The sequence below is a fragment of the Apus apus genome, chromosome 2 (assembly GCF_020740795.1).
Source record: "Apus apus isolate bApuApu2 chromosome 2, bApuApu2.pri.cur, whole genome shotgun sequence".
Taxonomy (NCBI): Eukaryota; Metazoa; Chordata; class Aves; order Apodiformes; family Apodidae; genus Apus; species Apus apus.
In genome coordinates, this window is record NC_067283.1 from 135,392,790 (window position 1) to 135,445,579 (window position 52,790).

Here is a 52,790-nt window from a genome sequence, read left to right on the forward strand (position 1 = left end):
TGGGAATTATCTTTAGGGCTGTAATAGGCATTAGATCAGAACTAAAGAGAAACTGTATCTCACAAAAGAAATCCCCAATCAGAAAGGGGGTTTAATTCACTGCCTTGAGCACTTCAATAGGTCTGAAATTAAGACAATATAGATAAACCCTACCCTTTTATTTATGATGTATAAAGGAAAAACCCTCCTAGAATTTGTTACTAAGACTTCTTCATGCTATTTTCTTTAGCCTTTCTGAACTTGTGAACTTTCAAGTCACAAACTCTTACTTGGTCCTTCAAAACTTCCCCTCTCTTTGGAATTGAGATTACAGCAGCACCAGCAGCATGCCAAGCACTTCCCAGAAACTAAAGCAGCACCCTCTCCCTTAAAGTGCTCCAACACACTACTATCCTCATAAGAACCACAGCAGCTGGAGAGGAGGTAAAGGAAGGGAAGGGACATTATGGCACTTTGTAGTAGTAAGACACAAGCAAAAACTACCCATGTTCCAAGCACATGGAAAGTCCAGGAGCTGCACTGGGTCTGGACTAAGCAGAAGACAAATACCCTGTTTCTTAGCAGGGCTCATTACTTTCAGCCCCAGACCGTGCTAACTGAACTCACTGGCTGTCTGGTTGAAGTCAGTCTGCATCCAGGTAGCAGAGGCTTCCCCAGCCATTTACAAAACTGGGTAAATACACCTATGAGTCCTTCAGGAGTCACGGCTGTCCTCCGACTTTACATTTATGACAAAGTTAACATTACAGCAGATATCATATATGCTTATAAAATTTGATGATTAGTCTCTTTTCTCCCCTCCTACTCTCTTCCTCCACTTGCCCATCCCTGCCAAAGAAGGATTATACATGTCATGGGCCACATTAAACCAGACTTCAAAACTCATCTAGGTTGCAACAACCCAAATACATGCCAGATTCTGCCCATCACTACAGCTGCAAGATAAGAGAACATGACATTTTCACAGCAGTCATCAATGCACTTATCAGTCCAAAGCACTGACACTACCAAAAAGCATTTACAGTTTCAAAATCCAAGAATGTGTGTAATCCTCCTATTGAGCTCTCACAAAGACTCTTCTGGGAACTGTTTAGAGGCAAAAGATTGATCAGATATGCTACAGGATACAAAAACAAAGCAAATAGTTCTTTCCATGTGAGAAACAAGTTTGCACATGGACAAAACAATAGCAGTACTATTATTATTATTGCCACTCAGGCTTCAGAGAGCACTCTGTCATCAGAACTTGCTGCTTAACAAGACAGACCAATATACTAAGAGCACAAGGAGAGGAAGATAGCAAAGGAAGCCTTGAACTCAGGAGGTAGGAAAATATTTAAACTCTTTCATATAACAAACTATTTGGCTGAAAAATCGAAAATGTATCAGCTGTAGCTTTTTGAAAAAAAACTATGAAGACATCACTGCTGGTAATATCTGAATTCAAAGTAACTGAAAAACAAGAGGAAATGGGGCAGGGAGAAAACCAAACTTAGCCAAAAGATGAAAAACATGGCTAGTGTCCGAAAACAAGATGTGTACAACATGAGTTTTGGTTAAACAGTCAGTGCTACTTTACTCATCCTTTGGTTTCTGCACAGCTAACTTTGTTATCCTGTTGTTAAATCCCTAAGCCATGAACAGTGCAAGATACGTGTAGTGCTGCTGTTCTCCCAAAGCAAGACTACAGTAAGGTTCTTGGCCATATAACTCCATAGTCACTCATGGCCAGGAACCCTAGAAAGTACTGTTGAATTTTAAAGACTAATCTTGAGTTTCTTGGCACAAACTATCTGAGGCCAGAGGCTACAAAATGTCTCTAAGCTCCTCCCCTCGCACTCTGTTCATTTTGGGGAGTTAAAATGGTTTGGGGTTTTTCTGTTTCTTGGCTTATGTGGAACTCATTAGATGCATTCTAGGGATCCTGCAGACCTGGTTTATAACACAACACATTTTGCCTGAGACTTAATTTTTCTGCAAACTCTTGTTATCTTTCTCACAAGTCTGCCTGGGTACCCTTGAAGGAAAGGGGTTTATGCAGAGCCCAGTTCCATATTACACTTCTACCAGTTCAAGTGTCTGCCTTCTGCCTCCCTCTTTTACCCACCAGCCATCGTTTCTCACACTCAGCCCCATGGCAGCCCTGGTAGCTGCGAAGCAGCAGGTGTGGGTGGCTCAGCTCACTGATCCAGAAGAGCAGAGAATGGCCAGACTACAGGCTGCCATTAGAAGGACAAGCTGGGTTAAGTTTAGCATGAAACTGCACCCTTAAATTTTGAAAAAGGTGCAGAAAGGCAGCTACTTCAGAAATAAAAGTAGAAATATGATATGCTGCTGTTGTAGAGCCAGTGAATCATCAGAGAGAAGAGGTCTGCAATGCTTCAGACTCAGCCTTTTAGATACACCTTCACTCAGCTCAGTGGAGAAGAAAAAGCTTCAGGCAGTCGCAACTGTAGACAAATGCTCAAAGATTTAAGCCCTACGTGTGAAAGCTGATCATGTTGTTAGAGCCAAGCTTACCATTCTGAAGGTATTGCTCCAGCTGAGAACATCTTTCATCTGCCCTTGATTTGGTCATTAACAGACAAAACTTTGGAGGGAAAGCAGGCACAGAACCCCCAAAAAGCTGCCTCAGCTACAAAACAGCCAAAGGAATTACCCGCATCAGTGAAGAAGTATTAATGTTTTCCAAGGAACTTTCAATACTCTCTTGTTTGGACAGCAAGATGCAATGACCTGCACGGGGTATGGTGATGCCCACCCAGCACTCCCCTGATGGCCCTCAGAACCCACAGGGAGGGGAAAGCTTTTCCTTGGGCAGCCACCTGAAGCCTAAGTGAGCAACCTCTTTTGATGGGTTTCTCATTTCTACAGTCTTACCACTTCTGAGCTCTTGCTCCAAGTCAGAAAAGTATTAACAAGCATTGTGTTAACCTTACCAGCTAGGTCTTAAACACCTCATAGACAAACAAGAAATGGTTACAGGTGTCTTATCTTCCCAATACATCCATATAGGATTTCTTTGATCTATACACACTGAACTACTTTCTAAGAGCTGGTGACTTCTGCCATCTCAGAGGCTCTCATTATTTTGTCCATGAGAGGCAATATCTTTTATCAGATCATCTAATATTGTCAAAGGAAGAAATAAATAAAAACTAAAATAAACAAACAAAAATCTAAAACCACATAATCTTTTAGGAATACAAACTATCTGAAAGTTTGGTTCTTCCAACAGTTATTATATCAGCTGGCTAAAAAGAGCGTAGTGTCTCTGTGCAAACCCAACTCATTTATAGACAGACCTAAAAGGGCTAGAGAACCACAATTACATCATCTTACTGTAACATAAGATAGTCCCAGTACAGGTTTGGGCAGTAGTTGGTCACTTGGAAGTGCAAACATTCTCTGCTATGGGCAAATTCTCTTGAGACAAGGATGACCTTACAATATGCACATTACTAAGCACAGCAAAATGCAGGCAGTTTGTCTGGAAGCGTTTCTTCATCTAAATCAAAACAATATGGCACCTGATCAGTAAAATGAGACTCCTATAGTATGCTGAGACATTACTACTAATTGAATTTTCAGCACCAGTATTCAACTCAGCAATTAGTGTCACTAAATTCTGTGAAAGATGACATTTTCCCTCTGGCCCCAGCTGCCCAAGTCTTTCACATGACTTCAGCAACAGCTGAAGGTTAAAGAAAAAAAAAATTAATTCTGCAAAAATTAGCAATACTTTTCCCTGTCTGATGGCTAAAAACGCGGGTGAGGCACATTTTCACAGCTCCACTTTCCGTAGATTGGCAAGACACTGATACTTCTGAGTTCTTGATAATTAGATATGTGTGAATTGCTCTGAGATACACAGCATGAAAGAGTCAGATAACACCGCATGCTTTAGTTTTATGTAAAACTAACAGTAATAGCTATAGATCTTTTTTCTTCAAAGCCCCTCAGTCATCCTTCCCCTGAGGACTGAAAGGTATCATCTCTGTTCTACAGGCAGGCAAATAGCAAAAAAAAAAGTCAGGAGTCAGGAAGCCAGAGCCACACTGACAACAAGGAGGTCCTCTCTCCTTCCCCTACGTTCAGGCCATGCCTCACCTACAGAAAGCTGTGCCATCTGTTTTCATCAGTTTGCACAAGCCGAGATTCTGGCCTACTTAAAAAATAATAATAATAAAAAATTTACCTCAGTGCCAGCTGCTTGGTAAGTTTCTTGAAATGCAATTGTGTGTCCTCAGCATTTGGGCTACAGAGAAGAGAAACTTCTCTCATCTGAGTAGACTTTCTCACATCTCAAAGAGCCAAAGAAAAATTCCCGTAAACTTTAAGTGTATGTTTGCATACAGTGTTGAAAGTCCACCAGATTATCAGCCACCAGCATGAAAATTCATTCTAGCAGAACAAAACTAGCTAATATTTGCCTTCACAAACCAAACAGTCTAGGCTACATTTTAAATGCAAGTCAACAACAACACTGTATCTGGTGTGCCAGGTGCAAACTGCCCTGGCAGGCCAATGCCACCATGAGAGATGGCTCCCCTACCCAAAATATGCTTCTGACCATTTTTTTTTGTGCTCTGCCATTTTCTCTTGGCTGGACCTGCTTGACCATATTGGCACTTCCAAGCCATCTTGCTCCACAAGCTGTCCAAGGGAAGGACTCACATCCTTTGGCTTCCTGCATGCCTCACCAAGGAGCTGCTGTGCAGACACTGTGTGCAGCTCCTATCAACACCACATCACAAAGGAGAAAAGCAGGGAGAGTCTGTGTATAGCAACTGTTTAATTTTGAGGAAATCCAGTCACATTTTTAGTGCTCAAACCACTATCCAGGTAGTCTCTAGCCCCACTCAAAATTCCTGTCATGTATATTCTTCCAGGAGAGCCTTACCTCTCCATAAGCAGAATAAAGTCACAGCTCTATTAGGTGTGCTCTGATCAGCGTGCAGCCCTCACAGAATTAAGGCCAGAGAACACAGCTACGGTACAGAGCACTGCCTAGCTATCCTTGTACAAATCTAGGACCAAAGCTTAGATTATTAAAACACACATCCACCCACCATCAGCACTCCTGATGAAGCTGTTCACAGTCATTTGCAGAGCACAGCTACACAAGTCTTAGTTCAGCAAGTGCAAACAATAAAGAGCACTGCCCAACATGCATGGTGTTCATCCCAAGAAGAAGGAGGATTGGTCCTCCAGCTTTCCTTCCTACTGCTAATACTTAATACCTAATTACTCAAGACAGACAAAGGAATTAGAACTGGATTTCCCACAACTGAATGCTCTAGCTCCTAAAAAAAAAAGGGGGCAAAAGGGGAGAAGACAGAGCTACCTCTGGACCTTCTCACAGCCAACACAAAGCCCCTTCTCCCAGAGGAAGGCAGAGGGAATAACTCCTCACACCAAGACAGGCACCTTCTGGCAATCCACAGCCAAGTACTTATCTCCACCAGAGGAGAAGGGCTAAAGCTGCACTGCTATCCTCAGCACTTCTGCTAGCCATGCCTAAACAACTCCTTTTTTTAGGATATCATTCTTGGTTAGTCTTATGTGGGGGGAGAAGACGGGCTGTAAGGCACTTAGAGGTAGGACATGCTGCTCAGAGTTAGTTCAACGTACTTCTCCATTCAACTGTGTATCCAAACTCTCATACTCTCTGTTACACTAGGCTGCCTACCACCAACTTCCAGTTGTTCCTTTCAGACAGTCTTTTTGTAGAAAACAGCTGCTCTGGGAAACAGCAAGGAGTAGAGTTTGAGAGTGTCAAACAACAGAAGTACCCTCAGAATATAAAGCGATGGGGAGCAGGAAAATGCACAGCAAGAGAAAACGGACAGGTAAGGCACAGCATCACAAACAAAAATTATGTGCCCTCATTTTGTATCACAAGTTAGGAGAGGAGCTTGTAGAGGTGAAATTGCTTTAGAAAATGCTCCCCTGAAGGAGATCAAAGGCACAAGCATTCCAGCATCACATGCAGCAGAGGTCAGAGACAGTTCCAACAGAGTAGTGTTCAAGAAATACTGTGAAGTATAATCAGGCAGAAATCTGTTCATGAGGGAAGCTTATTTCTGTTTCGCATCCTGCATCTGTAATAGAATTTTTGCCTCTGTGAGGCTTTATATACACCATGTGTGGTTGCCTCAGGAGGGTGAAATTACTGTATCCTGGAGTTTAAGACTTCATGTATGTCTGCATTTTTCTACCTTAACACATTATTTCAAGCAAAATAAGCAGAACAAGATATAATAATTATAGAGAAGTAACCTCACATAAGTATAGGGAAGACAATTAAGGGACAGCAGTATAGATGTAAGCTTCAAGACCAAGTGTGGCAGCTACCAGCAGCAGGAATGAAGGAACTGAAAACAAAAATCAGCTAACAAGTTGTAAAGCCCAGCAAGAGGCAAACTGTCAGTTGCAGAGGATGCAGAGAAGGGAGAAATTTTGCTGAGAGCATTAATGAAGTTAAAACCTATTGAGGAATAAAGAGTAAACCCTAAAGAAAAAGCAATCAAATGCATAAGCTGGTTTATTAGTTCAGAAGTGTTATCCAAAATACTTCATTAACCAAAGCAAAATATTACTGTGAGAGCTCCTACAGGGAAAAGAATTGCAGAGCTGGGGCTCAAGAGCACACCTCAAACATGGCAGCCCTGCTGCTGACTCAACTGCCTTTTAGCTGTCCTACTCCCGCTCCTTGTGCAGTCACACAGAGCTGGGAGAGGTGGACTGATCACCACCAGAGGCTACCTGGCCGAAAAGCTGCTTCAGAGTGGTCCCATCACTGCAATGGAGACAACAGCAAGGAGGCTGCCAAAAGAAGGAGCATCTAGCTGAACCACTACCATGTGAAACATTCATCAAACAAGGCCCTAAAATAGGGTTGTCAAGGTAGATTAAGGCTGCTCAGCAGGGATAACAGTGTACACCCAGACTGATGGAAGAGCTGGGAAAGATTTTGCTCAGAGCTAAGGGCTGGCAGAAGCCAGAAAGATCAGGCTAGCAAAGAGAAAGCTGGAAGCCACTCTGCCCCCACAGAAAAGCTCAATGTCACATGCTACCTTTTATCTTCCTAAGAAAACCAGAGGAAGTATAGAAAGGAAAGAAACAGAGGCAACTTGGACAAGAAGGAGGACATAAGCAGAGAGAAAACAGGCAGAGTCACCCTGGAGTGGTCCACTTCAGTTAGCTGGGATGATGTATTTTTTCCCTGATGCCCACTATTCCTTGGAATACTCCAGGCCTGTGTTCCTGCTGTTTTGTAATTGCCTGTGTGGGAGCAGTCACTCCTGAGGTACTTGCTCGGGCAATTCAGGCCAAAGGACCCACCCCTTGACCCCTAGCTTGTCCAAAAAACCCTGCAACTGGCTGTGCCATTTGCCTGGACTGACCTCTACACACTTTCTGGAGCTGTTCATAGGATTAAAGACCCCAATAAAGCAGTTGCATGTCTCTCCCAGAGGCCAAGGAAAAAAGGCCCTGGGAGCCCACACATGAAGCTGCTTGGCCAGTGCTTCCCGTTTAGCCGCTTTACCATCACCTTCTGCTGCACCCCCTGGGGTTTTATTTTATTCGCCTCTCAGTTGCTGCTGGATTTCACCTGCAGACCTGGGTGCCCCACAGGCAGCAGCTCTGCCCCCTGACAGCACAGCACCGGGGTGGGACCAGGCAGGGTGTGGGTGCCTCAGGCTGGGGCCCGGGCATCCTCCCTGTGCTGTTTGCATGAGGGAAAGCTTTAGTAACATAGGTTTGGACAGGAACAACTCACTGCCCCTCTCCCACACCGGGCCTGCAAGGGGGAAACTAATGGTCAGTAAGTGGGGAGAGGTGCCCCCGGGGCAGCAGCCTGTCCGGGCTGCCCGGGGCGCTGAGGGGCTGAGAGGGGACATCAGCCGAGGCACCCTGTCCAGCAGCCTTTGTGGGTGTGAGTGGCGTGGGGACAGGGACTACAAAGCCATAATTCACTACGAAGTGACAGTAATTTACTATTTTTCAAGGCACAAGAACTCAAGACCGTCTGGTGAAAGGAATATGCAGCAGGTTTGTAAGAAAATAAAGTTCATTATTTTCTTTACGCAGTGCCTCTCTGGAGACAGTTAAAATGGCAAGCCAGCTCCTGCCCTGGGACTTTATCACTAATTGCCAGGCAATAAAGACAAGCTATGGTTGCTATATTTGATCATTTCCTTTATCATATTTCTGATACTTCTGAGGGAAAGGCACGGTGGGATCTGGCCCTCTTTGTGTGGATGTCCTCGTAGCGTCACACAAGCGGGGCTGCTGGAAATGTGCAGTGAGTTCATCAGCATGGAAATAATGCAGCTGAAGTGCTGCCCCTGCAAACTGGGGCCCCACATAAGCACAGAACTCTTGACCTCACTGAAAGGCCCTTCGTCAGAGGAAGAAAATTATTTCAGGAAGGTCATGATTCACTAACTGACCTGGTGAAAAGCCTTTCCCAGTGGAACAAGTTTAGCACATATTTTTTTAAGAAACAGGGTTAACTGTGGGTATTCTGGAGAAAATGGAGAATAGTAAATAAAGTAACATTGTGTAACATAACATGTTTGATGATTTGCTTTTATTCTTCTTCTGTGCAGTCAGATATTACCAGTCTGATGACTTCTGGGGCACCCCCACAACCACCCTCTTACAGACCCACCTTTGTAGCTCCTAGTGTTACATCTGCCATGTTGAACCTGGGAAGTGAGGCATCTGTACCGTGGGGAGCCCTGGAAGAGCTTTCCTTCCCCTCCTGAGCAAGGCTTCTGTGTGCATCATTGTTCTCGACCCAAGCCACTTTGCAAATCCACATCTCCACTTGTAATCTGGGAGGCAAGGTGGTGAGTTTGATGGATAAATGTGAGGTATAGACAGCCAGAGGAAAGAGCTACACTCCAGGCCAAGGGCAGGAATTTTCCATTTCTGCATTCTAGATTAGTGGTCTCTTTTCATCTACCTGAATCTGGTTCCCCTCTGGAATACCACAGGAGGGCAAAGTGATCTATCTTTGGTGGCAAATGTCTCTTACAGTGGCAAGAGACAGGATTAAGCAAGCTTCCACTTACAGAGGTGACAGTGCAATTTGTTTGGGGCCAAATTCCTTCGAAGGAAGCTCCAACTACGTGTGCACCTTGAGGTCTTAGTGTAGCTGAAAACATTGTTTCAGGTTTGTATTCACTTCAAGTGCCACGTCCTACCGATTTGTAACCCTGCCAGGTGTTTTTTCATTTGGATATAGCTATGATCCGTCACTATTGGCCATGTCCCACAGAAGGTAAGAGGGATTAAAAGCTTTCTTTTGCAGAGGTACTAGTGCCATGTGGACTCAGAGCTGCCTAAGGAGCAGCAGTGAGGCTCCTGGTGTGCTGAAATCTGACTGCTTTGCCCACTGTATTGGAGTAGCAAGGTTTTAGTAGTGGAGGGGCTACTGGGGCAGCTTCTGTGAGAAGCTGCCTGAAGCTTCACCCATATCGGATAGAGCCAATGCCAGCCAGCTGCAAGGATGACCCACCACTGGCCAACACTCGGCCACTCAGCAACAGTGGTAGCATCTCTGGGATAACATATTTAAGGAGGGAAAAATTGCTGTGCAACACCAGCAGCAGTCAGAAGAGAGGAGTGAGAACATGTGAGAGCAACAACTCTGCAGACAGCAAGGTCAGTGAAGAAAGGAGGTGGAGGAGGTGCTGCAGGTGCCAGGGCAGAAATCCCACTGCAGCCTGTGGTGGAGACCATGGTGAGGCAGGCTGTCCCCCTGCAGCCCATAGAGGTTAGTGGTGCAGCAGATTTCCACCTGCAGCCCATGGAGGACCCCACACCAGAGCAGGTGGATGCCCAATTGACCCTGCATCCCTATGGGAGGAGGCAGATAAATCAGGAGCAAAGCTGAGCCAGGGAAGAAGGGAAGGGTGGGGTCAAGGTACTTTTAAGATCTGGTTTCATTTCTCATTACTCTATTCTGATTTGGTAGTAAACTTATTTCCCCAAGGTGAGTCTGTTTTGCCCATTGTGGCAATTGGTGAATGATCTCTCCCTGTCCTTATCTTGACCCCTGAGCCTTTCATTATACTTTTTTCTCTCCTGTACACTTGAGGAGGGGGAGCAGCTTGGTGGGCACCTGGAATCCAGCTGGAGTCAGCCCACCACATTTGAGGAATAATTTCTTGGCTTTTTTTATGTGCTGCTCCATGCTTGTCAGTTGAGGGAAAACCTGTGAGGAGGGGAGGCAATGAGTGAGATGCTGACTTGTGGCTCAGAAGAGACAAGATCCCAAATGCAAATTGTCAGCTGCTGGGAATAGGGTGTATGAGGATTCCCCAGGTTTCAAATCTTCACATGAGAATAGGGAGGTCCTAGACTCAATTTCCTTTGCTAGGGGTTGAGCTGCAGATCCTCTTTAAGTCAGCATGCTGCCTCTGAAACTCCATCAGAGAAGACCTTGTAGCTTTCCTATAGCTTTTAACTGCAAAGGTGCTGTGCTCTTAGTGTCACTTGCCATGGTGTTGATGAGGCAGCTAATTGATGTTATGGGACATAGGATGTGGTGCTTCTCTTTGTAAGGAAAGGATGAGTTGATCAAAGGGAGAATGGGAAGGAGGCAAGGGAAAAAGAGCAGTTTAATTTGAAGTTTTAAGTTACATCATAAAAAGTAGTCGGAGATGAACTGAGACTTCTTTGACAGTAGCCTCTGATTCCAGTAAATCCAAGACTGTGCTGCATTTACTCAGGAGGCATTTATAAACTTGACTCTGCCTCTCATGGACAACTTGTACATGGGAAGCCATGAAGAGTTCACTAGTAGTTTAAGCTACTCCAGTGGCAAGTGAAAATGTTGCTTGTGTTCAGGGAGTAACACTAACAGAAGGATCAATCCTAGAAATGGAGCTTCCTACTTAATTCCAAGTAGGATGGCCAGAAATGCTTTACTACATACCTGAAACACATAACTATGAAAGCCTGCTGAATTGTGGTTCCAAGGGCAAGACTGGCTCTCTGTAGCTAGTCAGTTTGGACCACAACTCCTGGATCTATTGAGCATATACATAAATCTTGGTTGATTTTTGGGAGTTTGGTTGTTTTGTTTTGTTGTTGTTGTTGTTTGGTTTCAGTTTTCCCAGTTAACCCAAGCAGAAGTGGCTATTAGATGCAGAATTCAGAAAACTTTTGCCAAGAATCCTAATCCAAAATGGTGAACTGTTGTCTTTCAACATCCAGTTGTCCATAGCAATCATTAACAATGCTCCCAAGAGGAAAATGCATTTAGGTGGAAGGACTGAAAATATGTTTGTTTATTCAAGAGTAGACACTAAATTAGTGTAAACTGGCAACTGGAGTGACATTGTCTCACTCAGGATCTTGATGTCCACCACCTTGCCCCTGCCTTCCCAGCACTGTGCTATCAGGATTTCCCAGACTTCTGCAGCTCAGTGAAGAGAACGTATGCAATCCAGATTACCTCTGCACCAAACCTTCAATGTAGTTGCCCATAAAGCTACATTCTGCTTGGGAAAGTGGATAGTGAACACAGCACCTTTCATGTATTCAGAATGCCATTTATTCCAAGAGCAGGCTTTTGGCTGCTGCTAAATGCTGAAGCATTTGCTGTGGTTAGAATGGGAGATGGGGAAGGATGGAAGGAACGAAATACCAGAGGACGCAGCAAAATCAGCTTAGTGCTGAGTGGCTGCAGGGCAGCAGAGGATCAGCATAAGCCTCTGACACATGCTAGAGGGACCCTGTGGCAGAGAGAAGAGACTGCCAGTTACCCTGCCTATTAAGCCAGGGGAACAATGCTTGACTGCTGTGGGGTAAAATGAGTGCTCTGTGTGGTGCAGTTTTACAGGGGTACTCTAAAGATACATTGATAGAGGCACTAGAAAGTGTTGTTCACAGTGGGCAATTACCATTAATCAAGAGCAGGAAGAAAGAAACCATACCAACCCAGGATTTGTTTTCTTACCCTATCAGGAACACCTCACCAGAACTGCCTCACTGTTCCATCACAAATGTTACCTAGTATTTCAGGCTGGTACAGACAGTAATGCTTTACACACCCACAGAAGCCTCGTACAAAGGTGGAAGAACACCTCTTTCCCCCCTTTTTCAGTTTCCCCATTTGCAAGAGGTTAAATAACTTGCACATTCTTACAGAACATAAAAATCAGTTTAGTTTGATATCAGCAGAGTCACTGAAGACACACTGCCTCTCAACTGGGGAAAAAAGCAGAAGTTACACAGGCTCTTACTTCCCTGCTAGGGCACTGAAACTCCCACAATAGTTAGGTTTTTAGATCATCCTTTAGATCTTCTACTAAGCCGTTAATATTAGACAAGTCTCCAACATTTCTATTATGGTGCTAACTATTTTTACCTCTTTAAAACTGTCTCCAAAATATTAATGTTTTTACATAAAATGAAGTTGTACATTCAACCTGTTAGCATGTGCGTCTTGTCTGAACCGCTTCTTTTACAGGATTTACCATCCAATTTCAAAATTTCTTGCAGTCATATGCTTCAGAAAGGTTGCAAATTAAAGGCTAACTCAGTCTGCCTCCATCAGGACAGGACTGAGGGTAAGAATTGTACAAGCTTAACCTACTGTTTTTATAGTGAGGGATTTTAAATGGGATTCATTTACACCAGATCAATTGCACCTCACTGCTAAGCTTATTTCTTAAATTCACTAAACAGTAGAAATCTGAAGATCCTTGCAGAAAGGAAATAAGGGCACTCTTGAATTGTCTTCTGAGGGCTTCAAGACTGCACCAGAGGACACTGGCATTCCCACCCATGCAACATGGATTTCAGAGATCCTTCCAGAAAGAACTCACTAGCCCTCCTTCCTATGATTCCACAGAAACTGTATTTTTAAATACAGCAACTGGAGGCCAAAGGATTTCAGTGGCTAAAGGTTGTGCTTTCCTCCATTTCTTTCTTCTCTGTAACAGGAAGATGTGCCATCTCCACTGTTTCCTTTCTCCCCCTGCACTATCAGTGTTGATTAATTAGCTTACAGACCAAATTATGGGCTAAACTGGGTAGAAAATGCCTCTTGTATTCTGCAAGTCTGCAGAAAGTACTCCATGAAGGAAGCAAGGGCAGGAAGCAAACCCGCAGCTGTAGGGGATAACCCATCTGTAGATGGGCAACTTCAATGTATCTGCTAACTTACACAGGGAAAGTTTGCTTTGAAACAAAAGCGTTTGTTACTCTGTCTCTCTTGGTTATGCATTTAACAGCTTTGACCGTGCAAAACTCTCAGCCTCAGAAAGATGCTGTAGCGAACTACAAGCTTGTGCTGGAGTTGGCTCTTCTCACTCTTGCTGCCATTGGTCACCTGCTCTGGGTGCTCTTTTCAGTGACTAACATGCAAGCTGACCTGAAGGCCCTATCAGCCCTGAGTGAAGACAGATTGTTTCACTGCTACTGCACACTAGATCAGATCTAGATCAAGCAGCATTGAAAAGGCCTTCTCCCCCCTCCAATTCTGATTTTAAAATGACAGTCAACACAGAACGAACCAGGAAAAGTCACCTTTATAGGCAGAAGCCAATTTCTGGAGCCAGTAAGACTGCTAGAATGATTTCACCAGACTTTCAAAGTTGCCTCTGATAAGCATTAATTGTTCAGCACACTAAAAACCGAAAAATGTACCAAAGCCAGAATTAAACGAATTGGTCCCTTACTAAGAGGAAAAAGGCCACAGTAGCCATTCACTTATTAGGAAACACAGCACTAGGAAAACCTGACTCAGAGGATTAAGCAGTCATGTCCATAGAAGGATTTTTACTGTGTAAAAACTGTGATCTTTTACATACTTTTTAAATACACTGCTGCCTGAAGCCTCAATTGTTTTACTCTAGGAATGCTTTGTGTTCATACATTCCCAACAATGGAATTTTGCAACACTGCCTATTGCAGACAATGCTTGTTCATTCACCTGTATCTGTAATACTGTCCTCAACTCAGGGATCATTAGCCATCTAAAGACACAGCTGGAGACCTACATAGAGATTGTTCCTCTGACCAAAACCTGTGAGAACAAACATCATGTGCAGGTGGTCCAATGGGAACACATGCTGGTATGTTACACAATTCCAACATGTAACATTTCTTACTGATCATCTCAAGGCAGGTTATTTGAAGGTCTATTTCTAATTAGACAAAGACAAGAGCTCAGATATCGTGCTAGGAAGGATTTCAAACCCAAATGTGGCTCTAGCTGGTTTTTTGATTAGTTTTAATGCCTAAGTTTATATTATCAGTAACAGGTGGCTAGACAGAGGCTAATCTCTAGAAATTGCTAAAACATACTAATGGGATACTAACTTGGCATTCTGAATCTTACCAAAAACACACTGTACAAAAGAAACCATCACAAAGAAGTCAGTGTTTAAGGAATTTTTATTAAACCAAGAATTTTATAATCCAAATTACGTTTCTTTGCTCAGCTATCAATTCTCACTGTCAACTAAAACAGTGGTGATATTCTGAGCTTTTCCACAGTAAAGAATTACAAAATTAAAGAAAGGAATGCTTTAAATTTTTGTACTGTGCTGAAAATTCTTTTCCCCCGGGTTTATAAAACATTAATTTGTATTTTTTATTTTACTATTTTTTTTTAAATTTTAAATCAATAAGTAATCTAGGACTAGCACTTGTTTAGCTAGCCCCGGCGTTGCTCTGTACATAAGCTTCAAAGTTTCCTTTCCTTTTTTTATTTATTTTATATTTTGCAATGTTTTTCTCAATATTTAATAGTTTTTCCATGTTTAGATTTTTTTTTTCTTCGGTGAAGCGAAGTTCTAGATTGTAGTCCCGGATCTTCCTGCAAACAAAAACAATGTTGTTAGGTTTTCAAATCAAAGCAGCACTGCATGTTTTCTGACAGGCTTTCTGCAAGTGTAAGCCTTCGTGAAGTACTTTGGGCTTTCACAGTACTTATCATATAGAAGTTCTTCACAAGCAGCAAGGTATCAGAGGTATCTCCCACTTTTTAGAGACATGGAAGTAAAGCACCCCAAGTCTGTGATATGTGGTAGGACACAACTGACTCTGGACCTGAACAGTACTGGGCACAGCCTGACCTGGAACAACAGCTACACACAATAATTCATTACTCTAACTACCTTGACTGCAGATCACCTCTGATCTCAAGACCAGATTACCTTTTGCCTCTTCCTATCATGCAAAATTAAGATACTAACCCCACAGAGGGCAAGAAAGAAAATCAGTATTTTAATTGACAAAGTTAAATTCACCAGAATGTGAAGACAAGACAATGTCATTTCATTTTTAATTACTGTACAATTCTAGATTTTGTCAAGTGAATACAAATTATAGTGTAAATAAGCTACTGAATTGCTAATGAAAAATACTGTTGGAATACTGTTTTAAGCTTACTTCCACAACTTCCTCTTGAACAACAGCATGAATAGTCAGTAGCATTTGCTAAAGGAGAGCTACAGAACTGGACAACAGGCTTGAGCACAAAATTTGCTTACAACTGTTGCCATAGCTGTTACTTTGTGTCACTGCAGATGATACAGAGCCTGGAAGCACTCTGCTTACAAGGCCATTGACTAAGGACTATTGCCTGACTCATCTATGAAACCACAGAGCTCAGAAAACTTACTTATTAAACACTTGGAACCCCAGTGGGATTATTAACTGCCTTTTGAGCAGCCTCTTTAGCTTGGTGGGCTTGTAGTACGGCTACAGCTTCATCAACCTGTTAAGTAAAAAAAATTAATAAAGGGAAGGTTAGCAATTTCTATATGTTTAAGTTAATGAAACAGTGTAAATTACACATATAAACAATGCTTGCATTGTTTAGTGGAAAAGGGTAACATAACAGTTCCAGGTCATGCTGACGTAAGTCACTGCCACCCTCAAAGAGGCTATTCTTACTTCGCGTCCTGTACCACTGTTGCACTGCTCCTACTCCACTGTGCCAGCATAAACACCTGCTAAATCAGTGTAGACTTAATTGCTGATAACACTAGCAGAAGGTAAAAGTCCACTTACCTTCGAACGAAGAGACTCAGGAGACTCGAGCATGTGGAGGAGTTCAGAGTTGTCAATCTCCAGCAACATCCCAGTGATCTTACCCGCCAGAGTAGGGTGCATGTTTTGAATGAGAGGAAATAGGCGTTCCCCTAGGGAGAAAAAAACTCATCAGTGACAAACCTCATCTGACAAACACAGCCTACATTTAAGGGAAAAGGGAAACAAAACACGTTGTTCTACTGCAAAAACAATTTATTCTGCATTTGAAGATGGATAAAAGAGTACTCCCTCCTTCTGCTACAAGGCGTACAGAAAGGTATTGAGTACATACCTAACATCTGCTTTTGTTCTTGTGGAGGGGCAGAAGCCAACATGGAAGCAGTCAAGGGTTCCTGACCTTGCACATGGACAGCAGGCTGCAAATTAATTTAACACCATTTCAAAATTAAATTCTAGTGCATAATTAGGTACAGCTTCAAATATCCAGTGTTCCAAAACTCCGCATAAGCAATGCCTACACTGTCAGAAAGGTGACAAATTACAATGGAGTCAATTCAATCAAATAGGGCTGTTTAGAGCTGAGTGATGTTGAGATTACTATCAACAGCTTGAGGCTGAGGTATCAAGCAACTGGGAAACACCAAGCAACAGAGGATCACATCCTGTCCCAGCTGAACTTGAAATACACTTAAAACCCCAAGGCTGTTAACTCTGCTGCCATAATGCAGAGCCTGAATTCTAAAATAACAGACAACTCTCAGTAACAAGCGCCCCCCTCTCCCCCTCCTGCTGCCACCTTCCCCTGCAAAAAGCACCAACAAGAGCATGGACCAGTTCCTAAAGTCACATACCTGCTGCATGGCAACCTGTGGCTGTGTATTAAGATGCTGCTGAGGATTACGAACACCTGCAGCGTATTTGTACTGTGGTACTGTGCGTACAGCAGGAGTAGCTGCAGTGGCTGCTGCTGCAGGACGTGGACCAATTGTTTGTGTTGATGTATTAGCTGAAAAAATAACAATTCCATATGTAAATAATTCATTTTTTTTATTTAGTCCACACTGTGCAAGTTAAAAACAACAAACCAGCTCAAAATGAGTATCTAATTTAGGTACTGTATTATAGAGTCATCTCAGTAGTATTGCCAACTGCCACATCTAAAGCTCAAATCTCAGCTTTTAATGTATGTTACTTTCCAGTCACTTCCCTAATGAATTGTTTTTCTTACATGCTATTGAAAAAAGACCTATGAGAAAACATACACTTCAGCTGGGTATTAACTGGATTTCATTCAAACCTCATATAACACTTGATTTCATAAGCATGTTACGTCAACAGTCATGAAGTATACCTACTTCATTAAATACTACTGCCTAATACATTCTGAAATAATTAAGACTCCATTACAATCAATTTCCATTAATTCAGCAATGTGCAGATTCTGCATACATGATACTGGCTCACAGTACTCTACAACAAAATAGTAAGAGCTAAAATTGTATCATCTCAGTATTTTTAAATGCATCCTATTACAATTGCCATAAGTGATGTTTAGAAATGGCAGAGGCTGCCATACAGTATTATTAAAATGCACACTAAAAGCTATGTTTCATGCTAAGGAGATGGGGCTGTCACAGCAGCAGTTGTCATCTTTGCAACTCCTAGAAGGTGTCACTATCTTACTCAGACTGAGCCACAAAAGTAGAGTAACAATGAATGTTACCAAATGCTTTTGAGAGGTCATTCAGAATCTGAAAAATTACCAAAGAAGTCTAATACTTAAAGTTTGCATAAATGAAACTCACCAACACGCTGTGTTGACATGACTCGTGGAACTTGTGAAGAAGCTGGTCTCATGGTACTAAATGGTGGTCTGGGTGCTGCTGGGCGGATAGCACCAGGCATGTTTTGGAATGCTGTGTTTTAGAGAAAATACATTAAGTTACATGCTGAGAGACTGATTGTGACAAAACACTAACGTGACAAAAAGAATACTGCAATATCATGAAAATGTATTTAAAAGTGCAAAGATAAACGCTGTGGAGTTTAATCACTGGAAAGAGGTAAAGTGACTTACGATGAGGTCTGGCACCCTGAGCAGTCCAGCGAGGACTAGGTCTAGCAAGTTGAGCGAGCTGGTTAGTAGGATAGTATGCAGCACGGTTCTGAGTCTGTCAAATAGGAAAACATTGTGTAACTTTGTTATCTTTGAAGGCCATGCTGAACAGTCACCCCCTTTCTGATATGAAATTAGAATGCTGAAATTAAGGACACATGCTAATAGTTCTGTTTACTAGTAAATCTAACCAAATGTCATACACAATACAAAACATCCAGTTACTCATCTCTCTACGTACCTGTGGGATAGCTGCCATGAAGTATCCTGAAGGAGGTGCTGGCTGGTAAGGGTTGATGACAGGATTAGGTACTGCTCTTACACTTGCCATTCTCTGCATATACTGGTTGGTGAGATGAGCTTGGCGCTCCTCCTTACGCTGGGCTAGAGCTACATATAATGGTTTAGTAGCCACAATTCTACCATTCATTTCTGTGACAGCTTTGGTGGCTTCTTCTGGTGATGAAAAGCACACAAATCCAAATCCTTTGCTGCGGCCACCTTCCATCATGACCTGTCAGCAGAAAATTTAGTTTTAAGACAAGAGAATGTTGTACCTAATCAACTCACGAGTTTCTTTTTTCAGCTTACTAGAGCTACACAGGTTTGTTTTACAGAATCACAGAATCTTAGGGGTTGGAAGTGACCTCAAAAGATCATCTAGTCCAACCCCCCCTGCCAGAGCAGGATCCTCTACAATACTGGAACATGTCCAGGTGGGTTTTGAATGTCTCCAGCAAAGGAGACTCCACAACATCTCTGGGCAGCCTGTTCCAGTGCTCTGTCACTCTCACAGTAAAGAAGTTTTGGTTTTGTTTTTACTGAATTGATTCATAAAAAGGAATATAATTGCTTGATTAATAGCTAATAATTTACTGAATACAGATTAAAATCTCAGTGAAGTAATAACGAGCACATTATTGCTCTGAAGATGTAATTTCTCACATTAATTTCAGTATCCAGTTTATTTCAAGAAAGGATGACCACAAGCATTTAACCTCAGATGTACAATAATCAAGAAAGCAGATGTCCACATTCACAGTAGCAGTGGTAAGTGACTGGGTCACATCTGTTAGTCAGTGAGATAAATCAGCTCTTCCTTGGTGAAGGACCACTATTCACCTTCAGAGAAAGAACAAGCACCATCTATAAACTTTACCTTTGCACTAGTGATTGTACCAAATGGGGAGAATTCTTTTCGAAGGCGCTCATCATCAATCCCATCATCAAGATTTTTCACATAAAGGTTTACACCCTAAAAAAAAGGGCAAGTTATTTCTGAAAGCAAATGGTCTGTGTAAATCTAAAAATATTGTAGAATAAAGTTAATCCTCTTGGATTAAAACTCAACCTGGTATCTGGTGATCCTGTCCTGCTTCATTTGCTCAAACTTGCGCTTCAGCTCTGTCTGTCTTTCCACCTTTTTCTGGGCCCGGCCAACATAGATTTGTTTCCCATTGAGCTCTTTCCCATTCATCTCATCTACAGCCTTCATTAATAAAGAAGAGGTTAGCAGTGCTTCATACTCCAGTGGTTTGCAGGCATACAAAATAAATGTAATGTAAATATAAAAAGTTAATATAAGGATTACAGAAAAAGGACCAACCTAGCTAAAGTAGCACTAGCTGATACAAAGTATCACAAGAGTTCCCTGCTTAAGATAAAATGGAAATTGCTTTCTGATTGTGCTTCTGTCCAGTTAAAGAAAAAAATCACAAGGGATTAGAAAAAACTTTTATGAAGTTGGACAAAAACATTAAATATCAAGTCACACAATAAGGTACTTCTCCAACCGTATCTTCCTAAAAACACTGAAAAGGAAGCACGTTAAGGTAAAAAGCTCCAGTTTACACAACTGACTTCTGTTTTTAAAAGTAACATCTGGAACTGTAGTATCTACCAGATTTTCTTATACAGTATGTTAAGCTACAGTTGGCATACATGGCTCTTTTTTCCCTCTTTAGTTTTTAGCATTTCATTAACAAAATACTTCAGAGTATGAAAATATGAACTTTTTTTTTCCTTTATGCTGTTTTGAGTGACAGCTATTAAGACATAAAAACTCTTGACACAGATTTACTCAATGATTTAAAACCAGAAGTCACCAGTTTGTTGTATACCACTGTGATCAAAACCCTTAAACATCTTTTTACTGAGATATTGGAATTTTGTGTTATTTACAACACTCAACATGTGATTCTGACTACTATAAGATAAACAATTTGTCACTGAACATATGCAAGACAGAACAATGTAGATGTGCTTTGTTCTAATCTCTTGCTTGTACACTTGCACTACTGACAAATTACCAAAGTGCCTTTTGAAAAGGAAACTTTGTTTGTTGTCCTGATTTGCTCCTTGCTGAGTTTTTCTCCTGCTGTTCTGTCCCTACTGCCACAATCAACTGACACATCAAAGCAACCAGCTGACAAAGAATTTATATAGCATACTGGCATGCTACAGACATTTACGTGAATTAAAAGGTCCCTTCTTCCAAAGTTACTCTTTAGAGTAAAAGGAGTATCACAGGCTCCACAACTAACTATTTTCTTAAAGCTGTGCCAAATATGCGCAATAAAACTAAAAGTCCTGAAGTTCGAAAACACCATCCTTTCTGCCTTGCACACATTTTGTGTAACCAGATTTTAATCCACCGATTCACCTGGTTTCAGAAGAGATGTAATAATTTACGACGCTTGCATGTTGCCCAGCATGAAGGAGTCCAAATCTCGTAAGAGACCTTTAAGCCCAACTACACCAGACTGATCAAGATTCCCCCATTCTATACTAGTTCCAGCTGTTTCAGAGTACATTGACTTAACAGGCTCCTCAAATAAACTGACATTTGCTCATAAGAAAGCATTCTAAATGACAGAAACCATACCAGATCTTTTAGGAAGCAGACACCTGCTTTTCCAGTGTCCTTGATAAAGCCCTTAAGTGAATTCACACAATTTCAAACCACTCAATGAAGTGCATTATTTGTGTTTCAGATATAGAATTCCTAAAATGAAGTCCAAAAGCTTACTTTTTGGGCATCCTCATGTCTTTCAAAACTAACAAAGCCAAAGCCTTTGGATTTTCCGCTCTCATCGGTCATGACTTTCACACTTAGGGCAGGACCTAAAAAGAGAATGAAATGCTTATGCTTCATACGCAGAGTGTCTTCTCTTCACCTTTTGAAAATCCTTTTATAAGTCTTAATATTTAGTTTCACTTGTAACACAAAGGTCTCCTGCACCGGTAACAGAATCTAGTAAACATCATGCACCAATATAAAATTGCTGATTTATCCCAGTGTGGAACTTAAATTACAGTTGAAGTCTGCCATGCTGAATTTCTTTCCAACAGTATTTTCAACTAAAAAGGGGTAGGAATGTCACATCAAAGTGAATTAATTTTTTCTTATCATTAAAAACTACAACATTAAAAAAGCATTACTGCTTCCGGCCTTTGATGATACTCAAAACTGGAGGAGGTCTTTCTGTTAGGTGCATGGTTATGCATTTATCCTTGTGAAAGAAAAGCGATCCCAGTTCAGCAGTTCCAAACCTCTGAAAAAACGCAGTGCAGAGGCTCAACTGAGACAGATAGTAGCAGCTAAGTTCACCACTGTTTCAACCACAGATACTTCAACAGTGGAAAGGAATTTCCTGTAGATGCTGCTTACAGCTGCTACAGAATATCTCATACCCGAGGCTTTGTCTTGTTTTACACATGATACCTACTTGAGAACAGCAAAAGCAGAGACAAAAGAAAATACCCCAAAAAAGCTGAGGCTGAGTAAAGTATATGTGTCATACAAACCAGTATAAATACCTGTAACTGAAGTTTATATTTTCCTATTTCAGTGGTGACACATACATTACTAGATCATGATCATACGGTTGCCATAATTTTGCCCTGTGCAAAACTACAGATCAAGACAGAACCAATACCTTGCCAATGGAAAATTTCCTTGTAATTTCATACTAGTTCAACCATAAAGCAGCTGAATAAATAAAACAGCGATACTCTGAGTAAAGAAGTCTGCAAGTCAACAAACAGCAAGCTCATTTGCCATGTATCTTGTATAGTGAATTCATAACAAGAATCTGTACTAAATCAGGAAACACTTTAAGCCTGAAAAATCTGCAAAACCCATTGAAAAGACTATTCAGGACACATTTTCAGATGGCAGGATTATATTATGCTATTCTGGCTACTTACAATTCTGCAGAGAATATTACTGCACTTGAATCTGAAAATGGAAGCACCAACTTTTCAGTACCTTTTAAAAAAATGTTATTAAATCAACATCAGCCAGGCAACTGATTCTTTGTTACTGTAAGGCACTGTGTAGATGAAATATAAGTAAGCTGAAGTTCACTCGTGTTCATATAAACTTAAAGTTTTAAGACATTACCAAACTTGCCAAAGAGTTCCTTAAGTCTCTCATCATCCATGTCTTCTCCAAAATTCTTGATGTAAACATTGGTGAATTCCTTCGCTCTGGCTCCCAGCTCTGCCTCACGCTCCTTGCGGGATTTAAACCTTCCAACAAATCTAGTTGCAGGAGAATAGAATAATGTAGTTTAAAGCAAGTCTGTCAAGGTTTAAAAATTTACTTTAACTCTCTGGCAAAATATTTTATTCTTAACAATTCTCATTGTTCATTATAGACATGAAATTCTTTAGATAAAATACTGACAATAAAACTCTATCAGAAAAACAATTTCACTACCCTTTGCTACATCCATGTGTTTATCACAGCTACTGGCATAAACATGCTTTCAAGCCAGTGGCGAGATTGTTCACTCCTATAAAACAGCCTCTGACAACAGGCACTGGACAATAGGGAAGGGCACTAGGTGAAGTGGCTAGCAAGAAATTCTATGTATCAGCATAATTCCTCTGCCATACTAAAAACATGTCAGCCCTAAAGCAGTTACTGTTCTCTGACCCAGTAAATAAAACAATGCATATTTAAGTAAACCCCCTCACTCCCCTACACACCTTTCCAGCCTATATCAAAGCAAGACTTTTCCTTGGTTAATGAGGTTTAAATTTTATTTTATTTTTTCCAGTAGGCATAGATAAATAGTTCAGCTTGCTCTTCAAATAGCATTGCAAATTGACTGGGAACACCAAAGGTCAGTTCATATCACCAGAGAAGGAACAGAAGCTGAACAGAGCACTGTGACCCATGGAACTGCTCAAGTGCAGCCATTACATGGCTAATACTGATTTCTGTAGGAGACTTCATGCTCTCAAATTTTATTATCTTGTCCAACTTTAATGTTCCAAATCTGACAAATCCAATAGAGTAGCAAACAGTAACTCAACATTCTCTTAAACTTTACCAACTTCACCCAACTTATAGTAACCAAGGATGGCAAGAAAGAGAGTGCACTGTGTTCAGCATATTTTGATAGTGTTTTAATTCACCTTTAAAACTTTGCCTGAATAGAAATTCAAAGCAAAATTAACTCATGACAATTCTACTAAACTAAGTGTATGAAAACAATGTGCTTTTATGACTATAAGCTGACTTTTTTCACTAATTTAAAAAGGTTTTATACAGATGTAAGCTGAGTAAAAACATCCACAGTATGATAGTCAAGCAAAGTACAAGCAGGAAAGCTAAAGCTGCAAAATGTTTCTTCTCCCTTACATGTGTCTTGATCCATCCATCTCTACATGTAAGAATAATCCAAGATGGTAAGCTGATGCTGATTCCTGCAATTCTTTTTCCAAACTCTCTCAAGTATATTTAGAGCTATTATTTTGCTACTATACTGAATACCATAATGACCCCTCAGGCATGGCTGTGAGGCACACTCAGCCTGCTCCCCTCTCAGGTCAAGGTACCACCAAACAAGTAGCCAAATAACTTTTTTCCTACAGTACAGAAGAGTGATAATGTTTAAAACATTATGTTTCTCTAAGTTTTATTTTCTTCTCCTCTTTCCTAGAAATGCCAATTAACAGACATTCATATAAAACCATTAGTGTAATCCAAGTACTTCTAGTGCTTTAAATTTCACCCCAAAATGGATAATGCACCTATCTCACAACTCTTATAAAAGAAGTATTATTCAGAGTACCTGATGGATGGAATTTAGTCTCCAACCAGTAAGATACAAATACTAGACAAGTATCCAAATCCTCCTTACAGCATTGGCTTGTAAGACAATTTTTTTTCCTCCAGAGTCCATGATTAGCCTTTTCTGAACTTATTTTCTGCCTTTAGACTAGTCAGGTGATCCAATTAATAGTATTCCTAACACTAAAATCCAATATCCTCTTTAAAATTAAAAATGTTTGGAGCAACCTGCCTTTTCCAGGTAAGCTTTAAGTATTTGTCTGCTGTAAAATGAAATTCGGTCAGTGCTGATCCCCAGCTTTGTTTATGTACTTACACTTTGCGGTCATTAAGCAGCATACCGTTCATTTTTTCAATAGCTCTTTCTGCAGCTTCTTGTGTCTCAAAATGTACAAATCCATAACCCTTGGATCCATTTTCATCACATACCACCTATTAAAGAAAAATGGCGTTGTAATACCCATGAAATGTTTCCAGTATAAATTGAGTTTCTCATGCCAAAACATGCAATGCACAAGTAATTGTCCACTAACCTTACAGGATAGAATGTTTCCAAAAGCAGAAAATGTATCATACAAAGCTTTGTTATCAATGGATTTGTCCAAGTTCTTGATGAAGATGTTTCCTACACCACTTTTGCGTAGAGAAGGATCGCGCTGAGACCACATGATGCGCACTGGTTTGCCTTTAATGACATCAAAGTTCATGGTATCCAAAGCTCGTTCAGCTGGAAAAACATCATGGAATTAGTAGGAAACACTGGAGGTACCCTTAATAAGCACACAAGTACTACTTGAACTACAATTCTGCATAAAATCTTTAATATTTTCAGTCTAGCACCACCACCAAGATGCAAATCCAAACCTCCAATGTAAATGAACCCCACACTTTCACTCCAGTAAAAACTGGCAAAAACTGCTCAGCACTTAGGAGATAGGAAGGAGCAAAAGTCAGCTGAACAAACTGTAGAAGGATTTACCCCACTATGAAAAGATGGTACAGTGACAGGACAAAAGCGAGTGATGACCTACTCCACAGGAGGAAAATTTTAACAATTTGTGAAAAATCATCTGGCCACTCCTACAACATGTAGATGTACAATGTATCATTAAAAGTGCTTTTAGGGGTACAGCTTGTACCTATATAAGGCCTTTTGCAAGCATTAACATATGAACTCCTAAGTCACCAATACCCCTAAACTGACAAAATTTCTTTGCTAGGTGGGGTTCAAGCCTGGTGCAGGCTGCTGCTCCACACAACTTCCCTAGTGGCAAAGACAACCTGTGATGGACTTCTGTGCAAGGGACAGTTCAAAGATTTAAAACTAGCATTCACTTATTTTGAAAATCTTAAATTTTAGATGTATATATATATTCAAAGCTCACAATGAAATACATACAAACTTGAAGGAGTAAGCATTTAAACAGGGAAATGAAGGAATGTAAAAGTTTTGTTACTCCAATGGAGCAGTTTTTCCAGTAGAATGCTGTAACTAACTTTTCAAAGCCTGAATTTAAGATCTCACTGTATTTAGATAGGGAAGTATCAAGAATTCTTCAGTCCCTTCAAAGCAACAAGACATTTCTGTGATGTTTTAAGTCAACAAGGTATTTAAGAAAGAAAGCAACAGTTCTCAAGTATGGAAGACATTTAATTATCTCCTACATTAGCTCCTTTTTGTTGTCATTCTTGTACACCTGGAAGAACACTGAAAAAAGTCCCAATAAATACTCAAAGTCACATCCATTGGTACTAAACTCACTTCACAGCAACTTGCATGAAGCAGAGCAAGACTGAAATCAGTTTAGTATTAGTTTCAAAACAGTAATCATGTCAGTTAATTGTTTTTCTTAGAAGAATCACCAAGAGCCAATCACAAAACTTTTATTTAATGGTTTTGTTGTGTAAGGGCTGCTTTTATATTTAGCTATGTTGTTAGATATTATGGCCAAAGAAAATTTGCCATCAGCTTCTGGTTCAGCTGGTACACCACATTTTATGTCTTTTCTCGCCATGTTTTCAGATTTCAAGTGAATCTGAATACTTTATTCTCTGAAAGACATCTATAGAAGTTAATGAGACAGACAGCTAACAATTTATTGTAAGTATCCATTGATACTATTACCATAACCACATGACAGTAGCAAGTCAACACCTGAATTAAGCTGAAATCACAAAAATATAAGCATCGCCAAGTTTTTACATAAGTTATCAAGCTTTCATGAACTTTAGTATAAATTAAGCAGGAGAGAAAAGACAACCTAGATACCGATAATGAGAAACAAAAAGCATTGGGAGGCTTTATATTAAAAAAAAAAAAAGATTAAAAAAAAAAAGAACTGGCTATCAGACTGACTGCAGTGGAAACATCTAACACTTTGGTATTGCCCTGGAAGTCATTAGAATTATTACTGCCAGCACCAGCAAAAGTGCCAGCAACAAACAGTTCATTATTTCCAGAAGTAGTAACAGGACTTGCTTTACTAGCAAAGAAGCTTTTCCAATTCATGCTAATTGCTTCTAGAATAATCCTGACACTCCTCAGAAATGTGTGTTCCCGGACACATTTCCCAAACATCTGACTCATAGTGGGCCCATGCTGGCCTTTGCCAACATTACCACTCTTAACCAACAGTGATCACCTATCCTACATCAGTGCCATTCCTCCACATAGACAAGGACAGCCTGGAAACTCTCAAGAGCTCTCGTCGTTTCTTCTGTGGGTACAAGAACTACAGAAAGTACAGCAAAGTACAAGAAACTTAAAAAGATTTCTGCTTAGCCAACACTACATTGTCATTCCACAATGGATTTTAAAACATTACTAGAATACATCTGCAATCAGGTACATGCTACTCATTAAAATTCACAACTAGTAAAACTGGCTTATTTTCATTACATTTCAGCCACAATAGGCTGTGTGCTAGTTTGCAGGAGGCAGTTCCAATCAGCAGTTAACTTGTTACCAAGTGGACACACCTACCCGTTTACTTTTGCTGATTCTGCTGGAGCTTTTGCTGAATGAGTCACCAGTTCCCATTTTAGTCGTGAGCAACTGGACAGTCCACTTTAGTAACAATTTCAAAATACACACTTAATGCTAAACTGTGCTAAATGAACCTAGTAATAGCTATAAAATAATAAACCTCTGGAAACATAACCATTCAAAAAATCTGGAGAGAGAAGCAGTGCAGCTTCAAATTACTGAAGAATATTTCTAGTTTAGTGATTAAGCAAGACTGCCTGGGTTTTACTCCAGACTATGACTCAAATTCAGAAAAGTCACAGCTATGAAATGGGTGCATACCTCACAAATGTGTCATCAGGCCTAATTAGTTTTTGGAAGAGCTTTGAAATCCCTAGTTTACAGACAGCTGGTCATGTCAAATGCAGCTTCAAAGACGTTTTCATAACCGGAGCTAGTTGTTACTAGCTGTTTAGTAAGCACAGCCCGAGATGTAGCTAGGAATTAGGCTAAACCAAGAAAAAGCAGCTAGTTTGGAAATAAAATGAAATCAGGATTACCGTACGAATAACCACTCATCCTCAGAGCTAGAATGAATGATCTGTGAAAAAAACCCAGATCATTAAATGCTTTATAGGTATTCACCAAGAACAACAAACTCTAAAAATGTTGCTAAAGCATAATTACACAATGTAATGTGTTTTTTTTAAAAAGACTTCCAGGTATGTGCTAGATGCAAGTTTGATACAGATGAGAAATACTGGACTAGGAGTAGATTGAAATTTGTGCTTCCCAAACTCTGAAAAAGACTTGTAACATTTGGAGCACAGCATTTTGTAAAGAGGCACATTCTCGAACTCTGAATGCAAGCACTGCTCAGATGAAAAAGCTGCGTTTGTTCCTACATTTGACAAATTACAAACTAAGCCACAAAACATAGGGTTCAACGGGTTGCTCAGCTAATGACAATGGCAAAGTCAGCCCTCACAGAATTCAGTCATTACTAAGGAGGAGAAGCATTTGAATCACCTTCAACTTCTGCCTTGACATTCTTGTGTCCCAGCACTGAACTATGCTAACCCCTTACTTTTTCCTGTTGAGAATAAACTGTAACATAGGGCTTGATGGAATGAAAGCACAGTATGCTAAAACAAGCATTAAAATAATCTCATCCTAAACAACAACTGCACAAATGAAAAGCTCTCTGAAGTGAGAGAGCTGATAGCAGGTAAAATATCTGCCTATTAAAAAGATGAGACAGTAACTTTTACTACTTACATACAGATATCATCGGTACACCAAAGTCTGATCTGATAATGGCTATAGACTACAGCCAGTTTTGAAAGCCAGTTAACCTAATTGCCTGAAAAGTTTGTAATTCAAATCTCTCACTTTCATATGCTTGAAAATGAAACCATTATAACAGAAAGCTGATTACTTAACTGTACTTAAAATTAAATATGTTCTAGCTGGTAGAATTATTTCTTTCTTTTAGTTGGACTCCACTAAACTTGAGTGAGATTTGGTTCTTTTATCGAAATGCCCTCTAAATGAGCAAGCTGGTTTGCCCAACTTGGCACAAACATGACCAGAACTACACGGAAAGTTTCTGTACTGATGTAACTCCCGAGAACCGGCAAGACCTCGTGTAAAGCAAGTTTAATAAAAACACAGCTTGGGAAACACGTCAGAGGCTTTACTGCAAAGAGAAGTGCATCAGAATACACCTTGCTACATGAGGGCCAGGCGGTTTCCTCCCCTCCCTGCCCGTGACAGACCTGCCCTGGTGTTTGAGCACATTATGCTTTGGCCTGTGCTGCGGATGGACGTCCATGAAGCTACCACCCGGCCACCCCGATACGTCCTACTTCCTTCTTTTGGCCTCTTAATCACGCACACACACCCAGCTCCTTTGTAGTCATTAAAAGGTGCTAATGACTGTGATGTTTTCTTCAAGCTACCCTTCATCATCTCGGATCCCTCCCGGGAAGGCGCAGAGCGGTGCCAGCCTGTGGAAAAGCCGCCTGCACACACACCCCCCCCCACCCCCCGGCCTCATCCCGCGGCCGCCGCCCGCCCGCCCGGGGCAGCTCCGTCAGGCCGCAGCCTTTCGGAGGGGGGTGCCCGGGCCCTTCCCCGCCCGCCGCCGGGGCCTCCAGTCGGCTTTCGGTTCCCGCCTCCCCAGCCGCCGCGGTGCCGCCGCCACGAGGCGCGGGCCGCCCCAGGCCGCGTGTCAGCAGCGGCCCCGCCGCCAACTTCCCCCCGCGCGGCGCCAAGTTCCCCGCGCCCGGCAGCACCGCCGCCGGCCCCGGCAGCGCCCGGGCGGGGAAAATGGATGCGGGGCGGGGAGCTGGGGGGGGGGGGGGGCGGCCGCGCCGAGCGCCGGTGGGGGCGGGGGACAAACATGGCTCCTCCAGCGGCGGCCGCCCCGGCTCTTCCCCCCCGCCGGCCGCCCTGCCCGCCGCCCGGCCCCCCGGCACTCACCGTCGGCGGGCTGCTGGAAGTTGACATAGGCGTAGCCGAGCGACCGGCGGGTGATCATGTCCCTGCAGACGCGGATGGAGAGGATGGGCCCGGCGGGGCTGAACTTCTCGTAGAGCATGGCCTCGGTCACGTCGGGGTGCAGGTCCCCCACGTAGAGGGAGGCCATGGGGTAGCTGGGGGCGCTGGGGTTCATCCTGCCGCCGTCTCCCGGCGCGGGAGGGCAAGGGGGGGGCGCTGACGAGGCGGGGAGGCCGCGGCGGCCCGGCGGTCCGTGCGGGCAGGGGCCGGCGCTGGCGGCGCGGGGCTCAACGGCTGCCGGCGGCGGGCGCGGCGGCGGGTGGCGCGGCGGGGGGTCCGGCTCACTCGGTGCCGGGCCTGGCGGCGGCGGCGGCGGCGGCGGGGCTCGGCGGGGTCGGGCTGTGCTGTGTCTCCTCTCGGCTGCGCCGGGTCCGGGGGCTTCGCTTCACCGGGTTATTTTATATCAAACCGGCCGGTTGCAGGAGGTCGTCGGGAGGTGGAGGAGGGAAAGGGTTAAATTATTTTTTTTTAAAAGGTTTTTTTTAGGATTTTTGGATTTTTTTTGGCTTTTTTTATATTTTTAGTAATAAATGGTGCGGCGGGGCCGGGCCGGCGTGTCCGGGTGTCCGGAGCACACGCACTGCGCACACAGCTCCGACGGCGGCCGGGGGACAAGGGGGAGGCCGCCGCCCCGGCCGCGCACTATATATACCCGCCCCGCCCCCACCCGCCCCCACCGCGCCGCACGCCACGCACCGGCCGCGCGCACCGCGCATGCGCGGACCGGGGCGGGGGCGGGGCCGCCAGCGACGCCGGCGCCCGCCCCGGGGGGAAGGGAGGTAGCTCCTGCGCATGCGCGGGGGCCGCCCGGGGGAGGCGGACATTTGGCCGGGAGGGAGTGCGCCTGCGCGCCGTGACGTCACGGGGGACGGAGGGGGGCCCGGCGCCAGGGCGCGTGCGCGGGCGGGAGAGCACGTGCGCGCGGCGGGGGCGCGTGCGCGCGGGGCGGCTCAAACGGCAGAGGCGGGGGGGCGGGGCTTACGGGGGGCGGGGCCAGGGGAGGCGCGGGCGGGGCCAGGGGAGGCGCGGGCGGGGCCAGGGGAGGCGCGGGCGGGGCCAGGGGAGGCGCGGGCGGGGCCAGGGGAGGCGCGGGCGGGGCCAGGGGAGGCGCGGGCGGGGCCAGGGGAGGCGCGGGCGGGGCCAGGGGAGGCGCGGGCGGGGCGGGCGCAGCGCCGGGGCCGGTCCGGGCATCCGGCGCCGTCCTGCCGGGGCGGGCTGCCGGGGCCCCGCCCGGCCCTGCCGGGGCCCGCGCTGGGAAACCGCTGGCGCGGGTTTCCCCCCCCCGCCGGTGCGCGGGCTCGGGGCTCGCTCCGCCGGTTGCCGGTGCGTTTGACTCGCTGGCGGCCGGCGCGGGCGTCGGACACAGCGGCCCTCGGTGCTGCCCGCGGGCGCTCGGGAGGGCCCCGCCGTGCCCCTCGCCGGCCGGGAATGCGGGATGTGCTCCGGGAGCGGCGGGAGACGGGCGGGAAAGCGGGAGCTGCATCTCCGGGCGGAGGCGCGTCGGCGGCTGGCGGGGCCGGGCCGGGCCGGGCGGAGCGCGGCGCTTGGGCTCTGCCGGGGGCTCCTGAAGCCTTCGGAGGCCGAACCTGGGCGTGCGGCTGTGGCGGCAGGAGCTGCCTGCCCGGCTTTTGTGGCAGGCGTGCTGAGTGAGGGCTTAGGTTTCCGCGGCTTCTCCACTTGTAAAAAACCGAAGCCTTTCACAGAAAAGAAAAAATAATAATAAAAAAATTTCCTATCTTTTATAGAGTTCTTTGGGGTTTTTTGTTACCAGCTGATGACACGTGTCTCAGATTCTCACAAATTGGTTAAATTGAACGGGCTTCATTCCTGCTAAGCAGATGAGCACCGAAGTAAGGCCTGGAGCCAGAGCTGAGGCAAGTCTTGGAGGTAATGGCTCTTATGCTGGATGTAGTTTTTCTTCTGCAGGGTGCTGGTTTTTTTCTTCAGCGTCGTTTCAACAGAAAGAGGAAGAATTGTCTGCGTTTTCATATCTTGTTTTATTTCTCTTTCCCCAGCCTTTGCCACCTCAGGTTTAAATAGAGCCGTAGGAGGGAGCACTTGTGGAATTTTGCTGTCACATGTGAAGGATTCCACTTGCCTTCAGCAGCTGCTGCAGTTTCACTGCCTCTCTTTATGCTGGAGGTCACGAAGCCCAGGGCAGAACTGGCACCTCCCCTCCTGCTCCGTGGCAGAGCGTGGGATCTTCGTTCCCCCCCACCCCTGCTGGTGTGGGACACTGAGATAGGGCTGACAAACGAGCCTCTCCTCTCCTGCTGGCCCTGCCCCAGCAGTGGTTGTGTCTGTTGGACAATTAAAGTGAAAGGCCAGAGTCAGCAGTGTCCTGTAGTGAGGTCGGATGTGATTGTTAGAATTCAAACTCCGACTTTCATAGGGAAAAATAAAAAAATCTCTAGTTTAAATACTGGTTTATAATGCCCTCCCTAGGATGTACTGTGTACTGTACTGCTGTATACCTTACCCAGTCCTGTTCTGCATCTGCCTCCTCTCCTGAGGCTCACCTTATTCATACTGCTGGCTCTTCTGCCCTCGTCTGTTGTTGACACCTGGGCTTATTCTTACACATTTCTTCTTGCCTGGGCATGTTCTTGTACTTTCGTGTGAATTAGGTCACTGTTTCTGTCTTCAGTGCTTCTGGATGGTGGTAAGAAGGAGCCCAGAGCATGGCAGGGCATTTATTCTCTCCCGCCCAATTTAAAAAAAAATAAGATTGCAAGTTCTGTTCAGCAGAGAGGGACGTTTTGGTGATCTTGCTCTTAGCCTCTTAACAATGTATGACTTCAGAGTTTTCCAAGACTAAATGCTATTAGGGCAGTAAAATGCACTCTTAACCCTAGATGGATAGCCAGCAGCATTAACATTGTTCAGAAGCACTGAAGCTTGTTAATGAAACGTTTCTAGTATTTCTTCTTTTGGCAAAATAGTGTACTTCTTGAGCCTTGTCCTCCTAGAGTGCACTCCTTTTGCTTTGACTTGAAGCAAGGATGTAACAGTTAGTGGAAGCTTTACTGTCTCTTCCCCCTACACCCCCACACAGCCACAAAGTGTTAAATGGGAAATTTGGGTATCCTTTGTAAGAGGAAAAATCCATCACAGTAGGAGGTAGGTATGATTAGCTGATGGTGCCCAAAACAATTATCTTGTCCTTCTCCTATAACTTGTTTTAAGCCAACAAGAAATAATGATTTTCTGGTTGAGGCACAAGATTTGTATTAAGCTTTAGATTCTGGTGCTGGCAGATTCTGCTAGTCATATAGGATTAAATCTCATCAAGGACTTAGGTGCTAGTATGTTTGTCTGCTGATTGCCCACCCAGAACTGCAGTCCAGAGCCCTGAGTGAGGTTTGACATCCAGAGGGAATCCTGGCAGGAGTGCCCTTGTTGGGTGTGACCTGGTATTCCCACCTGGGGCTTTCCAGGATCCACTCTAGCTCAGCAGGTCTCAGGTTCCATGTGGTGCCAGATAAAAGCTGCTGTAGCACCCTTGCCTTGCCAGCTGGGCTGAACTGCCCAAACCCAGCACACTCTGTGTCATTGCAGCTGTTGAACACTGACAGCACTTGGGCCTGAAAGCTGGCCCTCTGGACAGAAATGGGGGGGTTGTGTTTCCTTTGTCAGCTCCAGGGAATCTGAGACCAGCAGGAACTGAATGAGGGATAATAATTCTTTAATTACAAATCTTTGATGTGTTTCACAATGCAGATAGAGTGACTTACCTGAAGGACAAGTTGCCTCCTTTCAGCTAAATGTTAATAGAACTACCTAATAGGAAAAAGAGCAAAGTTTACGAAGGGTTTTTCACTAACAGCAATTGATAAATACTTTAGACTACAAAGATACCTGTTTACTAAACATAAGTTCTACACAAGTTAAGTAAAGATCCTTTGTAACTTAAAGCTCTAAGGAGACACAAGATTTTTCTTTTGTGCCAGTGTTGTTATGATTTGTGAATGCAATTTTTTATTTATTCTAGGCTATCATGGAAATAGGGAAGTTACTGAAATGTGCTCAGACTTCAATGCATTTCTGTTACCTAGGAATTACGACTTTTTGATGCACAATGGATTGCACTAAACTGTTGGAAACGATGCAGACTCAGCTGTGTAGTTAGCCACAGGAAGCGTTTTTAAATTGTGTCTGAAAAGTGCTAATACTGAATTAGCACAGCTGATAGTTGATTTAAAAAATGAAATGTTACAGTCCAGAGTATGCATGCTGTGTTTCTGAGTTTAGGAACTGCATGATCTTTTTCACGTCTTGGCGTTTGCCTTTTCTGTTTGGCTACAGAGCAACACCATGTGTAAAACTGCATTGTGAAAGCTAAAACCTTGATGGTCTGTGTGGAGAGATAAGGAAGAGCCTGGACCTTCTGAAGGGGAGTGTCGGTTTCTTTAAACTGAGTGCTTGGCTGATAACACTGTTTGCCTTTGGTAGCCTTCTTAGCCCAGATAGGCTTTTCCATGCTAGATAATCTCCTGAACAGAGCTAACCCCAAATTCTGAGTAATTTGTTTAATAAAGTATAAAAAGAAAAAAAGAAAGGGAAAAAGCCTCCTACATCAAGATCTCAGAGCTTAGTGTTTTGGATATTTTGAACATGGGCAAAAGCAGTCTTGCTTTCTTACTTTTGGGGCCATTTGATGAGTATTCTTCACTCACACAAAGAATTGAATGTCTGTTTCCTTTACTGAACTTGTGAGGGAGAAGTTATTTTGGCAACAAATGGCAAAAGAAGTGTCATTCCCAGGCAGCCATGACACAGGAAAGGGTTCATTATGTTATCATGTGGCTGAAGCAAACGAAGTAACAGGTTTGTGACCTGTGATTGTTTTCTCTGGTGCCAGTTGCAGCTAAGGGGATGGAAAGTTCCTGAGCTGAGTTTGGACAGTAATATGGCAGCATTTTTCCTCAGGTATCTCCCCAAGAGCAGCATACCCTGTCTCTCCCTCTTCATTCTAAGAACTGGTTAAGTATTAAGACTTGGGAGATGCTGTCAGGGTTGGAAAGATGAATGGGTAGACAAAGAGGTCCTGGTGCAGGGTCTGGGACTGGGCAGGGAGCTGCTCTGGGAAGGTTGTGTCTGGAGGAGAGGGACAGTGCCATGTAGGAGCAGGGGGGAGTCTGCCTGGCTGCCAACAGCTGCTCTGTGGGTTAAGCTCAGCTTCTCTAGGGCTTCTGCTGGTTCTCATCTCCCACCCCTTCTTCCTTCCTGGAGAGCGAGCTTCATGCTGCTCCATCCTTGACCTTAACACAGCTACCTCCTCTCAGCCACATCCTCTGCTCTGTTCCCTGTCCTCCTCTGCCTGATACAGTCCCCCCCCTTGCCTAGAAACCACTAAATTAAGGTATTGTGAAAAACAAATGAGCATTACTCTCTCCCTCTGCCCTTTACTAGCTAAAATTGGAATTGTTAAAGTGTGAGGCTTGCTCTCTTTGTCAGTAGCTGTGGTATTTCTTCCTTAAGAGCTGAAGTACTTGAAGCAAAAACATTTGAGTATCATGCTGCTGTTCCTGCGTGTCCTTGAAGTACCACACAGTGACTGCTAAGTGTTGTATACTCGGGGAAACAGTTATTGCCATATTTCTATGCAAACACCTAGATTATGACCTATTGTAGACTGTTAAATATGCAGAATTTTGGGGGAAAAAGAGACAAGAAGGAAGCATGTAAATGTCCTAGTCCATTCTCTCCCCAAGTCAGAACACTGTATCATCCTGACCGAGATTTTTCAAGCATTTTCACAGAAATTCTCCAAGGATGGCAATTCAGTAATCTCTAAGGCTGTCTATTCTGGGGCCTTACTCCTCTTAATTTGGAAATTATTTTCCTAACATCTGACCCAACTTCCCCTTTGTGCAAGTTCTTGTTCTACCCCTAGTGGAAGTGCAGAGTGGTTTTGTTGGTGGATTTTTTTTGTTGTTTGGTTGGGTTGTTGTTTGGGGGTTTTTTTTGCAACTACTTTTCTCCTAACAAAATTATGTCTCTCTTCCAGAGTATGCATTGGAAAGCGTTCATGCTGGGCTTGGGGTACTGGCTGTGAGAGTGGGTCAGACTGGAGTGAGCTCTGGCATGAGCAGGTAGACTGGTTTGGCTGGCCATTGCTAAATTAGCAAGTGTACATGATAAGAGATTTTTGTGCCCTATGTGCCAGCCTGCCACTCCCTGTTCCAGAGCAAGTTGCTGATGCTCTGCCACATGCACATCCTGTACATGGGGGGGTGCCAGTCCTTTTGTGTTGTGGCCATTCTGTGTGTATTCCCTTTGCAAAAGGCTGATGGTAATAGTATAAGTGTGTGTTGCCTGAGAGAAAACTTGGGCCTTCGCTGGACCAGGTGCAGTTCATTCGTTTGCCATGAGAACAAGAATGACCAAATCACAAAGGATGCCTTGGCCCATTTCTCTACATAAATCCTTCTAGCTGTTCACTATGACTTCAGATTGCCCGTATGCAGGACATATTTCTGTGTTTCTTACTCTGTTTTCTGACTGTGTTACTTACAGGGATGATGCTTTCCCTCAAACTTTTCTCACAGGTCTCAGTCCAGGCTCTTTAACCATTTTCTCATCATCCTGCCACCTTTGAATCACTAGCCTGGCACCTTCTAACCCAATGCTGGAACACTGCTGGCTCTGAAATGTCAGCTTGCAGCTCCTCTAGCACAGCCCTGCAAGCCCTGGCAGCCCAGAACTAATTGTCTCAGTTCACATGGTGAGCCGAAGAAAAGCACAAGGCCTGTTTGAAAATGAGGTACAAAAGGCAAACCAAAACTGAAGTATGATATGATTCACATACCTGCATGAATCTGGGCCAGGGTTAAGATGGAGAGAGGCAGGGTCTCTGCAGGATGGCAGGGCTGGCCAGGTCTCTGCATGGCCACACACTGCCTCCTGCAGCAGTCTGGTGCTGCTGCACTGGGGTGGCTCTGTGGCAGCAGCATGGCATGGGAAGGCTGCCTGCTGGGGAAGGCATCTGCAGGGCTTGGAGATGCTGCTTATGCACAGTATGAAGCGGTGGCTGGTGACAATACACCCTTGTGGGACCCTCAAATGGGGGTCATACTTGAATGAATACCTATTTAGTCTGTGAAGAGCAAGAATGAACAGATGACAAAACCTCCAAGGTAGCTGTACAAGGTGCCATGGAAATCTGGGCTGGCCACATGATGTCGGAACCTGCATAAAGCTTGCTAGTATGAAGTAAAACCATCTTGATGGGACAAATTTGATCCACCATGAGGAGTTTCTATCAGTGAGTGCTTTTTGCCACATGCTGCTTCCAACCCAATTTTAGGATGTTACGGCTCAGTTTATTGTATCATCAAACTGCAGCCCTCACTTGTGGAAGGAGCCAGCCAGCTTGCCAAAGACATGACATAGACTATCTGGCCAGAGCTGCCCTGTTCCCCTCTCCACCAGGGACACCACGGTGGACTTTTTCTCTCAGTTCAAAGGGATCGTACTGGCAATTAAGAACTACCTTATAATAATGCTCTTACCTGTAAGAGGTGAGAAGTGGAGTCCTGCTGTTGTTAGGCTGGACCTGATGATCTTGAAAGTCTTCTCCAACCTAAATGATTCTGTGATTCTATATATTGTAGTAACTGTTTGGTTCAGGTGCATTTTGTGACGTCAGTGGCTTCCAATGCATTTTGGGTTACAATAGGGACCCAAATCCGGTGTTTTTGGAGAAGACGGGAAGTGCAGCCCAGCCCAGCCATCCTTTAGAGGGCACTGACTGACCGCCTGTGCTTCCACCGGCAGCTGAACGTACCCAGTCACTTGCAGCCACTGGGATGAGGGGGATCACTCCCCCTTCCTGCTCCCTTGTTCCCTTGTCCTCAGAGCTTTCTCCCCTTCTCTAGCCAGTGCAGTCCTGACCAGTTCCCTCTTTAGGGTCGGTTGGTTGGATTAGTTTTTTTGGGGTGGTGTTGTTTTTGTCTGGTTGTGGGATCTTTTTCTCCCCCCCCCCCCTCCCCCTCCCCCAATGAGTTAATTTTGGAAGTTTTAGTGGCTTACATTTGCCTGCAGGGTCAGAGCTGACACAAGATAAGCAGTGGGGTTCATGTCCAGTGACAAAGGGAGACTGTTCCAGTGCTGATATAATGTTAATTGGCCTTCTGGCCCCTTGGAAACTGTGTCCTTTGCAGCATGTTATTCTGGAGGAATAATTAGGACTAATTGTTTTGTCACCCTTTTTTACCCAAAAAAGGGGGAAGGTGGAAGGAGGGAAATGAACGGGCTGATTGTTGGTGAAAGGACCGAAGAGAGAGATGTGGGTGTGGGTAGCTTAGAGGCATCTGAGCGTTTGGGTGCTTTTCTGCTTTCTAGAAATGTTCTTCCTGCTCTGAGCATCCATACCTCAGTGCCCACCCATGCCTTCCAGACACCTACCTGGCTTATGGCCATTTTAGTGAGAGCTACCAAACCCTTCATTGTGATGGCATTTTGTTTGCACCCCAGCTTACTTGAGAGCCTCCCAGAGAACGCTTGGCAAGAGCTTCCTCCCCCAGGATTATGTGTTTGGTCAGTGTAGTAAGAGCCAGGCACAGGTGGCTGGAACCAGAGAAGCAAGTTCTCAGCAGTCTGTTGCATTATCAGCCTCCCTTAGCCTTGGCCAGGGCTGGGTGTCCGTTCTGCCACGGGCTGGGAGGAGAATGGGAAGGGAGAGCACGACATCAAGACTGTGTACAACACATCCAAAATGGGACTGGAAGAAAGGGAGCAAGGAGAGGATTACATCTAGTCCAACAGTGCAGGCTTAGCACAAAGCAAGGACTTTAAAAGAAGTTATGATGCTCCCTTTGCCTGGCCTGCATACTCTGGGGAGCATCCTCAGGTGCTCTGAGGCAAACTCTTCCAACCCAGTTCTTCCTGCACTCACTCCCCTGCTGCCTTCCCCCAAATCTGTACTTGCTCTTCCTGTAGAAGAGACAGAAGCCCCTGAACAAGCACAGGACATGAGCTGTCAGCCATTGAGGATGTGGCAAAATCCTATGGACAAACAATACTCTAAACGTGGCTGCTCAAAATGAAAGGTGAACTATTAAATAGCCAGTGATTCTTAACTGCAATAGCATGAGTGCTGCTAAACCCAAAGAGAGAGCACAGTTAAATAGAAACAGCTACTAAAAATGTCATTGCAAAAACAACCCAAGAGAAAATATCTTATGAACATAGGAAAAGGAACTGCCTTTTCGTGCACTGTGAGCTGCCACTTTTTGAAAGCATCAGGAAACAAGCTGTTGAGTGTTGAAATGGATAAAGCTGGGTTCCCAACCTCCCCTGAGCTGCCCGCCCCACTAAATCTTGTTGCCAGTGATGCTGCTGCTGGGCCAGAGGCAGGTGGTGACATGGCCACCCCAGCTGTGCCCACGTGCTGAGGGGTGGCTAGTGCATGTGCCGTTGTAGCATGTCATCTGCCATCAAACCAAGCTCCCACCAGGTGAGCTTGGACTCCCTTTCTATGGACAGTGTCCGTGATATGGGTCTCTCTCTTCTCCACCCAGCCACTGATTGTCAGTAAATGTATAGTAGCTCCAGTATATCTGAGGCACCTCAGCTGTTTCATCAAGGTTACCTGGAGATGCCAGGAAAAAAAAAAAACCAGGCAGACAGGCCTTGAGATTGTGCAAGTCTCTTCTCTTTAAGAAATTTAGACAAAAAAATTAATCCAGAGCACAGGAAAGTGGTGAATGGTTCTGTCTATTGCAGCGTGCTGAACACTGAGCCACGCTGGTGCGCTGTGTGGCACAGAGACATCTGGCAGCTTTGCCAAACGTGACACAGAGCTGGGCATGCTGCACCAAAGGGAATCTTCACCTGGTGGGAATCTGCTGTTGCCATCTTCCCCTGCTCTCAGACTGGGCTGTGCTTCTAGCAAGGTGTGAAGGTCTTCCACAGGTCAGATGCCCCAGTGCTGAGAGCAGGGATGCTCAGGTACTTCAGAGGACTTGGGAGTGACAGTCTTCAGGAATGTGCACTTTGATTTGGAAAGGCAGAAATGCAAAGCCAAACAGGGCTTTGACAGTCACAAGGATCTGGCTTACAAATGGATACACACTGGTTTCTACTAGGGTATTTTTTTGTGCCAGGCATTTTTTTCCATAAGAGCAAGCCCGTTTCTTCCTGCTGCACCTTCCAGCTCAACTGCTGGTGATTTCATGCTCTTTGCCCATCGTGTGTGCTGTGTGGGCATGCATAAGCAGGTATCAGTAAGGCATGCTGGCAGACTCCCAAGGGATCTGCAGTAAAGAGTGAGCACAGTGATCCAAAATCATCTTCCATATCGTGTTAGCAAAGCACAAAGCCCGAGGGCGCTGATGCTAGAGTAGCTGAACAGGGAGGACTGGGCAAGCACTAACTCCTCTGTCTCTTGTGACAGCACCTCCCTATGGGGGTCCTGACAGTTTTATTCAGCAGTCCCTGTGCGCTCTAGTGCTGCAGCTGACTCTGTGTGGCAGCAGCACAGGCTCCCTGGAGTGAAAAGGAGGATAGGAACAACCTCTGCCTCCTGCAACAGTGCCACTGCAGCCAGGTTACTGATCTCCAAAACCAAGTTATAGCTGTTTTGCATAAGAGCTACCCCACTCCCCACCTTCCTAAGATCGGTCTGGGCAACTCAGACTTGACAGGTCAACTTCTCCACAGCGGCACAGCCAGAATGTTGCCAGATTATAATCCAAAACCTCCCCAAATCCAGGTGGAAGTCATTGCATAAACAGCTGCAAAAACTAATAAAAACAACTCCTTAGGAGAACTATCTGCAGCTACCCTTGAACTACAGGAATGTGGAGCTAATAACAGGGCTCGCTTCCCAGATCTCTTAATTCTCACTTTCTGAGCAATCCTGTTGATTTAGAGAGTGAAAACAATCCTCTCTTCTGCTCCAGAAGGACCAATCCCAGTAAAGTATGAGTGTTCCAACACAGACTACTCCACAGGAACCTCTGCTGCCAGTTAGCTTTGGCTTTCCGTTTTCTGTATAATTATATGTGTTTGCCCCACCTTCAGTTCTTTGTGACAGATGAAGCCTTCTGCCACTGTAACCAAATGGTGGCTGTTTGGGGCTGGAGCACCCCAATGAAAGGCTTTCTCTTCTGCATTTTGTTATCTTGGAAAGGAACTTATCTCCACGCTGTATCTGATGTCCGCTTACCTGTACCTGTCGCCCATCTCAGCACTTCAACTTTCCTGCCTATCCCTTTCCACCTTTGTTCTTACTGCAGATCAGCCAGCATTTTTATAGCGTTTTCATAGGATTTACCCCCTAATTCCTGCTGCTGGAGAGCAAACATGGGCCCGGACATGTATTGGTTTATCAGAAATCAGGGTTGTATGGTGAGAAACCGCAGAAGGCAGGAATACACAACCAGTTGTGCAACTCCCTTCCCTGAAGGACACAGTTTGCCATTACCCTAAACAGAGCAAGCTGGAGCAGCCAGACACCCTGCACTCCTTCCACACTGCTATCCCCCAGCTGTGCCACGGGGCAGGAAAACAGCAGAAGGAGATTTCCCAGAGATACTGCGTCCTGGCTAAGGCAACAGGTCACTGGTGCATAGTGCAGGCAGAGCACAATCTTGGGCCATCTCCTAGTGCCTCTGAGCAACCTGCAGAAAGCACTTGGTGCTAGTCAAAGGGCCATGGGGAGAGCAGATACCAACTGCCCAGGTGGGTGGAACCCGTCGCTCAGCTCACTGCCAGCACTGCTCCTGGTGGTGAGGCTCTCTGCAGCTTGCTTAAAATTGTTTCTCTTCATCCTTTTTTTCTTCTTTACAAGGTGGTCCAAAGAAAAGCCCCAACCCAAAAGTTTCCTGTTCTCCAAATTACCTTTTCTTTTTCTTTTTCTTTTTTTTTTTTTTTTTTAATTTCATGATTGGATTGTCTCTTGTTCAGCTTTCTGACAGATCCCTGGCTGTTCGCTCGGGCTGTTTGGAGCCCCTGGGTCGCTGCCCCACTCTCTGCTGGCACAGAGTTTGTGGCCAGGGTGTGGTTGAAGAACATGAACTTCTAGCTCTCAGAGCCTGGCATGGCTTCCTGTTCCCCAGCCCTCCACCTGCAAGCAGCTGCTGGGCCAGTGGTTTTGAGCCACAGCCAGTTTTTTAAGCATTTCCTATTGTCACTGTGGAGATTCAATGTGATTTCTTTCTCAGTCGCTGAGGAATCAGCTTTGAAGACAGAAGGGGAGCAGAGGGGTCTGTGCTTGCTCTTATATTTGGTGCAGAACATTCCACATCCCATCATGGGACTGGAGCACATGCTGCCTCCTTTTGCCAGTCCTGAAATGGAGACTGCCGTGCATCCACACCCAAGGATGATTTCCGTACCAAACATCAGGACGTGTCACAACTACCATGTCAGCGTTGGCACCTGTTGAATATAAACTGCGTCTATGTTTTTGGCCCAGTTACCCTTTCTTTTCTGGAGTGTCAGGCAAGCAGCTAGTGCTGTGATGGCCAAACCCTGCTGCAAGTGGGGGAACACTGTTGGAGCCCTCCTGGAATGTGTGACTGCTCCATATGCCCATGGCTGTCGTGGGCTGCGGGGGGTTTGCTCAGCGCTTCTTCACTTGATCCATGAGATAAGGTCCTTATGGCCTGTGGAGACAACCTTCACGTAAGTGGCAGGCAGGGAAGTTTGCCTTGGTTTTGGAGCGAGAAGTGAGTAACTTGGCAAAATACAGATCTTAGGCTAGGAACACAAAATTTGAAGGAAGCAGTCAAGTTAGCAAGTTCCTATACATTTGCTGAGCTTGGCCTGACCCTGAACATGTTTCACATTATCAGAGCTCCCAAATTACTGTCCATCAGCTGAACCATTGGTTGGGACTGATCTGCTGCATGTGACCCAAGTGATGTGTGTTGGGCTGAAACCCAAAAGAAAGTGGGAGCCTGTTGCAACCACTCTGGAATACCTGGCTGAGTCTGGGGGTTCATGCCTGTCCTGTGTTGTGGAGATCCTGCAATTAAGTGCTCCTATACATCTGTGTCTTCTACATCTTTAAAAAAATAGGCAAGCAACAGGATGGTGCACAGCCTATTTCCTTTATCATAAACATAGTTACACTCTTAATGAAGCCTTCCAAGAGCAATAAATAAAAGATACACCCCATTCCCGGCTTTGGTGTGAGAGCCAGCCTGCAGACACTCTCCTGACTCTCCTCCTGCCTTTCTTGAGTCCAATACCACAGTGCTGGCACAAACCCTTTCTACCTGCTGTGAACAGGAATTATCATAGCCAAGACTGCATTATGCACTCTCATCTCAAGCATCAGGGCAACCAGTTAAAACCAATTGCCTTCTCCATCTCCTGCTCTTCCCCTTGTGCCTTTCAGCGAGTTGCACCAAGAAAATCTGCATTTCCTAACAAAAGAGCCTTGTTCCCTACTGCTGTTTCCACTAGGATGGGGTGTCAGTGGTATGCCTGCCTGCTGTGTCCCCCGAGAGCACTCGGCTCGGGGCCTGCCCTGCTGGAGCAGGGGATTGGAGACCTGAAGGGGATTTTCCATCTAGCTGCTATCCCTGCCCTCATCCGTCACTGAACAGGAGCCAGAAAGAGGTGGCCAGAGGCAGCAGTGCCAAGATGCAACTCCCAGGCATTACTCCTACTGCTATTTATAATTTCTCCTGTCTGTACCATGTTGATGAGATAATAGGATAGCTGTTTTGCTAGGCAAGCTATATTTCTTTTCCTAGCAATCTCTTGCTTTGTCATTGTTTCCTTGCTTTAATAAGAAGCTTTTTTTTTTTTCTTTTTCTCCACGAAATGCCTCACTGATTCCTATTTGATCTGAGGCCACACCTGGAGTATTGTGTCCAGTTTTGGGCACCTCAATTCAAGAGAGATATTGAGGTGCTGGAGTGAGTACAGAGGAGGGCAACAAAGCTGGTGGAGGGCCTAGAGAATAAATCTTATGAAGAACACTTGAAGAAGCTGGGAATGTTTAGTTTGAGGAAGAGGAGGCTGAGGGGAGACCTCATCAGTCTCTACAACCACCTGAAAGGTCATTGTAGAGAGGTTGGTGCTGGTCTCTTCTCACAGGTAATTAGCAACAGAACAAGAGGGAATGGCTTCAAGCTGCAACAGGGGAGGTTTAGACTGGACATTAGAAAAAAAAAATTCACAGAAAGAGTGGTTAGACACTGGAATGGGCTGCCCAGCGAGGTGGTTGAGTCACTATCCCTGGATGTGCTTAAGGGTCATTTGGATGTAGTGTTGGTGCATATGGTTTAGGGGAGAACTTTGCAGAGTAGGGATGATGGTTGGACTTGGTGATCGCAAAGGTCTTTTCCAGCCTGAATAGTTCTATGATTCTATAAATAAGAAGGGTGAGGCACATACTGGAACAACTTAAAATATTTACAGTGGAAACCAGTGTTGCAGACCAGAGGTGTACGGACTGGGAACTAACCCTTTGGACCGTGACTCACCACTTCATCACTCTGAAGGACCATATCTGGTGATGGCAGCATTTGCCACTTGATGGCTCCTTCATGGGTTGCTGGTGCCTTGCTCCAGAGTGTGCTGGCTCCTTTGGCTGACTTATGCAAGAATCTTCATGGTCTTCATATGGGCACATCATCACTTTCCTGGATCAAGGCTGCAGCACTCAGTGCACTGTCTGACAGAGCCTGCCAGGTTGACCTGTCTAGGCACTAGTTTCTCCAGAAAGGGAAGGGGGCCTATCTGCAGGAGCCTGCCTGGAGATCTGATTGGGGAATTATACCTGTATGACACCACTTACAACACTTGAGGTTGGCTCAAGAACTTTACAGCTAATTAACACTCACTGCAGTTTCATGGACTTTGCCATAGCAGTGTGTTCTTGCAGAAGGTGTCCATCCTAACCAGTGCATCAGATTCAGAATCCTAAGAACAGAGATGCAAACAGGAAGCCTCTGGATATTCAAAAGAAGACCATCCACTGAGGACAAGGACAGAGGGCAGCCCTTCCAAAAACTGAGGTCACTGGAAATGTTCCTGCATTTGTGCAAGGTCTGTTGCTGAGCTTGAAGATGTTCCAGCCCAGCTCTCTGCCCAAATGCACTGTCTTCTCTTTTGAAAGGCAGAAGTGTAAATTACAGGTGTGCTTGAACCAGAAGCTGGGATCTCAACAATGACATGTTTCTGGAAACTTCTGATTCAAATCCAAAAGTTGCTGCTGGTCTCCAGGACTGAACATGCGAATATGTGCTCAGCTGCCCCTGGAGTTCAAGCTGTGTGGATCTGGAGCCCTCTCTTATTTCCCCTGTACAACCTGTACTTTAGCCTGAATCTAAGCCACATTCATTTGACAGGCTGAATTCTACCTGGCAATTATAAGCCTACATCCCAAGAGCTCCTTTCTCCTGGAAGCTGCAGAATCCTCCCTGCTGCCCTGGGCAGCTCATACCCCAAAACCATCGTGGTGTGGAGAGCCACATTTGGGGTATGCAGCTTAAAAAGGAGTTTAAGAAAGTTGTGTCTCCCAACTTTTTGTCCCGTGATGCCTTGTACCATGCGGGTAACCATAGCAATCCAGAACAGCTTATTTTATGTGGAAAAGCTGATTGTTCCTTTCTTGAGCTCTCCTTTGTGTTCCACTTTCGAGACAGTTAATTGCCATCCTGGTTCTTTAAGCAATGAGACAATGGCGCGCAGATCTCAGATCGCAGCCTTTACGGCTTCTCTGGCTTCTTCCCTGCTTCCTTGCACCCTCCAGAGGTTTAAAAAAGAAGGTGACTGGAGAAGAAGAAAGGCTGTCCAGACCTGTTTTTTCTGCTTTTGCTGACCGCCAAATGTTCATGTCCTGCAGTCCTCCTGGAGCACGGGAGGATGCTGCCACAACTTTTAATTAATTTTACTTTCCTGGCAGCACTGCCCCTCTGCCCAGGGGGGCTGAGGTCACTCGGGGTCCTGCCATCCCCTTCCTTGTGGCACAGGGCAGGAAGTGCTCTTCCTCCTGTGGTAAAATGTGCAAAGTGATGGCACCTGAGGACAGCCTCACCTCTACACCACGTGGTGCCCCGGACAGACGTCCAAGATCCCAGGAGGATGGCAATAACTGAACTAAAAAGCCTCAGCCTGCTCCCACCAGCCCCCAGGCATGTGCCCCAGGTGTGTTCCCCAGGCAAGTCCCCTCTCTCCACAGGCTGCCAGTGACACACAGGATGGCTGTGCCCTTGAGCTGGAGCTGGGCTGGGTGCAGGCAGAGGAGAGGCTGGCATTGCTGGTGAGAGGAGCATGGCAGCAGGGTTTTTGGCTGGCTAGAGCTGCCTCTCGAGGGCTGCCAGCTGTGTGTCCCCTGTACCACAGTGCTGGAGACAAGAAGGGAGGAGGTGTGCAGGAGAAAGGACAGTTTGTCCCCAGGCATGGCAGGTGCCACAGAACCACCACATTAGTACCCGTAATCCCACTGCCAGCTCGTGGCCAGTCACTCAGTAACCCTGAGTCAATTTTTAACTTTCCCAGCACATGAGCTCCTTTTTCAGCAAGATGACGTGGCCTCCTGGAAGGCTCAGGCACTGACGAAGCAGCTGTCTTGCTGGATTTCCCCTCCTGCTGCTGATAAAAACCACTGCTTCCTTCCCCAGCAGAGGGTGGGTGCCTCCAGCCCCATCTCTGTCCCATTCCCTGGGGCAGCTGGCTGCCATCTGTCTTCCCCAGTGCCCCTCCAGTCCCCAGTAGAAATACTAGGTCCCAATACCAATTTTGTGCACCTCATCCCTCACGCTCCCCGTGGGAAGGATGATGGAAAAAGCTGTCCCCGGTGGTACGTGCTAAATGCACGGAGAGGCCTCAGTGCAGCATGAGGTCAGGGAAGGGGGTTTCAAGGCTGTTGACAGCATGTGGCCATCACACCCAAATAGCACTTGGGCACTGTCACTCTTGGTCCTGCTCTGGGCAGAGGTGTCAGAGTAATCAGTAGGCATGTGGCCACCCGCCCTCTCCTTTAAATGCTGATTTTGTGTTCTCCTGGGGAGAATAATGGGCTGCTTTTGGAAGCACACTGATGGCTTTCTGAAAGCAAATATGTTACATGTGCTCTATTGAGACACAGTGGTGCTACTGCTCTTCTTCAGAGTGGGGGTGAGCCCAAATCAATCAATTAGCACTGATTAACCAGGAGGAAGAGGAATGGTGTCCCAGGTAACATAACCCTGCTCCTTGAGTGCTGCAGCAGAGTGCTTCAGGTCATGGTGCTCCTCAATCACAGCCTCAGATGCATGGGATAAAGTTGTTCCTGGCTGCTTTTAAGTAAGGAATAAAAGTGAGAGTATCAGGGCTTTGGAAGGGCGTGCTCTGAAGGAGGAAGGGATGGGCAGCAGGGCTGCGGGGACAGGGTCAGGCAGTGGGACATGGTAGGTGAGGCACAGTCATCCCATAGGCAGCTGGCTCACTAGGCCACCTTTGAGAGGTACCTTATCTCAGTGCTTCCTGGTTCTCAGAAATTTGCACTTAATCACTTTCATTTCTTGTTTCCTAGTTTTCAGCAGTGCAACCTGCACAGCAGGCAAGGCAGTGCTGCAGTGGCCCCAGGTTTGCTTGGTTGCTCTCAGTGCAGCATTGCAAGCAGCCCCCGGAGGTGCCTGGTTGCAGAGCAACACCACAGGAGCTCCTCCGACCCCGAGTGCTCAGCCCTGCTCCCAGAAATCAGAGTCATCTCTGTGGGTCCAGCCCTGTTGAGAGGCATCATATCTGCTTGGTGACAGACTGAGGGCTGGGGTTGTGGTGTTATTCAGCAGGGAGCTCTGGTGGGCTCTGTCCCGTTGAAATTGATGGTGTTGCTGGTGGGAAGCTGTCGCCAGCCGATATTGTTTTGACTTATGTGGGGAGGAAAAGAACAGTTTCCCACAGAAGCCCAGCTACATGGGTGGTGGGATTTGTATGCACTCTAAAGTGAATCATGAGGGAATCTCTGCCTGCAGATCTTCTGCCTGCCTGAACTGAGAGGCCTTGGAGAGACCAATTTTCACCCTTTTTTTGTTGTTCCAGGGCTGGAAGTTTTAATACTGTATTTTGACACTTCGGTGTTAGTGGGAGCAAAACTTAAGGGTCCTCTTGAACTTGGAGAGACTTCCTAGCCCTACCTGCAGCAGAAGCCACCTGTACCCAGCACCTCAGCAGAGGCAGCCTGAGATGTCCTCATGTGGCCCTTCCCTGGCACGCTGGAGGAAAGGCTGCTTGGGGAAATCTGGGAAAAGCAGCACAGTGTATTTGCTGCAGTATTCTAAGCATGAAGAGATAGCAGGCTATGATTATCTTCCATGAGGATGTGAACGGATGAAATCATGGTGTAATTTATGATTACATTAAAATTGCAATGTGTGAGCTGCTACAGTGGCTGAGGATTGAGTATCAGCAGCAGCCTGCACGTTGGGTTGCAGGAGGCACCAAAGTTTGAGGGATGCTCAAAAGCAGGTTCCTCTTGTTCCTCAGATCTGCACAGCACTTGGTGAGATTTGTGTGGAGATGAATGTCTCACCCTCTGTTTTCAGTGGGAGAGTTTGCCCTCGGCTTCCCCGGGCGTGTCATGGTGAGGTGTGTGTGCGGACCAGGAGCAGGTCACAAGAATAGTCCTTGCAGTGCTATGTGTGCCTCTGTCAGCCTAATTGAAGCCTAATAATTAGGATTGCCATTCTCTTTATTTTTAATTATGGGGTAGGACTTTATTTTAGAGGGCAAAAGTAACCCTGTAATTACCTTGTATGATCACTCAGTTATTAGCTGGTCTCTGACTCTGCAGACACCCAGAACACCCCTTGGCAGGCTGTCATGGGGCTATGTGGGCTGGACGGGACCCCTGGCAAAACCATCCCGTCCTGTTACCCAGACCATGCTCAGAGCCCATGGGGACAAGGACAGCACAAGCCTCCAAGCACAAGCAGACAAGCCCTGGTAGTGAGGCACAGCCCCATGCTTCTCACCCTCCAGCCCCAGCCGTGCTGGTGCATGGGGTTGTTCCTCCCCAGGGGCAGGAGGTGATATTGCCTCTGCCCAGACAGGTCGCAGCCCTGCTGGCCTCGCCTGGATCTGAAGGACTGGAGTTCATGTGGTCACTGCAGCAAGGCTTGGATGGGGCTTCCCTGGGCGTGAGGGAGGAGAGCAGTGCCTCGGTGCAGGGAGCCAGCTGCCTGCTGCCCCATGGGCTCACACCTGTGCTTAAAACATGCTGAGTGGGTTTATTTTTCCTTCTGCTGACAAGCCCTGGACAGATGGAATCCCTGTTGTTGGCTTAGCCTCCAGGACTGCCCACTGCCTGCACCCCACGCTGCTGGGAGCGGGGGAAGATCCTTCCTCCTCCCTCTCACCCCCGCCAGGTTTGCTTCTTTAGCTGAGCCGTTCTGGGGGCTGCCTGGCATTTCAGTCACTGAAGAAATTACCAACTCGTTTATGTAACGTCTCGTGTGACTGCTGGGTCTTCACAGAGATGCAGCTGTGAACAAGAACTATTGGCAGAATAAGAAAATCTGCCAAAAAAACTACCCTGCAGTTCTCCGTGGGGATCACACTGCTAGGCCAGAGGCCACTCCACTGTCTCACAGCAGCATCCATACCTGTGTGCTGTGGCTGTGTCCTGTTTTGCCACAGCTCAGCTTTTCAGGCAAGGCCCCAGCAGCTGCATTAGTTTGTCCTTCCCAGGGCACAAGCAAGTTCCCTTCTTGAAAAGGATCTTCTGGTCTCCCCTGTTCCGCCAGCCCTGTCCCAGCAGCACAGCACTCAGCACCAAGATGTCTTCTCACCCAGGACATGTTCACACCAGCACTGCCTGGCGGTGCAGCAGTGCCCCTCTCTCTGCTGCAGCTTCTGCCCGGGTGGATGGGTGGTGGATGCTCAGCAGACATGGGAGGCTGCGTCATGCGTTTCCACAGGAGCTGGGCGCTGCTGGCTTTTGCTTTCCTCCTGGCTCCCTGCTGAGGCCTTTTTGGCAGCCTCTCACCCCTGGTCATTGGTGCATATGGTGGGGCAGGAGGGGTGGGCTCCCCATACGTGTGTGGGCAAACCTGGGGAGAGCAGTGCCAGGACACCAAAGCCCGCAGCACTTCCTGACTGTCCTGGTGTGGAAGCTCCAAGCTTAAATTGTCCAGGGGTTATTTTGGGTGTACGTGTGTCCGTGGGCCACTGGCAGCAGACCCGGTGTCCCCATATAGGAATGGAAACCCTATGGGTTCAGCAGTGGTAGGTGGGAAGGCTGAGCAGCAGTGCCAGCTCCCCTCTCAGCAGTGAAGTCTAAGTAGGAAATAACAAAGAATTGCCTGCAAAATAAAAATGCTTTTGATGTGAATAGAAATGTTTATCATTACTTGGATTTTTTTTTCATGTAGATAAGGCTCAGAAAATGTATTTTGTCAGTGACATGCAGCAAGCTCTAGTAGGTGTACCCATTTCAGGATAAAAAGAACAGAAGCTGCTTGCTTGAACCTGAAAGCTTTCTCAGTATTACAAAAGATATAAATGAACTTAATCATATGAACTCCTGGGTGGTCGCCTGAGTCTGTGAGCAGTATCCAGCCCATCCCAAATGGTGTTGTTCTAGGCCTGCACAAAAGACAACTTCAGATGATCTCATGCTCTTTTTCAGCAGTGTAAGTTATTGCCAGCACCAGTCAGGTAAAACCTCTGTGCAGGAAGACAACTGCTGCTCTTGCTGGTGAAGGAGCACCCCGTGGCACCAGCGTGTCCCAGCAGCCTCCCCGGGGCCTCTGCCATGGCCTCAGCATGCACAGCATCCTGCCCACTGGTGTGTCCCACAGGGCCCGGTTGGCTGCAGCTGGGGAGAGGAGAGGAGGAGCAGCAGGAGCTGGGCCACTCGCCCCTGCCATGCAAACCCTGGCCAGAGGTGGCCCCTGCTTGTACCCCCTGCAGGCACCAGTTGCCACAGAGCTACTTAGAGCAGTTCTTGCCCAAAGCCGCAGCAGCTTAGCATGGCATCTTCCAAACAACTGCTATCAGAACATCAACTGCTGAAGCTGACTTGGTCATATTTATAAAGAAAGAAAAGCAATGTCTAGATTGTACCTTTCCCTCCAGCACTGTGTTTTCAAAGGTGATTTCTCAGGCTGTTTTGATCTCAGGTGAGTGGGGCCACTAAATTTTGCAGTACTTACGTTGGTTCAACAGTTGTTGCCAGTCTCTTTGGTTCAGGAAATCAAAGTTCTTCAACAAAGGACTTATTCAAATGCAAAATTAATTAGGCTGTTTTAATCTTACTGCACATGTACTTCAGGAATTTTGGAATATTAAGAACCCCCAGAGACTCCTTTCTTCTCTCCAGTTACCATGGTTCATCTTGACAAGCAGTGAAACCTTCACTTGCAGGCAGCTGCTGGCAATGCCAGGAGCTTTGGGGAGCAATTAAAGCAAGTGGGAACAATCTCATGTTGCTTCTGGAAGAGGCACCAGAGACTGGCTCCACAATGAGTTTGTGGTGGGTGAAATGTTTTTTAAAAATCCCAGGGCAATGGAAACTGCATTAACTCCACGTTCTCCCTTTCCCATCCCCTCTCCTCTTAACTGAGCTGGTAGGAGACAGCAAATGCTAGAAACTGTAGAAATCTATTTATTCACCCTGGATCCTGACCATGTGTGGTGGTCACACATGGTCCTGATGTCTAACATAAATCTCCCCTCTCTCAGTTTAAAACCATTACCCCTTGTCCTATCACTGCCCTCTCTGATGAAAAGCCCCTCCCCAGCTTTCCTGTAGCCCCTCTCAAGTACTGAAAGGTGCTACAAGGTCTCCCTGGAGCCTTCTCTTTTCTAGGCTGAACAGCCCCAACTCTCTCAGCCTGTCTTCATAGCAGAGGAGCTCCAGCCCTTTGATCATCTTGGTGGCCCTTCTCTGGACCCTCATCATGGTTACAGCACCATGGAATCACACCCTAATCTTGTGGCAAATGTTACTAGGTGTCAACAGCACATTTTTGCCATCAAGTAACACAACACAAGAATGAGAGAAACCCACTGATGAAAACCCTTTGCATGTATTGTCCATAAAAAGAAAGTTCACCTTAGTCTCTCCTTAGGGGAAAAAAAGACAAAGCAATGTTCTTTTTTACTTCCTAACCTAGTTTTGTTTCAGGTATAGAGAAAATTAAGCCACAGGAATGGCTTATGGATGAATCACCTCAGTTCAGGTCACAGTCCTCACAAGAAATACACCTTTGTTCCCCAGGATGGAAAAGCCAGGTACTGCATGCAGCCCTTACAGGTGTGCAGGCTGAAGTGGTGTGTGCAGGCTGCCGTTTCCTCATGGGCTGTGAACACAAAGGGTGTCCTGCACTCTCCTGGGGTTGACACTGGCATTGTTGTGCCCTTGTGATCAGGGCCCCCATCCAGCTGAAAATAAAAATTGACTTTCAGCTGCATTACTGTTCTGATTGTGAAACCACAGGAGGAGACACGGGCGGTAGCCCAGTCCTCCCGGGAAGGAAACACAGCAGAACTGCCAATCTCTCTGTCCCTCCAGCTCAAACTACGACGTTTGCCACAATGCATTTGCTTTTAAATTGCAACATGTGCTTTCTGCCTTGTTGGGCTTCCAATCCAGTTTCTCTGAAAGGCAGCAGCAAGACCCCAGGTGATCTGAGAGCAGCGGATCCCGGCAGGGACGGTGGCTCCTCCCGGGGCAGTGTCCTGGTGGGCTCCATTCCCAGCAGCCAGGACAGCTCAGCATGCTGCCCACAACTCTGAATTACCGGTAAGAAAAACATGCCCAGGTCCTGTTTGCAGGATTCCTGAATGCTCTTTCTGCTTGAACACTTACTCCTGGCAGCTTTGCACACCATTTTGCTCCGCTTCGTGTGTGTGACAGGCCGAAACATCAAGGGTTTATTATCTGCACAGCTCCTCTGTTTATTCAGAGATTAATTCAGATGATTTTGGTGAGAAATCATAAGGCCCCAGGGTGCCTGCAGGCACAGGGCTCAGTGCAGGCACCAGCGCCTCTGAGAGGGGGGCTGCCCTGCTCTGTGCCCCCTGTCCTGCACAGGCAGAAGCAGGAGTAAGCCGGAGGGTTTTTCAGGAGCTGTGTTACC

The 52,790-nt window shown here is 45.6% G+C and overlaps 1 protein-coding gene across 2 annotated transcripts; it reads right to left on the minus strand.

The window, feature by feature from the left end:
- Positions 1-14,406: 14,406 nt before the first annotated feature.
- On the minus strand, positions 14,407-30,421 carry PABPC1 (poly(A) binding protein cytoplasmic 1). 2 transcript variants are annotated; one of them, XM_051609867.1, is made up of 15 exons: positions 29,680-30,421; positions 24,764-24,957; positions 24,547-24,662; positions 22,560-22,690; positions 21,174-21,268; positions 19,497-19,634; positions 19,305-19,400; positions 18,387-18,659; positions 18,107-18,200; positions 17,835-17,945; positions 16,881-17,035; positions 16,361-16,445; positions 16,048-16,178; positions 15,656-15,751; positions 14,407-14,848 (listed from the first exon to the last, which is right to left on the minus strand). In XM_051609867.1, exons 1-14 carry the CDS (start codon positions 29,870-29,872, stop codon positions 15,659-15,661), a joined length of 1,905 nt encoding a protein of 634 aa, XP_051465827.1. In that variant the 5' UTR covers positions 29,873-30,421; the 3' UTR covers positions 14,407-14,848; positions 15,656-15,658. The 2 variants fall into 2 exon arrangements, with proteins under 2 accessions (XP_051465827.1, XP_051465826.1); XM_051609866.1 differs by having other exon boundaries at positions 22,551-22,690.
- Between the last annotated feature and the right edge of the window lie 22,369 nt (positions 30,422-52,790).

Excerpts from the sequence above, each read along its gene's own strand:
- PABPC1 (XM_051609866.1), bottom strand. The coding sequence starts at position 29,872 with ATGAACCCCAGCGCCCCCAGCTACCCCATGGCCTCCCTCTACGTGGGG. Across the intron at positions 17,036-17,834 it reads CATGTCAACACAGCGTGTTG|CTAATACATCAACACAAACA; the intron begins GTGAGTTTCATT and ends TTATTTTTTCAG. Across the intron at positions 16,179-16,360 it reads AGAACAAAAGCAGATGTTAG|GGGAACGCCTATTTCCTCTC; the intron begins GTATGTACTCAA and ends TTTTCTCCCTAG.